At 39.5% G+C, this 60458-nt stretch overlaps 1 long non-coding RNA gene and 1 other non-coding gene across 2 annotated transcripts; one reads left to right on the forward strand and one right to left on the reverse strand.

Moving 5' to 3' along the window:
* The first annotated feature begins 15168 nt into the window (after positions 1–15168).
* On the forward strand, positions 15169–15275 carry LOC118486070. The gene has a single exon (XR_004877926.1). It is a non-coding gene; the product is annotated as a small nucleolar RNA R71 (small nucleolar RNA).
* Positions 15276–32248: 16973 nt separating this feature from the next.
* LOC118485590 lies at positions 32249–33542 on the reverse strand. Its single transcript, XR_004876882.1, has 2 exons — positions 32982–33542; positions 32249–32889 (listed from the first exon to the last, which is right to left on the reverse strand). It is a non-coding gene; the product is annotated as an uncharacterized LOC118485590 (long non-coding RNA).
* Positions 33543–60458: the final 26916 nt, after the last annotated feature.

Below are 60458 nucleotides of genomic sequence, written 5' to 3' on the forward strand. Positions count from 1 at the left end.
AATTTACAGTCTCCACCGTAAATTACGGTGGACTTCAGGTTGCTTACGGTGAGACTCTACTGAGTTACGGTGGAAAACATGGATTTCAGGGCTACCGTAACTTATGGTAGCCACCGTAAGTTACGGTGGACCCCTGAAATTTGTGTTTTGTTTCTTCTTTCCTTCCATGCTTGACCCGTTCCTCTCCAATCCCTCCAAAGCAGCATTTTCTCCATTTTAAGCTACAAAGTGTACCTGAAACATAAACAACTGTAGTCATCTAATTCAAGATAATTACACGATCAAGTGAGGGATAAACTCGTCTTTTAACATCATTAAGGGTTGTCCTATAGACCACCCGTCACATCCCCACACTTAACTGTTGCTTGTCCCAAGCAACTCATCAAACCATTTTTAAAACAAGCGATCAACATAAACCAAGCATAAACATGTAATCCTTTTACTAACCCTTTTCTTAACACCCAAAATAATGCACTCCTCGCTATGCCTCTCCTCTCAGCAACAAGTAAGCACTAGCAACTATAAGCTAGACACAAAAAGGCAAACGAGTGGGACTTTAAGGTTGTAACAAGACTAGGCGAATGGATAGGAAATGGAATATATATGAAGTAGCGAAAACTTAACCCGGTCTTTTATTACACAATGAAACAAACTAACAAAAAGCAAACTTAAACTACTATGTACAAGACAACGCAACATCAATCTTTTTTTTCTTTTTCCATTGCTTTTTCCATTTTTTTTCTTTTTCCATTGCTTTTTCCATTTTTTTTCTTTTCATTTCTTTTCTTTTATTTTTTTTCTTTTTTTCCTTTTCTTTTTTTTAGCATAAACAAACACATCATAACATCAAATGCCTCTACAAAATACTACAACTACTACTAACACTATAAGACCGGATTAAGTTGGGTAACTTTTAGGAACTAGTTAAGGGGCAACAAACGATTGGCTTTAAGGCATAAAATGGGCAACTAAATGTCCAAACCCCAGCCCCTCTCGCAACCATGCTCATATATATAATTCATGAGGTCCAACCCCCCAAATCCCACACTCGCACACACCAATGACGAGGCTACCTAAATGCCCTTATCCTTTTCGCATTCATATCTAACTAAAGACTCAAACCGTATCAAGGCACAACTTTACATCAACCCTACATCTACAAACCATACAATGTTCAAGTAACTATGTTCATGACAAAATCTAAGAACAAGCAAGTGGGTAAAACAAGTAACAAAAATAACCTTCCTACTCACAATGCATCAACAAAACATAGTAAATAACTTCATACCTTTGTTTGAAGATGCTAGAAACACAAATGAAGCAAGAACATCAAAAACCCCCAAAATTTTCGGACCTAGGTTTGTGATTCGGACCAGAAAACTTCGTTTTCTCACAAATCTCTTGGCAAAATCAGCAAGTACGTGAAAAATTAGTCAAGATAGACCTAGATTTCAGTCGATTTGGTCAGGAATTGAGAGAGATATGGAGGATTGAAGCTTGAAGAAGGTTATGGGATTTCTTAGATTTGGTGGGTCTTGTGAAAGAGATAGGTAGAATGTTTGTGGTTAGGGAAAGAAGAAGAAAGGAGTGGTCAGGAGTAAGTCATGTGATTTATTATCTTTTTTTATGTAACTGCAGCACCCGAACAGACCCCTCAACTCGCCAGGTCCACCGTCACCGTAAATTACGGTGGATGCTGGCACAAAAATCCCACCGTAACTCAGTAGCATTTTACCGTAAAGCCAAAAGTTTTTTGACTTCCACCGTAAATTACGGTACCACCGTAAATTATGGTGGTACCTGGGCATTCCTGGTTCGCTGAAAAATGCAATTTTGAGTGCCTTTTTTATATTTTTTTTTTTGAGTTTTTTCAATTTTTTTGTGTTTTTTAAAATTTTTCAAAGACATATAAAAATTACCCTACCCCCTCGAAAGTCCCGTGTTGTCCTTAACACAATGTTAGAGCAATTCGTGACCCGAATATCCCCACACTTGTTTCAAACACGGACTTCAAGCAAATACGACAATTGTGCAAACTATACAAAACGAATAAAATAAAATGCTAACTATTTACACTACCAAACCTGGGCCTTTTATGGTTGTTCTTCATCGACCGGGCGTAGAATGTAGCCCACTTTGTCAAGCTCCAAGTTGTTAATGTCGTTCCCCTCTAAGTACGGCTTCAACCAATGACTATTCACCGTTTGTTGTTTGTTCGTTTTCTCATCTTGGATATCTACATCACCAAACCTCCCAACTCGCCGAACGACATACGGGCCCATCCATTTACTTTTGATCTTGCCCGCAAACATCTTGAGTCTTGAGTTATACAACCAAACCTTTTGACCCACTTCAAAGGTTTTCTTCCTCAATTTTGCATCGTGTACTTTCTTGAGTTTGTCTTTGTAAGCCGATGCACACTCATATGCCTCATCTCTAAGTTCTTCGATTTCACACAATTGCAACTTTCTCATCTTTCCCGCTTCATTATAATCCGCGTTTACCATTGTGATTGCCCAATATGCCCGATGCGCTAACTCCATTGGCAAGTGACAACCCTTTCCATAAACCATCTGGTAAGGTGTTGTGCCAATCGGAGTCTTGTAGGCCGTTCGGTATGCCCACAATGCATCGTCTAACTTGCTAGACCAATCCTTCCTATCCGTTCTCACCGTCTTCATGAGGATTTCTTTTATTCGACGGTTGGACACTTCGACTTGTCCACTCGTTTGCGGATGGTAAGGCGTGGCAATCCGATGATTCACACTATATCGCTTCAATAATTTTCCGAAGTTAAAGTTCTTGAAATGTGACCCTCCGTCACTGATAATGACCCTCGGAATACCAAAATGGGAGAAGATGTTGGATTGAACAAATTTACAAACAACCGAATGGTCATTTGTTCTTGTTGCAATAGCCTCAATCCACTTAGATACGTAATCCACTGCCACCAAAATGTATAAAAATCCGTTGGAATTTGGAAAGGGTCCCATGAAGTAAATGCCCCATACATCAAACACTTCTACAACCAAAATTGGTTGCAATGGCATCTCATCCCTCTTGGAAATGCTTCCCATCCTTTGGCAATTTACACAATTTCTTGCGAACTCACACGCATCCTTGAAAATAGTGGGCCAATAAAACCCACATGAGAGAACCCGATAACCCGTTTTATGCCCACTAAAGTGACCTCCACATGCGGATGAATGGGCATGAGTCAAAATTTCCAACACTTCTGTTTCAGGCACACACCTCCGAATAACTTGATCCGGCCCGATCTTGAAAAGACCCGGTTCATCCCAAATGTATTGCTTCACTTGGACCATAAATTGTTGTCTTCGCTTCTTGGTCCAATGATTTGGGATGTCACCCGTGGCTAAGTAATTTACGTAGTGAGCGTACCACGGTGCAACAAAAGTGGAAACAGCTAGGAGTTGCTCATCGGGAAAACATTCATTCATCTCACTCACATCATCAATTCCTTCCACCGGGATCCGAGACAAATGATCCGCCACTACGTTCTCACTTCCCTTTTTGTCTCGGATCTCTAAATCGAACTCTTGTAGCAACAATACCCATCGAATCAAACGGGGCGTCGTATCTTTTTCTCCATCAAGTATCGAACTGCACTATGATCCGAATATACCACAACTTTGCTCCCCCAAATTTACGGGCAAAACTTATCTAAAGCATACACCACAGCTAGTAACTCCTTCTCGGTTGTGGTGTAATTCAGTTGCGCCTCGGATAAAGTTTTGCTTGCATAGTAAATTACCATCGGTTTCTTATCAACTCGTTGACCCAAAACTGCACCAATTGTAGTGTCGCTTGCGTCACACATGATCTCGAATGGCTTTGACCAATCCGAGGGTTGCAAGATAGGAGCTTTGACCAAATGTTCCTTCAAAACATTAAAGGCTTGCAAACACTCATTAGTAAAATCAAATGGAACATCTTTTAATAATAAGTTACATAAAGGTTTGGTGATAACACTAAACCCTTTTATGAAACGTCTATAAAATCCCGCGTGTCCCAAAAATGATCTTACCCCTTTAACATTTTTCGGTGGTGGCAAAGATGATATTACCCGTATTTTTGCCTTGTCCACCTCCATGCCCCTCTCCGATATCACATGACGTAACACAATGCCCTCTTGCACCATGAAATGACTTTTCTCCGAACTAAGCACTAAATTTTTCTCAACACACCTTTTTAAAACCTTTTGTAATTCGTTGAAAAGTCATCCATAAACACTTCAAGCGACTCTCCAACCTTGTCCGAGAAAATACTCATCATACGTCGTTGGAAGGTTGCCGGTGCATTGCACAAGCCAAATGGCATTCGCCGAAAGGCAAAGGTACCATATGGACAAGTGAAGGTGGTCTTGTGTTGGTCATCCGGGTGTATTGCTATTTGATTGTAACCCGAATACCCGTCCAAAAAGCAGTAATATTTCTGACCTGATAATTTTTCAATAATTTGGTCAATGAAAGGTAGCGGGAAATGGTCCTTAGAAGTGGCGGTATTCATTTTGCGGTAGTCAATGCATACACGCCACCCGGTGACCGGTCGGGTGGCAATTTGTTCACCACTTTCATCCTTGACTACTTGAATACCGGCCTTCTTAGGCACAACTTGGGTAGGACTTACCCAAGCGCTATCCAAAATCGGATAGATAATTCCCGCATCCAACCATTTTATTACGTCTTTCTTTACTACCTCCCGTAGGTTCGGATTCAATCGCCTTTGAGCTTCTCGTGTCGGTTTTGCATCTTCAGTGGTAATAATATTGTGCATGACGATGGATGGACTAAATCCTTTGAGATCGGCAATTGTCCATCCAATAGCTCCCTTGTTCTCCTTCAAAATCTCCAACAAAGCTCGTTCTTGCGCCATCTCTAAATTAGAGGCAATAATGACCGGTAGTGTGTCATTATCCCCTAAAAAGGCATACTTCAAATGGCTTGGCAAGTCTTTGAGCTCCAACCTTGGTGGTTCTTCTAATGATGGTCTAGTACCCGAGTTTATTTCCACCGGCAAGCTTTCAAATTGATGAGTCCATGGTGGTCGACCTTCCTTCAAAGCCATAGCATCCTGCTTTTCTTCTTTAACCCCTAGTGCACACGCATGTACCTGTTCAGAAAAATCACACAAACAAATATCTATGCCATCCTCCTCGTATTCGTGCGGGTTGCATCCATCGACTAAATCTGCCATGAAACACTCATCAACACCAACAGCATCAGAATTGCTAGTAAAAACATTCAAGCGCGTTTTTCGATTCCCAAAAGTCATATCGACTGTACCAAATCTACAATCGATCACAGCATGCGCGGTGCTCAAAAATGGCCGACCCAAAATAACATTTTGTTGTTGTTTTGGATCCGCGGATGAGTAGTCGAAGACTAAAAAGTCAACCGGGTAATAGAACTCATCAATTTTCACATTCACGTTTTGAACCATCCCTCGGGGTAGCTTATGAGACAAGTCAGCTAAAATAACCGTTGTCTCTACTCTTGCCAACGGACCAAAGTCGTATTGGTCATATAAGCCCCCCGGTAAAATGCTCACCCGGCTCCAAGTTCAAGTAACACCTTTGCCATTTGAAAATTACCAACTTGTATATTTATCAATGGCGTACCCGGATCTTTGAGCTTAGGGGGAAGCTCCCCGTTCAAAACCGCACTTACTTGCCCGGTCAAGTCTACCCGCTTAGGCATTTTTTTCTTTTGTTGCCTTTTTTGTGTACATAATTCCTTTTATTGCATCAAGTAGTGGAAGATTGATTTTTACTTGTTTAAACATGTCCCACAATTCTTCTTTTTGGGGACCTCTTGATGCAATAAAATTTTTCTTACCCGGGTCAAGTAAAGCCGATGGAAATGGGACTTGACTCGATTCACCCTCGACTTTTTCATTTTTTTCATTTTCACCCAACCCCGGTTTGTTAACATTTGATTCTTTAGGTGTAACCGGTAAGACATCATCATCACTTTCATTACACGTAACATCCTCAACTACTCCCTCGACCAAACCCGGTGACAAATTGGCCTTAAATTCTTTGCCACTTCTCAAAACACTAACATGACTAATATTAACATTGTTACCTCGTGACGAACCATGTGAAGGATTTACCTTAGTGTCGCTAGGAAGTTGACCTTTGTTTTTCTTCAATTCTGCCACATCGGTTGCCAATTGACCCATTTGGGTTGTTAGTGGTTGGATGCTCTTGTCACGAACCTCATCCTTTTGCATTCGGACTTTATCGAGTTGATTCCGCTTTTGCATATCTTGTTGCATAGCCCGAAGCATATCCATAACTTCACTCCCGCTTGATGAACCTTGACCCGTTTGTTGAAATTGCCCTTGATAACCATAATTGTTTCCACCCCGATAGTTACCTTGATTGTATTGTTGACGAGGTGCAAAGTTACCTTGAGCTCCTTGAAAGTTTGGGTTAGCTTGGTTCGCTGCGTTCCCATAACGGAAATTAGGATGCTTTCCTAACCCGGGGTGGTATGTATTAGAGTTTATGTTGAAATTTTGACCACCCCCTCCTTGAATTGTATTAACTTCCTCTACTTGCTCATCAAGGACCCCCACTACACAAACTTCCGCCGTGTGGCCTATTTCATTGCAATTAGTGCACACGTTGTACACTTGGTTTGTGGTTTGAACATTGCCACTCTCTACTCCATGCACTTGTGGCCTTTGTATTACATGCCTTGCCCGCCTTGAAGATTGAGCTTTCCTCTTCGAATTCACCGCCATTTGTTCTAAAAATGCCCAATCAACATGTTCATAATTCGTACCGAATGTACCATTAGGGATCGACATTAGATCCCGTGCATCCTCCGAACTCAACCCTTCATGAAACGCATTCAACAATTCTCAAAGTTGGATCCCGTGATGAGGGCAATTCCGTAACATCATATTAAACCTTTCAAAGGCTTGATGAAACATCTCCCCCGATTGTTGTTGGAAACTTCTCAAACCTCTTCTAGCATCATTGGTCTTTTGAGAAGTGTAATATTCATCCAAAAGTATTTGCTGCATGTCGGCCCATGTAAAAATGGACGCGGAGGGCAAAGTGTGAAACCATCTCTTTGCTTTATCTTCTAGGGAAAATTGGAAAAGGACCAACTTGACATCATCCGCAGAAAACCCTTGACCTCCAATAGTGTTGCAAATGGAGTCGTATGTTTCCAAATGAAAGTAGGGTTCTTCCGTTGCTAACCCCTTGAACTTTGGTAAACTTTGGAGGGCGGTTGTTCTAACTTCAAAAGTTCTTCCATCCGCACGATGAGGAATCACTACCGGCGAAGGATTGTTAGTGATAATGGGCCGACAGTGAGCTTCAATTCCCCGTACTACTTCTCGTTGATGTCTTTGAGGGGCACCTAATGGTGCTCTTGGTTGACCCATTTTCCCTTGCATAGGCCCTTGAGGAGCAAACGGTGGTTGATATTGATGTTGATGCATTGGTTGTTGTTGAATCGGCCTTTGAAATTGAGGTTGCATGTTTTGAGGCCGCACTTGATGTAGCGGTGTAGGGCGTTGAAATTGTGGCCCTTGCGGTCTAATGTGTTGCACTCCAACCGGTAGTCTACCCATATTTTGAAATTGTTTAATTGGTTGACTTTGTTGACCTGCTTCCCCTTGTAGTCCCAAATATCCTCCATCACCCCCATTGTAAAAATTTTCCTCTTCATACCCCCTAAAATCCTCTTCATACCCATCGTCGTATCCATCCCCTTGAATTCCCGAAGATTGCCCAAAGGGAAGACTTGAATATTGAAAACCCGATTGGTTTTGGGGTCTAAAGGATGAAGTAGCATGCACAATAGTTGAATTTGGTGCGATTGTGAAGTTAGAGGATGATTGTCCCGTGGTTGGAGGAAAGAAGTGTGACAATGGTGGAATTGTAACGGAAGGGCTAAAGGTAAGATTGGGTTCAACTTGAGTAGTGATCGGTTGCGTGGTGTTGGTTGGTGTAACTTCAAATGGTGGTATTAGGTATGGTGGTGTTTGGTGAAGGTTGTGTGGAAGTCGGTATGAATGATGAGGTCGTTTGACCCGTTGTGGGTGGTACTTGAGATTCTTGCATGATGTTTCTTGGTGTAATAGGTGAAGTAGGTGAACCAACAATTCTGTTTTCTCGTAATAAAACTCTGTTTTGCCTCAATGTTCTTTCAATTTCCGGATCAAACGATAGTGGTGACAACTTGTGAGAGCCTCTAGTATGCATACACCTGAAAGTACCTGCACACTAAACACAACCAGCGTAAACCCGAAAATAACAAAAACAAAACTACTAAATTAACACACGTTGCGCACTACTCCCCGGCAGCGGCGCCAAAATTTGATGTGTATGTCGTGTTACACGCAAATTTAATCCAAATTACAACTAGTAGATAGTGGTAAATGGGTATCGAACTCAGGGAGTATGTGGAAAATGTGTTTATGTTATAGCTTTGTGATTTAACTACAATTAACCTAAAATGCAGAAATTAAAATCAAGAGTTTGGTTTGTTTGGTTTTAAGAACTAAATTACTAGCTAATTGCAAATCAAAACTGGTTGTTTAACAGATTAGGGGAAAATGACCATCTCAGGTTCCGGTTTTCATGAACAATTGTGCATAAATCCAACTAGAAAGAGTTACATAGACATAACTCATGCATAAACGTTTGTTGTGATAAAAGGGAACGAAGTACTCGGATTATATAAACGCGAGGTTGTTACCCAATGATCAATTAACTAATATCCAACTCTAACCCATCCCGTGATATCTCGATTGTCAACGACACCAAGAACATACGATTTAGACTAGAATTGCAATACTAATTAACAATTTACAATCAAACATTCATGCACCATAATAAACATAGCAAACATACCAAGTCTATTATTCTAGAAATAAAGATTCGTCACACAAAAGTCATAAACAACCTTCACCTAAGATGATCACCACAAATTCAGCCAGACATTGTTCGGTTGATCATCATAACTTCAATATCCAAGTTCATACGAATCGAAAATACAAACCGAATGTTTAGAACCAAGCAAAATCGCCCCCAAAGTGCAAAGAAACTGTCCAATCATGAATAATCCCAAAAGACACCATCAAAAACGGTTTTAATGAGCACTTACACTTTTTCCCATCACCTCCACCGTAATTTACGGTCTCCACCGTAAATTACGGTGGACTTCAGGTTGCTTACGGTGAGACTCTACTGAGTTACGGTGGAAAACATGGATTTCAGGGCTACCGTAACTTACAGTAGCCACCGTAAGTTACGGTGGATCCCTGATATTTGTGTTTTGTTTCTTCTGTCCTTCCATGCTTGACCCGTTCCTCTCCAATCCCTCCAAAGCAGCATTTTCTCCATTTTAAGCTACAAAGTGTACCTGAAACATAAACAACTGTAGTCATCTAATTCAAGATAATTACATGATCAAGTGAGGGATAACCTCGTCTTTTAACATCATTAAGGGTTGTCCTATAGACCACCCGTCACATCCCCACACTTAACCGTTGCTTGTCCCAAGCAACTCATCAAACCATTTTTAAAACAAGCGATCAACATAAACCAAGCATAAACATGTAATCCTTTTACTAACCCTTTTCTTAACACCCAAAATAATGCACCCCTCGCTATGGCTTTCCTCTCAGCAACAAGTAAGCACTAGCAACTATAAGCTAGACACACAAAAGGCAAACGAGTGGGTCACAACTATAAGCTTGTACCTAAATCGGTCCTCCTCCTATAATTGTCAAATATGAATGCAAATCAAAGGGACTTTAAGGTTGTAACAAGGCTAGGCGAATGGATAGGAAATGGAATATATATGAAGTAGCGAAAACTTAACCCGGTCTTTTATTACACAATGAAACAAACTAACAAAAAGCAAACTTAAACTACGATGTACAAGACAATGCAACATCAATCTTTTTTTTTTCTTTTTCCTTTGCTTTTTCCATTTTTTTTCTTTTCTTTTCTTTTCTTTTATTTTTTTTCTTTTTTTTTTCCTTTTTTTTAGCATAAACAAACACATCATAACTGATGTGTGTCGGTGTGTATATAATTTAGATATATAATTAAGCCCTTTTTACACCTTTAGCCAAGTTTTAAACTTATAAAACACGATATTTACTAACACTAAACACACATATGGGCAAGTGCACCCATCGTGGACGTAGTATAGTGTTGGTAAGATACCGAGGTCGTCCAAGGACACAAGAGCTTTTAATACCGGTTTATCCTCAACGTCTAATCAAATCAAAAAGTTAGAAAAATGTTTTTAAACTAAGAAAATAAAAACTAACTAAATGCTGAAAAATAAAAATAAAATAAAACAGATGGACAAGATGAATCACTTGGATCCGACTCGTGTATTAGTATAACCTTTGATTATTTTCGCACTTTTGCACTTGTTTAAGAGATTATCTTAGTTATTGTAGTAGGCCCCTCTTTTGAAGGCGACGTTACCCTCAACCCAGTAGTTTGAGTCAGCAAGGATACAATCCTAAAGGGTTGGATTATTGGAAGATAATGAATTAAGTTATTAATGCAAAATGTGGTAGGCCCCGCTTTTGGCGGTGACGTTACCCTCGGCTAAGTAGTCTGAGTCAGCAGGGATACAGTCCTAAATAGCCGGGTTATAGTATTAATAGTAGTTAACTTACGAGGGGGTCAAAGAGTTTGGATCCCCGCCATCCAATACCTATGGGCATTGAAGGAGATCCTACTAAATTTGACCCAGGTCCCTTGCAGGACCTCTAAATGCTGAACAAGGGCAAGACCCTTACCAAACCGTTCCCTTAACCCCCGATCAGGTAGCCAACATACCTCCATATAGACCGTGGAGATATGAATGGTGAAAATCTTTTATTTTATATAGACAGTAAAATAATGCCAAGGCACCACGGACAAACGATAAGGAAAGATCACCTTCAACATAAGCAACTAGTTATTAAAGTCATTAATACAAAACCAAATAAAAAGTGCAAAAGATTAAAAATAAAAAGTATTATACTAAACACTTGTCTTCACCAAGTGATGTAAGAGACTTAGGCAAACATGGCCTTGATTGTCAAGAACTCTTACTATCAATCTTGGATCCCGAGACGACTCACACATTCTACAATGGACAATGGATGATGGTGGTGGATGATGGTGTTATGGTGGTGGTGGGTGGTGGATGAAGTGTGAGAGAGGTGGTGTGCCAAGGGATGAGTTGGAATGAAACCAAGCACTCCTATTTATAGGCTGAACAGAAGGCTGGGCACGGCCCCGTGTCCGCTGGACATGCCCCCGTGCCCGTCTGACACTCTCTCTCTTCATTAATTGTAATTCGCAATTACAATTAATGCGCCTGCTGTACTTTCGCCACACCCCCGTGCTCACTGGACACGGCTCCGTGGTGGGCAATAGAAGCTTCTACAGGTTTGTCTTTTCTGCTGCTTCTTGGGCACGGCCCCGTGCTGGCTGAGCACGGGGCGTGTTCAGGATTCTGTTTTCTCTTCTTCGCTTGGGAGGATGCCGTTGAGGGTTCGGGCAGTCTACTTTTATTCCTTTTCTTGTATTTATGTTAGAATTAGCTGTCTTTTTGCTTCTTTTGTGAATTTGAGCTCATTTCATCCTGAAAATACAAAAGGAAGACAAAAACACTTTTTTTCCAACATTAGTACTTAAAAAGGGTTAGTTTTATGCCTTATTTGATGTAATTTATATGTTGCATTTTACACACATCAAATACCCCCACACTTGAACTTTTGCTTGTCCTCAAGCAAAACTCTTTAAATGTGGCTTACACTCCCAAATGGAATGGGTAGAAGAGAAGGTTTTTGGCTTGTCATAGAGTGTCGGGAATCCAAGATCTTTTTGGGTTTTATTTTTATTTATTTACAATCCTATTCGTTATGATTTATTTAGAACGTTTCATAGGATAAATTACTTATTTGGGCATAACATGCTTTTTTTTTAAAATTTCATTTATATACAAGTTCACATACCTCACGGGAGAAATCACTCAACACTCGGCCGAAGGTGTATTTTTTTTTGTGAATCACTCGAGAGCGGCATGGAACTTACGCCTTCCATAGGCTTGCCAAGCAATCAATCCTCCTCCTTTTTAACTTTATACCTTTGTAAATATCAAGAGGACTTTTTGGGTGAAGGGTTAGGCTTGGGCTAAAGGTGGGTGGATGGGTTAGTGGTTAGTAAAAGGGCGAAAAGCGTAAAAAGCGTCGGTTTTCGTAACACATTTTGTTTTTAGTGACTTTTTATTTTGGAAGTATTTCTCCAAACAAGCTTTTGTTTGTATAGCTTTGTTTGTTTTTAACTCCATCATCATTTTTTTAGTCACATAAAAGAACGAGCTTGCGAAAAACCGAGCTTGTTACTAAAATAAAGGTGAAAAATAAAAAGGGTTTTTGGTGGGTAAAAAGGGTTTAGGGTAAAGAAACGAAAGGTTTAGGCTCAAAGGGGTTAACTAGGGGGATTTTGGGTAGGTGGTAAAAAAAATTGAAAAATAAAGGTGTAGAAAGAAAAATGGTTAGTCCTAATGCCTCTATCATTTACTTACTTGGGTTTAAGTTGGTAAGGACCGGGAATGAATCGTCGTGGCAAGTTCTAGAGTTGTAAGAACCAAGCGGCTTATTCACACAAGAAACGAAAAATGAGCATTTAGTCTAAAGATGTAAGTTTGTATGCTCTATAAAGGCTCAAAACTCACTTTTGTGGGAATGAGTTTTTAATGTGATCAAGTATATATAATCAAATTTTAACTAGACTTGATATGCCGTTTCATAATTTTCTTATGTTGGTTCTTGTTATCACGACGCTCTCGGTTGTAAATTTTATAAAAATATAACCTTATTAATCTTTGGATTCCTAACTTAAACTTCAGACAAGTAAAAAGAAAAAATGAAAATTTTTTTGAAAAAATTTGGGGTGTTTAGCGGTTCCAATAGAGTTTTGTGTAAGGCTTGTTGTTAGGACTTGCAAAATTTCAAAGTGTTAGCTTCTCCCCACACTTAAATTACACATTGTCCTCAATGTGTCCCAAAAACAAATTTTTAGGTTGATTGGATGTGTAATGTGGTGTCAAAAAGCAAAGATTTATGTTACTGGCAGTGTTGGCACGGCCCCGTGGGGACCGGACACGGCCCCGTGTTCAGGTGCCAGTAACAGAAATTAAAGAAATGAGACAGAAGCCTGGACACGGGGGCGTGTCTGGTGAACACGGCCTGTGTCCAGTTACCTGAACTGGGCGTTTTTCTGCAGGTGGTTCAGCACGGGGCCGTGTTGGTTGAACACGGCCCGTGTTGAGCCTTCTGTAATGGAGATTTGTGTCGGGTTGCTTCGTTCTTTGTGCATGGGGCCATTTTTCTCGTTCCCTTTTCATCCATTATCACCACGAGTGTGTTTTATTCCTGCAAATTAAAACTAAAAGATTAAACTAAACTAAGGATAGTTCCGCGGAATGCCTCCGTGGTGCGCCACGTTTATAAGGGTCCTTGGCTAGACCCAATGTGAGGTTATATATTTTCTGAGTGGGATGCTTGGCGTCCCATGTTACACCGTCGGAGAGCAGCATCCAAGCTCGAATCAATAACCTTCATGTAGTTGACCGGGTCGTCGTCCTCTATTCTCTTCCCAACTCCGAATTTTACTTCATCATCCCCATACCTCAAGGTGAGTGTTCCGTCATTCATATCTACCACCACTTGTGCGGTGGCAAGAAATGGTCTCCCTAGTATGAGGGGGACCTCGGTGTCTTCCTCCATATCGAGTTTGACAAAGTCGGCTGGATAGACGAATCTGCTTACCTTTACCAAGACATTTTCAATGACACCTTGTGGGAATTTGACGGATCGATCAGCGAGTTGTATGCTCATTTTTGTAGGACTCGTGGTTCCCAGGCCGAGTCTTTTAAACATTGATGAGGGCATGAGGTTAATGCTAGCCCCAAGGTCGGCTAGGGCATTACAAACGGGGGACTCCCCTATTGAGCAGGGAATCGTGAAGCTTCCGGGATCGATTTTCTTTTGGGGAAGTTTATTGAGTACGAGGGCAGAGCATTCTTCGCCTAAATTGACTAATTGCAAATTTTCAATTTTCTTTTTATGAGTGAGGAAGTCCCTCATGAACTTAGAGTATTTGGGCATTTGGGTTAGGACCTCAATAAAAGGAATATTGACATGCAATTGCTTTAATAGACTTTCGATCTTCGCGAATTGCTCATTGGTCTTCTGACGAATTAACCTACCGGGGTACGGAACTCGAGGAGCTTTGGTAGGCTCTGGTGACGGAGGGGAGTTCTTTCCTGCAGAGGTGTGGGTGTCGTTTCTTCTGTTGGCGGCGACGCTTCTGCAGGCCCTACGGTGCAGTTTCGTAGCGTGATGAGGTGAACTTGCGCTTTTGGGTTTGTTTCGGTATTGCTAGGTAATGCGCCTTGCGGTCTCTTGGCAAAATTTTGAGCTATTTGATTTAATTGTTTTTCTATGTTTTGAATACTAGCTTGTTGATTTCTAAAATTTGATTCTAATTGTAGAAATCTTTCCGAGTTTTTCTTTTCAGTGTCGGAGATGAGGCGAGATACAGTATCTTCAAGCCTTTCTCGTCCACTTTGTTGTTGAGTGAAATTTTGTGACTCATTTCTTGGTTGTTGAAAGTTTGTTCGTTGGTTACTACTATTGCCGGGTTCTCTCCAACCAAGGTTTGGGTGGTTTCGCCATCCTTGGCTGTAAGTTCCCGTTGGAGGACCCGACGGCCTAGGTCTATTATCAATGTAGTTTACCAATTCTTGTTGATCGTCTGTTTCTTTCATACAACTCCAATTTTCATGTGACCCACCACACCCTTCACAAGCCATAACCGAGACTGTTTTTGTCATTTCCAACTTTTTTATTTTTGAAGAAAGGGCCTCGATTTGGGCTTGTAAAGAAGTGCTTTCATCGACCTTATGGGCGCCCGGGGCAATAGATTTATTGCCTCGGGGGGTGTGCCATTGAAAATTGGTTTGAGCAATTTCCTCAATTTGGTTATATATTTCATGCGGGCGTCGATTACCTAAAAGTCCCCCGGAGCTAGAATCAAGTGTCTGCCTTGTATGTGGCAACAATCCATTATAGAAAGTGGATACTTGTTGCCATAGCGCAAGGCCGTGATGTGGACACTTGCGTAATAACTCCTCGAACCTTTCCCAAGTTTCATATAAGGATTCCCCGTCCTCTTGTGAATATGTATTAATTTCAGTCATTAATTTAGCCGTTTTAGCGGGAGGGAAATACTTATATAGAAATTTTTGGGCTAGTTCATCCCAGGTGTTTACCGATCCAGCTGGGAGGGCGTTGAGCCAAGCTTTTGCTCGGTCTTTTAGTGAGAAAGGAAACATTCGGAGGCAGATGGCGTCATTTGATGCTCCGTTGATCCGAAAGGTATCACATATTTCTAAGAAATTAGTAATATGTAGATGAGGATCCTCGTCCGCAAGCCCATGGAAGGTTGCGGAGTTTTGGAGCATTTGTATCAAATGCGGCCGAAGTTCGAAGTTATTAGCTTCAACATTCGGAGCATTGATAGTGGCGCCTAAGTTACCTACGGTGGGTCGTAGATAATCCATGAGGGTACGTTGGTCCGCCATTGGAGGTGAATCACCCGAAACCTTCTCTTGGTTTTTAGCTTTTAATCTTTTTCTGAGAAAGCGTTCGGGTTCTTCTAGAGGTTCTTTTATGTCCTTATTAGAACTGGAGCTCATACACTACGTAAGATTGGCGTCGGGTTCCAAGTCCTGCAATAAAAACAAAAAAGAATGCTGGTCAGAAGGTTCACCACGGCCCCGTGTTCAGCGAACACGGCCCGTGGTCGGAGTTACAGTGATTGTTTTCCAGATCCCAGTTACTGGAAGTTGGACACGGCCCCGTGTTGCACCGACACGGCCCCGTGGTCAGCCTTCTGTAACTTGGAAAGCTAAAAACTGCCAGTAACGATGCTGGGCACGGCCCGTGTCCGACCAGGCATGGCCCGTGCTGAGCTCTGCAGAAGCTGAAAAACTAAGAAAATCCTAAAAAATTAAAAAGAAAAATAAAAATATGATTAGGCCGTTGATTCCTAACTTTCTTAAAATCCTTGTGTCCCCGGCAACGGCGCCAAAAACTTTATGTGTGTCGGTGTGTGTATATAATTTAGATATATAATTAAGTCCTTTTTACACCTTTAGCCAAGTTTTAAATTTATAAAACACGATATTTACTAACACTAAACACACATATGGGCAAGTGCACCCATCGTGGACGTAGTATAGTGTTGGTAAGATACCGAGGTCGTCCAAGGACACAAGAGCTTTTAATACCGGTTTATCCTCAACGTCTAATCAAATCAAAAAGTTAGAAAAATGTTTTTAAACTAAGAAAATAAAAACTAACTAAATGCTGAAAAATAAAAATAAAATAAAACAGATAGACAAGATGAATCACTTGGATCCGACTCGTGTATTAGTATAACCTTTGATTATTTTCGCACTTTTGCACTTGTTTAAGAGATTATCTTAGTTATTGTTGTAGGCCCCTCTTTTGAAGGCGACGTTACCCTCAACCCAGTAGTTTGAGTCAGCAAGGATACAATCCTAAAGGGTTGGATTATTGGAAGATAATGAATTAAGTTATTAATGCAAATTGTGGTAGGCCCCGCTTTTGGAGGTGACGTTACCCTCGGCTAAGTAGTCTGAGTCAGCAGGGATACAGTCCTAAATAGACGGGTTATAGTATTAATAGTAGTTAACTTACGAGGGGGTCAAAGAGTTTGGATCCCCGCCATCCAATACCTATGGGCATTGAAGGAGATCCTACTAAATTTGACCCAGGTCCTTGCAGGACCTCTAAACGCTGAACAAGGGCAAGACCCTTACCAAACCGTTCCCTTAACCCCCGACCAGGTAGCCAACATACCTCCATATAGACCGTGGAGATATGAATGGTGAAAATCTTTTATTTTATATAGACAGTAAAATAATGCCAAGACACCACGGACAAACGATAAGGAAAGATCACCTTCAACATAAGCAACTAGTTATTAAAGTCATTAATACAAAACCAAATAAAAAGTGCAAAAGATTAAAAATAAAAAGTATTATACTAAACACTTGTCTTCACCAAGTGATGTAAGAGACTTAGGCAAACATGGCCTTGATTGTTAAGAACTCTTACTATCAATCTTGGATCCCGAGACGACTCACACACTCTACGATGGACAATGGATGATGGTGTTATGGTGGTGGTGGGTGGTGGTGGATGAAGTGTGAGAGAGGTGGTGTGCCAAGGGATGAGTTGGAATGAAACCAAGCACTCCTATTTATAGGCTGAACAGAAGGCTGGGCACGGCCCCGTGTCCGCTGGACACGCCCCCGTGCCCGTCTGACACTCTCTCTCTTCATTAATTGTAATTCGCAATTACAATTAATGCACCTGCTGTACTTTCGCCACGCCCCCGTGCTCACTGGACACGGCCCCGTGGTGGGCAATAGAAGCTTCTACAGGTTTGTCTTTTCTGCTGCTTCTTGAACGATTAGGGTAATTTATGCCTTATTTGATGTAATTTATATGTTGCATTTTACACACATCAATAACATCAAATGCCTCTACAAAATACTACAACTACTACTAACACTATAAGACCGGATTAAGTTGGGTAACTTTTAGGAACTAGTTAAGGGGCAACAAATGATTGGCTTTAAGGCACAAAATGGGCAACTAAATGTCCAAACCCCCGCCCCTCTCGCAACCATGCTCATATATATAATTCATGAGGTCCAACCCCCCAAATCCCACACTCGCACACACCAATGACGAGGCTACCTAAATGCCCTTATCCTTTTCGCATTCATATCCAACTAAAGACTCAAACCGTATCAAGGCACAAGTTCTAATGCACCCTCACCCATTGCCACTCTCAACAAAGACAAGTATTATTTATTTACATGTGTGGCTTCAACTCTCACCAAGAATAAAGGGTATTAAGGGTTGCCGGTGCATCAATTGGGGTTAATCCAAGTTGTTTCAAATTTTCACATTATTTCGCTTGATTTAAATTTTTTTTCAAAAATCCCAAAAATTCCCCTCATCCCCACACTTGGGATACATTGACCCCAATGTATGGTTTTGAGAGGCTTTGATCGCTTAAACTTTTCAACACCAAATGAAAGCTCAACACTCTAACCACAAATTTCTTTTTGGTATTTTTCATTTTATATTTTTTTTTATGTTTTCTTCTTTTAAAGACATAACACCACCAACTCTACCAACCCAAATCATAACAAAACAAACTAACTCCACCCATCCATCCGACCAAAGACATAACAAAATAACACATATTCACAAAATATACAAGAAGGAGCACGACCTGGCTAGCAGTAGCGCGGTTGAGGCGGTCCGAAAATGGACGACATCATCTCGTTCCATTCTCCAAAAGCGAATGCACCACTACCACTTCCACCTTGTTGTGGGGCTCCTTGTTGTTGTTGATGCGGATCAAGCCATTGTGAATGATGGAGCGGCGGGGTTGGATATGATACACTACCATCGTAGGGTGGTAAAGATGCATAATCCACCGGAGGTGGATCAACAACCATGGGCCGCCCGGCATGCCAATCCGCATGCATCCTTCTCGCTTGGTCATCTTCATACCGGTTGTTCATCTCGAGCTCATGGGAGTAAGCGTGTGCACGATTCCATGCTTCTTGACGATCGAAATTATGCTTCAAAGACTGCTCCATACTAGCACTCATCATCGTTTGTTGATCAAATAATGTGCGCTCCGAACCCGACCATGATTCAAAAATGGGTGCCGGAGGACGTTGGTTCTTGATAACTTCTTGCATCGTGCCGTCATAAGCCCAATTCGGCTCATAGGAACGCTCCGTGTAATCATAAAAAGCACCACCGTGTCCTCTACCTAGACCCCCTTGGCCTACATTCACATTCTCACCACCATGAGGTTCGTCCACATAATCTTCATCACCACTTGGAGGTTCCGCATCACTTTCCGGTTCGTCCTCCTCTCCCGGTAGAAGAGCTCTTGCATCAACTTTCAGTGCTCGTCATCGCTGACCCTCCGACTTGAGTTTATGATACCTTTCCGATTGGGTGTAAGTCCACCCGATACCCATCTTCTGTAAAGTAAAAGGCTGATGCCTTTTCGGGTGTCGTCTATCCTCCGACGTAATTGCCTTAAATTGCTTCATCAATCCCGTGATAATCCGGCAATACGGGACAATATCTCTCCCTAACTTGTTTCGACAAATCCAGATATGGTTCATAATCAAATATCGGATTAGAAAACGCGGAGACCCATTGAGTAACGAATAGAGAACAGGTACTTCAGGGTATCTCACTTGTTCCTTATCTCCTCTTCTCGGGATGACATTCAAAATGCAAATGGCTAACAACAACTTCGCTTCAATTTTCAAGTTCTTCCGGTACAAGACTCCACTATGAGTACCGGGCAAGAACAATGGCGCTAACATATCATTCCAACGAGGATGCTTCTCTGGTTTTACCAAAAGGTCATCAAGACTAGGAATCATGTAGTCACGAGCCGGAAAACTGTCGTACCTTGCCAACTTTCGGAGTGTATCAAAAGACATCTCTACCGGAATACCATTCACCTCACCCGTTAACTTCATTTGTGATGGCTTCTCGTATGTATTGCACTTGAGGGTTGCCATCCATTCTTGGATTTCATCCATGAATAAATTCTTGCTATCCTTATCATAGCAATTGAGAGCCGCCTCCCATCCTAGGGCGCGGAGTTGGGCAAACACATTGAATGGCCCAAATTCAACCTCTCTCACCTCCCTTTCACAAATGAATGCAGCTGCCTTGTTTTTCAATCGTTCATACTATCATGGTATAGAGTTGGCTGCCATTCATCCGGTTGCTCATCCAACGGACCCGACTCCCATTTTGGCTTGTTAGCCGGATCCAATTCTACCATCTCTTCATCCTCGCTTTCACTCTCACTAACTCTACCCAAGTACTGCCTCTTCTTTAGTTGTACTTCCGGCTGTTTGCCCTTGCCTTTCGACGAAGAAGATGAACTAGCTCCCGCCCTTTCTTTCGTTCGTACCATTTTCCTACACACATAACAAAGCAAACAACATAACCAAACACAAAAAGTTAGACCCTTTTTTTCCAAAACATCCCCACACTTGCTTGTTACTATGGTTGTAGATGTTAGTGAACCAAGAATTTATAAATCTTTTTTCAAAAATTGGGCATGGTGTCTCTACAATGTAGAGATCTCAAAAAGTTCACAACTTTACATCAACCCTACATCTACAAACCATACAATGTTCAAGTAACTATGTTCATGACAAAATCTAAGAACAAGCAAGTGGGTATAAACAAGTAACAAAAATAACCTTCCTACTCACAACGCATCAACAAAACATAGTAAATAACTTCATACCTTTGTTTGAAGATGCTAGAAACACAAATGAAGCAAGAACTTCAAAAACCCCCCAAAATTTTCAGACCTAGGGTTTGTGATTCGGACCAGAAAACTTCGTTTTCTCGCAAATCTCTTGGCAAAATCAGCAAGTACGTGAAAAATTAGTCAAGATAGATCTAGATTTCACTCGATTTGGTCAAGAATTGAGAGAGATATGGAGGATTGAAGCTTGAAGAAGGTTATGGGATTTCTTAGATTTGGTGGGTCTTGTGAAAGAGATAGGTAGAATGTTTGTGGTCTTGTGAAAGAGATAGGTAGAATGTTTGTGGTTATGGGATTTCTTAGATTTGGTGGGTCACGTGATTTATTATCTTTTTTTTATGTAACTGCAGCACCCGAACAGACCCCTCAACTCGCCAGGTCCACCATAAATTACGGTGGACACCGTAAATTACGGTGGATGCTGGCACAAAAATCCCACCGTAACTCAGTAGCATTTTACCGTAAAGCCAAAAGTTTTTTTGACTTCCACCGTAAATTACGGTACCACCGTAAATTACGGTGGTACCTGGGCATTCCTGGTTCGCTGAAAATGCAATTTTGAGTGCCTTTTTATTTTTTTTTCAGTTTTTTCAATTTTTTTGTGTTTTTTAAAATTTTTCAAAAACATATAAAAATTGCCCTATCCCTTCGAAAGTCCCGTGTTGTCCTCAACACAATGTTAGAGCAATTCGTGACCCGAATGTCCCCACACTTGTTTCAAACACGGACTTCAAGCATATACGGAAATTGTGCAAACTATACAAAACAAATAAAATAAAATGCTAACTATTTACACTACCAAACCTAGGCCTTTTATGGTTGTTCTTCATCGAACGGGCGTAGAATGTAGCCCACTTTGTCAAGTTCCAAGTTGTTAATGTCGTTCCCCTCCAAGTACGGCTTCAACCGATGACCATTCACCGTTTGTTGTTTGTTCATTTGCTCATCTTGGATATCTACATCACCAAACCTCCCAACTCGCCGAACGACATACGGGCCCATCCATTTACTTTTGATCTTGCCTGCAAACATCTTGAGTCTTGAGTTATACAACCAAACCTTTTGACCCACTTCAAAGGTTTTCTTCCTCAATTTTGCATCGTGTACTTTCTTGAGTTTGTCTTTCTAAGCCGATGCACACTCATATGCCTCATCTCTAAGTTCTTCGATTTCACACAATTGCAACTTTCTCATCTTTCCCGCTTCATTATAATCTGCGTTTACCATTGTGATTGCCCAATATGCCCGATGTGCTAATTCCATTGGCAAGTGACAACCCTTTCCATAAACCATCCGGTAAGGTGTTGTGCCAATCGGAGTCTTGTAGGCCGTTCGGTATGCCCACAATGCATCGTCTAACTTGCTAGACCAATCCTTCCTATCCGTTCTCACTGTCTTCATGAGGATTTCTTTTGTTTGACGGTTGGTCACTTCGACTTGTCCACTCATTTGCGGATGGTAAGGCGTGGCAATCCGATGCTTCACACTATATCGCTTCAATAATTTTCCGAAGTTAAAGTTCTTGAAATGTGACCCTCCGTCACTGATAATGACCCTCGGAATACCAAAACGGGAGAAGATGTTGGATTGAACAAATTTACAAACAACCGAATGGTCATTTGTTCTTGTTGCAATAGCCTCAATCCACTTAGATACGTATTCCACTGCCACCAAAATGTATAAAAACCCGTTGGAATTTGGAAAGGGTCCCATGAAGTCAATGCCCCATACATCAAACACTTCTACAACCAAAATTGGTTGCAATGGCATCTCATCCCTCTCGGAAATGCTTCCCATCCTTTGGCAATTTACACAATTTCTTGCGAACTCACACGCATCCTTGAAAATAGTGGGCCAATAAAACCTACATGAGAGAACCCGATAACCCGTTTTATGCCCACTAAAGTGACCTCCACATGCGGATGAATGGGCATGAGTCAAAATTTCCAACACTTCTGTTTCGGGCACACACCTTCGAATAACTTGATCCGGCCCGATCTTGAAAAGATCCGGTTCATCCCAACACTAGGCATGAGTCAAAATTTCCAACACTTCTGTTTCCAACACTGGTACTTCATCAAATTCTACTTTTACCTTACACTCTCCATCTTCGATTTTTATTGTCGACTTTTCTTCAACTTCTGTTTTCTCAGCATCTATCTTTGCTTTTTCTTCAGCAATTTTTCTTGCTTCCAATTCTTCCAATTCTTTCTTCAAACGAGCAACTCTTTTTTCTTTCAACATCTCGATCTTATCTGCAAAAAACAAATTAAAACTATAAGAATCCAACTGTCGTCTAGCTTTATCAATATATTCTTCTTCATCATCGGTGTCTGCATCAATTCCTAGTTCACTAAAAATTGGTATTCTTTTCAGCTTCGATTTGACTGACTCTTCTTTTAGGATTTGAGCAACACGTCCTGAACCAGGCAGAATGTATTTATCCCAGTTGAATCCCTCTGCCATTTTTTCATCATCTTGATTAACAAGATAAGCTTTCTTCTTTCCATCCTCAATAGCACGAGATGATGATGGTTGTTGCTCAATCTGATGAAAAATTGATTTATGATAATAATCATTCTTTCCAGACGAATCTTGTCTTCTGGTTGCTTCTTTATTTTTACATTCTCTTTTGAAATGCCCCTTTTCTTTGCAACGAAAGCAAGTAACCTTGGATTTGTCAAACCCTATTGTAGATGAAGCAATATCACGAAGATCATCTCTTCCAGTGATTTGTGTAAATTTTTCTGCTCTTCTTACAGCACTTGCTAAACACCACTTGATGTCCATTAACTCAAGTTCTTCAGCATCAATCTGGTTATAATCCTCTTTGGTGAGCATCGGATTGCCAATCCGTCCAGCAACTAAGCTTTCATACGACTCCAACATAGAAACAAGTGATGCCATGTGTTGCTTAGCCATTTCTGGAGAGAGATTTTGACCATTTTGAATGTTCAATGTAACATTACATTGTAAATTTGTTGAATTCTGTCGTTGAGGACTTGGTGTTGTGAAATTTGGATCAAAACTTGAATACGATGATGAATATCCTCCACTTTGAGTTACTGTGCTTCCATTTGTTCCAGAAGAACTATCCGCACTGAACGCAGTCTTAATTTTTGGACTTGGAGTAGTCTCAAATTTACTTCCTCTGTAGTATAGACTAACATCTTGTTGAGCATTTGGATTATTCATAATCGCAGTTTTCTGAACATCCAATTCATGTTCTTCAATCTTCTGAATGAATTTAGCCAAATTCATATTTTCAGATTTTCTCATCTGTTTTAAGATCAACAAGCATGTTCCCCACTTGTTCTGCGGTAGTGCATCAGCAAGCTTATCAACCCACTCATCATCTTCTTTCTTGATCTCCAATCTTCTCATTTCCTGAACAAGATGACAATATCTATCAATAGTAGTTTTTGTTGATTCACCCTAAAATGCTACAAACATATCAAATGATTTCTTTAACAGTGCACGTTTATTTTTTATCATATCAGCACTCCCTTTAAACTTCTGAATCAATGCCAACCAAATTGATCTAGCAGTATCTTCATGTTGAAGCAAAACAAAGATATCTTCCTTTACTGCTTGTTGAAGAATGCTAATCATCATTTTTCTCACTAGTGTACTTTAATTTTTCACCATCTGAATAGTCACTAAATGCCTTTTCATTCCCACGTTCATCTTTTGGTTTAACATAGTCTACATCTAACGAACACCATGCATCGAACTTATATGCTTGCACCCAGTTCTCGAAACGATTCTGCCATCCTTTAAAATCTTCAATGTACATAAGCTTTGGTGGTTTCTGATAAGTTCCTGTCTCATTTTCACTATAAACAGCTTCTGCAACTATAGCTGGAGTAACAGGGGTAGCAAATGCATTGTAAAACTCCTCTTCCATGTTTCGGTAATCAAATTTCACAAATTCTCAAAATCACAGATTTCAAGCGAAATGCAGATTCTCACGAAATCAAATCTCAAACGAAATGATCTTTGGTACGGAATAACCCTTTTGTGCGAAATGATCCACTAACAATCTATTTCGTGCGAAATAGAGGTATTTTTCAAGCAAAATGATGACCTTCAAGCGAAATGATCGGTTCAAGCGAAATAACTTTTGATTTCGTACAAAATGAGTAATTTTTCAAACGAAATAGTGTGATTTTGTGTGAAATGAATATCTGTTCAAACGAAATGACTTATTTCGTGCGAAATGAAGGTTTCAAGGTGTATTTCGTACGAAATGAATGACCTGATTCAAACAAAATAGGCTATTTCGCGCGAAATGCTGCTGATGTCATCTTTTCGATCAGTTTTTGATAAAATTGATCAAGTTTTTGTTTGATTTTAGGTCCAATTCTTTCAAGGCTTTGTTAAAACTGTGTTTCGCACAATATATGTTAAATTCAATCCATTTCAACCATAAATTTTTGTTAATTTCGAAAAAGAAGGTGTAGAAGTCAGAAATTTTAGTAAAATCGAGCTGATTTGGCAAGAACTCTTCCTCCTGAGCTCTGATACCACTTGTAGGATCGAGAAACGATCTAAACGAGTTTATCAAAAGAGTTCTAATCCATATCAAAGGCGGAAACAATGATATAGACTTGGAAACAGCTTGATCCACTCTTTAATTGTCTTGTATATTGATTTAACACTGTTACATATCGAATGACACATCGGCAGCAGTTCGGTACCGGAATCAGAAAACTTTACAAATGAATCAGCACATCAGGTATATATAGGGAACGGTCTTTCGTACGAAATGACCAAGAGTTCATTTCGTGCAAAATGACATTTCCTATACGTTTCTCGTTTTTCGTGCTCTGATCTATCTAAACGAATACAAGACTCGATACAAGACGAAGTCGACAGACATATGCACCTACAATTCGCACTTGGAGAACTTGGCATAGAGTCCATTCCCCTGGAGTAACTCGAGAACCAAACGTAGATGTTGCGCGTGTTCGGTTTTCGACTTCGAATAGATAAGGATATCATCGATGAACACGATGACGAAGTGGTTAAGAAATGGTTTGCACACACGGTTCATCAAATCCATGAAAACCACAGGTGCGTTGGTTAAACCAAAGGGCATTACGACGAATTCATAATGACCATAGCAGGTTCGAAAGGCGGTTTTCGAAATATCTTCCTCCTAAATGCGTAACTGGTGATAACCTGAGCGTAAATCGATCTTCGAAAAACATGTATCACCTTGCAACTGGTCAAACAAATCATCGGACGGAGAGGTGCTGAAACGACCTGTCCTTCTTTCGGGGCAGGGGATAACGATTCTTGATGGTCAGCTTATTCAACTCCCTATAGTCGATGCACATCCGAAATGACCTGTCCTTCTTTTTGACGAAAAGGACTGGTGCGCCCCACGGAGAGGTGCTAGGGCGAATGAAGCCTTTGTCAAGTAATTTCTGGAGTTGACTCGAGAGTTCGCGCATTTCGGACGGAGTGAGGCAATAAGGAGATTTAGCAACAGGGTTGGTTCCAGGAATGAGGTCGATACGAAAATCAATATCAAGACTCGGGGGTAAACCAGGTAGATCATCAGGAAATACATTAGGAAATTCATGAACTACAGGCACCTTATCGATTGCCTTAACTTCCTTTTTCTCCGCTACTACTACGTGAGCCAAGAAAGCTTGGTATTCCTTGCGGAGATACTTGCTGGCTTGGACACACGACATGAGTTGAAGTTTCTTCGACGCGACTTCACCGTAGACACACAATAGATCACGATTAGCGAGCGAGAAGCGAATCATCTTATCGAAACAAACAACTTCAGCATGATTTTCACGATAAAAATCCATTCCTACTATGACGTCAAAACTACCGAGTTGCATAGGAATAAGGTTGATAGGAAAGATGTGATTGTTGAGTTCGAGGGTACAATCACGAAGAATAGAATTGACAGCGACGGTTCTTCCGGTGGCAAGTTCAACATCGAATGACGATGGGAGATGGGCGCGCTTACGATTAAGGAGCTTTTCGAATTCTAACGACACAAAACAGCTATCGGCTCCAGTATCAAATAAACACGAAGCATATATACCATTCACAAGGAACGTACCATTGACCACATTGTTATCGGCTTGAGCTTGACGGACGTTGATGTTGAAAGTACGTCTGCGGGCTGCTTGTTGCTACTGTTGCTGGGGTTGCTGCTGTTGTGGCTCTTGCTTCACCACTCGATTCGGGCACATGTTTGCGAAGTGGTTGGGATCACCACACGCAAAGCAAGCTCTAGCGTGGATCGCAGGTGCAGGAGCCGCTTGTTGGCCTTGAGGAGAAAGAAGTAGAGCTTGTTGAGCAGAGCTTGACTTTGAGCTGGAGTTGGAGCTTGACGCGGACCTGTACGGTAGTTGGCGGTGAAATGGCTGTACATGTTGCAATATACACAGTATCTGCAAGCGATTCACCCTGGGTGGTGATAGGTACAAGTAGGGCAAGCCGGGTGAGGACCAGTGTATGCACGCTTGGCCAGCGGTGCATGGGTAACCGGCGCCGCTACTTGGCGGTGTTGAGGCTGCTGTTGTTGGGTAGGAACGGCTTGAAACGGAGCGGCAGCGGTGACAGCGCAATTCTTGCTACTGTTGTTGTTCTTCCTCTTGCGACGAGAGGACTTTGAAGACTGCGGTGCGGCGGCGGTTTCAGCGTTTGTTTGTTCTTCCTCGCTGTCTGTAATAATTTACTTGCTTAATAGGTTATGGTATGGGATATAATATTAACTATTCGGTAAAGTAGTTGTTATGGAATTTCTCTTGGACAATCTGTTTCGCTCAGTGCCATGCCCCGATGTTTCCGTCATCGGTTGGGGTGTGACATACATAGCATCTCTCATTTTTTCTTTGGTCCATGCATGACAAGGATTTCTCAAATAATGTCACTGTTGTTGAAGAACTCCAAAGCATCTCTCAATGTCCTTCTGCGAAGACTCTTGAAACTTCTTTAAGTGAGCTCTTTTTTCATCGTACGGGTCCCTAAACGTCTTCATGACAATCGAATACCTAGGATAAATTCCATCGCACAAATAGTATCCGTGCGAGTAGTAGTTTCTGTTTGCATAAAAAGATGCTTTTGCAGCTCTACCAGAAATGAAATCATCTACCAATGGAGATTGTTCGAAAACATTTATATCATTGCATGACCCTGTGACACCAAAGTAAGCCGACCAAACCCAAAGGTCGTGTAAGGCAACCGCCTGAAGAATAACAGATGGTCCATCTTGCTCACCTCATGTGTGTTGACCTCGCCATGCGGTCGGACAATTATACCACCGCCAATGGCGACAATCTAAGCTCTCGATCATGCCCGGTAAACCATGTTGATTAGAATGGACCTCGTAAATTTGTTGAAGATCGTACCATGTAAGCTTTCTCATATAACAGGCACCGTACAAATTTATTATACCTTTAAAAAATAAACGTATATAATTTTAAGCTAACTAAAAAAATATGAATGTATGTAATGTTTATAGTATTGTAGTGTACCGTGACAAAAATGCTCCAAGGTATCGCTCGTTGTTTTCTCGACCATCTTTAAATACTCGCCGTTGATGTCAGCTGTGTTTCCATAAGCAAAGACTTGTAGCACTGAAGTACACTTTTGAAAAACAGTAAATCCAAACATCCCTCTCGCATCCGCTTTTTGTTTAAAATAATCAAACTTGTTTTCCAAGTCTCCAGCAATGCGTAGAAATAAACGTTTACTCATCCGGAAAAGACGGCTAAAAACGTTTGGGTTTGGGTAAGTAGGTGCTTCATCGTAGTAATCTTTCATCAATCGATCGTTTGCCGAATGTCGGTCTCGTTCAACATATTCTCTTGGCAAAATTTCACGTTGAGGCCGACTACAATGTTTCATATACCGTGCCGCGAGTTCGCACGCACTCGTAACCGCCTCTTGCTCGACCTCCTCATTGGTCGACTCACCCTTATCGGCTAAAAAATCTTTGTAATAAAAATTGGCAACGGACGATGAGGAGGTTGGGGAATCCATTTTTTTATAGAAAATGGTGTGTAGTTTGAGTTTGTTATTGTAGGTTTTGGTTAATGGTTTCTAGAAAATGGATGTAAGAGTTTGTATATATAAATGTGAAATAAAAAAAACAAATATAGCCGTTACTTTTGACCGTTGCCAACGGTTTGTTTGGCAAAAAAAAATCGATTTAGCGTTTTATTTAACACGCCCAACTTTTTTTTTGTAAAAAACGCCTTTGGGGCGGTGTATTGGGCATGTTTGGGCTTTTTTTCCCTCCACGCCATTTCTCCTTACCACTACAACCACTACAACCACTACAGGTGGTGTAAAAGGATTAGAGGGGGCGTCTCTTAGCTATTATACATATTAAAACATATTATACATATTTGTGATGAACAGTAACCAAATATTATTATATTATAATATTATAGATTATTACGTTATTTTATTAGTTAATTGATTCACCTAATTTAGGCCAAATCAAATGACGATTTTGTCCCCGTTTTAAAATAATGCTTTTGTCATCAGTTTAAAATTATGTTTTTACCTCCAGTTCAAAATAAAATTATGCTTTTGCCCCAGTTAAAAATTATAATTTTGTCCTCGGTTTAAAATTACGATTTTGCCCCGTTTAAAATTACAGTTTCGCAATTAGTTTTGTTTTGTTCCTTCCATCTAAATTACCATTTTTCCCTCAATTTAAATTTACATTTTTGTCATCGTTTTTGTTTGCTTTCCCAGTAAAATTACGATTTTGCCCCCAGTGTATAACTATAGACACAAGATTGGGGAATAGTGTTAGGAAGCTGCATGGCACTCCCCCATTGGCCCAACCAATTTACGATTTTATCCTCGCTTTAAAATTACAATTTTGCCAACAGTTCAAAAATACTTTTTTACACCCAGTTCAAACTAAAATTATGCTTTTGCCCCCAACTAAAAATTACCATTTTTCCCTCGATTCAAAATTACGATTTGACCCGTAGAAATTTACAGTTTTGCCATTAGTTTTGTTTTTCCCCACCCAGCCAAATTACAATTTTGCCCTCAATCTAAATTTACATTTTTGCCATCGTTTTCCTTTGCTTTCCCAGTAAAATTACGATTTGGACCCAGTGTAAAATTAGAGTCATGCGATCGCTTTAAATTTTTTTATATTTTTTTTTGACAAAACTATAGTAGTGCTTTGTTTTAATTGTTTTACTCGATGTAATTTTTATTTTTCCACCAGTTTAAAATTATTGTTTTTCTATCGTTTTTGTTTTTACTAAGCAAAAGTATGATAGTGTTTTAATTTAATTGGTTAAGTCAATGTAATTTTTTTTAAGATCGTGTTATGAGTAGTATGTACAAGTAATCGAAACACAGATAGATATGTTATGAGAGAGAAATATTCGGCTTAGTGCCCCGCAACGCGGGCGGGCCAAAATCTAGTTATACATATTAATATGAAGTCTCCATGAACAGTAATAGTACGTTTAATTTGAATTTATTTATTTATTTAATAATAAACAACTATAGATAGCTAATTCCAAATGGTCAACTTTATATATATATATATATATATATATATATATATATATATATATATATATATATATATATATATATATATATATATATATATATATAGGGGATCGCTAAAATGAAAACCACCTTTAGTTGTAAAAACCATGAGAACCACTTTATGGCCCTTAGATCAACTAGATGGATGGATGTGATTAAAAGTAGTTAATATTAATATTAAAAGCTTTTTGTCTTATTATGTCTTTAATATTATAATACAAAAGGGTATTTAAGTAAAATAACTCTATTTTGTCTTTTTATATATATTAATTTTAAATTACATTTTTTGTCCTATTCATTAATTACTTTTTATTACTTTTCTTTTTTAAACATAATTTTTTTATTAAAAACATTTCTAAATTCAGATTTTTTTTTTAAGATTTTTATACTTTTTACAATTTAAGTTTTACGTTAAACTTTTTACGTTTTTTTGACGCGCCGTTTTTAACGCCGTTTTTTTACGCGCCGTTTTTTTTACGCGCCGTTTTTCAAGCGTAACGCGCTGTTTTAACGCCGTTTTTTAATGCGCCGTTTTTAACGCCGTTTTTTACGCGCCGTTTTTCACGCGCCGTTTTTCACGCGCCGTTTTTTTTAAGGCGTCGTTTTTCTCAATCGGCGTTTTTTAACACGCCGTTTCTAACGCGCCGTTTTTAACGCGCCGTTTTTTAACGCGCCGTTTTTAACGCGCCGTTTTTTAACGCGCCGTTTTTTAACGCACCGTTTTTTAACGCGCCGTTTTTTAACGTCGTTTTTTAACGCGCCGTTTTTAACGCGCCGTTCTCAATTGGCGTTTTTAACGCGCCGTTTTTAACGCACCGATTTTTTAACGCGCCGTTTTTTAACGCCGTTTTTTACGCGCCGTTTTTCACGCGCCGTTTTTTACGCGCCGTTTTTCACGCGCCGCTTTTACGCGCCGTCTTTTAAAGGCGCCGTTTTTCAAAATCGGCGTTTTTTTAAGCGCCGTTTTTTACGCGCCGTTTTTTTACGTCGTCGTTTTTCTCAGTCGGCGTTTTTTTAACGCGCCGTTTTTTACACGTTTTTTACGAGCTGTTTTTTTCCACGTTTTTTAACGCGCCAAATTTTTTACACGCTCTTTACACGCCGTTTTAACGCGCCGTTTTTCCGAAGTTTTTTAATGCGCCGTTTTATTGAAGTTTTTTAACGCGCCGTTTTTCCGAAGTTTTTTAACGCGCCGTTTTTTGACGCGTTTTTACGCGCCGTTTTTTCAAGCGTCGTTTTTTTAAAACGTGCCGTTTCTCCACGTTTTTTAATGCGTCGTTTTTTTTACACGCCGTTTTAAACGCGCCGTTTTTTCACTTTTTTTAACGCGCCCCTTTTTGTACACTTTTTACGTTTTGCGTTAAAAATTTAAACTTTTTACGTTTTACGTAAAAGTTTTTACGTCTTACGTTAAACTTTTTACGTTTTACGTAAAACATTTTATGTTTTACGAAAAACTTTTTACGTTTTACGTTTTACGTAAAACTTTTTACGTTTTACGTATAACTTTTTACATTTTACGTTAAAAATTTAAACTTTTTACGTTTTACGTAAAAGTTTTTACGTTTTACGTTAAAATTTTCACGTTTTACGTTAAACTTTTTACGTTTTACGTTGTACGTAAAACTTTTTACGTTTTACGAAAAAGTTTACGTAAAACTTACGAAAAAAATTTACGAAAAAGTTTACGTAAAACTTTTTACGTTTTACGTAAAACTTACGAAAAAATTTACGTAACACTTTTTACGCTTCACGTTTTTACGTTTTACGATAAAAAGTTTACGGTTTACATTAACAAGTTTACGGTTTAATTTTTTTTTTACAAAAACGTTTTTACGCAAAACCGAACGCAACAGAAAGTCGTCGTTTTTTTACGTTAAATTTTTTACGTTTTAACGCGCCGTTTTTTTACGTTTTACGTCAAAAAGTTTACGTTTTACGATAAAAAGTTTACGTTTTAACGCTTTTTTACACGTCGTTTTAACGCGCCGTTTTTTTTACGTTTTACGTTAAATGTTTTTTGTTTTACGTTAAAAAGTTTACGGTTTACGTTAAAAAGTTTACGGTTTAACTTTTTTTTTTACAAAAACTTTTTTATGTAAAAACGAACGCACCTAGAAATCGCAAACTCGGGAGGTGTCTCAGATATATTGTTATCATCATCGACTAGGGGGAAAAATAAAAAACTAACAACATCAAAAGAAAGTGTATATCGAAAAAAAAACGGGGTTTGGCTCAGATTATCCGATAATCAAAAGGCTGCAAAAGTCGGGGTTGCAGGTTTAAAAAACCTACCCTCCGCTGTCCTTGCCGCGCCATCGATATCAAAATCTACGTTTTTTTTTGCATCATCGCCACCCAATCGATCGTACCAAAACCCACAGATTCAAAGAAACAAACCAAACAACAGAAATCAAACCCACACAAGATCCAGGGCTCAAACAAAGATTAAAAAAAAAATCAAAACATGTCACCAGAGATGGGGTTGCAGATCACCCACAGCCTCTCTCCCCGAGCCATCAGATCACCCACCCCCTTCGCCCCATCATTCCCCGCCACCACCACCGACCAACCACCTCCCACCAACGTGTTCCGGCGCTGACCAACCACCTACTAACGACCGATTAAAATCCAGAAAAAAGCACCCCCACTTCATATATCACAAAATCTACAAAATACAGAAAAAAGAACCCCCACTTCCGTCGCCGTGATTTTCAACTGGATCAAGAAAACAGTGTATGATACACACCTACCCTCTCCATGTATACCATTAAAGCTACCTAACAATCACTAAAGTCTCCCGCTACCAAACAATCAAATTCTGTACACTATATCACAAATCCATAGAAAGAGAGAGATGACAAATGATTTAAAAAATATATCACAAATTCATAGAAAGAGAGAGAGGCAGATCCTTCACCAGAAACAAAAAGGTTGTAGCTTTCTTATCTATATATTTTCTTGATCCACTAAGATGTTAACCAGGGGTATCAGTGGCCGGCCGGAAAACTCAACCACCGGCATCACGCGCCGCCACCATAGACGGAGGGGGGGGGGTGTTTGGCTGGTGGCTGTCGTCGGAAAGAGGGGAACCGAGGGGTGTGGGTGGGACGCTTGTAACTATCGCCGGAAAAAGGGGAACCGGTGACCGTCTTGACTAAGGTTAGGCAGCAAGAGAGAGAGGGACAAGGGGAACCGGTGACCGTCTTGACTGAGGTTAGGAAAAAATAGTGAGAAGGCATGCAATGGGCCTCTAGTGCAAGGTCAAAGATAAAGCAAGAGAGATAGTGACAAACAGGTGAAAAATGTAGAAGATGATGAATGTGATGAGGTTAATAAGAGAGAAGAGAGAGGAGAGAGGAGAGAGGTTATAAAGTCTTAAATGAAGAGAGAGGTAGATTTGATATTTGGTGTAAATGACTAAAATACCCTCTCTTCTGATTGGTTGAGAGTGGTTCTCGCGGTTCTTACAACTGGAGGTGGTTTCTATTTTAGCGGCTCCCATATATATATATATAGAGGGTAGGGATATGGTAAAAAGTGTCTAAAATGTGAGAAGGGTAAGAAGTGTTTTAAACCATTGGATATTTGTTCTAATGGTTGAGATCAATAGGGTATAAAAATGTAAATTGTGTTTTAATTAGAAGGACCTTATGTAAAATTGAAGGGCAATAGTGACTTTTCCAACGTTTCAAATATGGTAACCGTTTCAAAACCCCCATCAATCTCCTAAAAATCAGAGAATTTATTGTAACTGTTTCAAAACCCCCATCAATCTCCTAAAAATCAGCGAATTTCTCGTACAGAATAAATTCTTCGATTTCCTGATCACAACAACTTTTATAACACTATAAGAACAGTATATTACATGATAAAACACTATAGGAAGATATAACACTATCTGTTTACTGTAAGACACTATATATAAATAAAACACTGTTGATGGGGATAAAACACTATGAAAAGGAACAGTATATTACATGATAAAATACTATAGGAAGATATAACACTATCTGTTTACTGTAAGACACTATACAGAATAAAACACTATTTATGGGGATAAAACACTATGAAAGGAACAGTATATTACATGATAAAACACTATAGAAAGATATAACACTATCTGTTTACTGTAAGACACTATATAGAATAAAACACTATTGATGGGGATAAAACACTATGAAAAGAAGATTAAAGATGGCCTGTACATAATATAACACTATTGACTGGGGAATATAACACTAAAACAAGAACTTATCGTAAACAATTAAATGTATAGAACAATCCGAATTCGCCTGATATATCTTATCGCCAGTTTTTGGCAGTTATCTTTGGAAATCAATTAATTGATAATAATGGAAAATTACTAATACACCCTTTTGAATTAATTAAGATAAAGGACACTTGTCATTCCCAAATTATTTCTTACACTTCTCACAAAAGTCTCACTTTGTACAGGACCCTATATATATATATATATATATAACCCCACCCTATATAGGATTAGGTTCAAAAGTGAACACTAGTGTAGCTTGCGAACTGAGTGAACTAATCCTGGCCATACATATGTGTAGATTAATCGCCAGGATTTGATGTTGAAATACACTAGTGTATTTTACGATTTGATTATGAGATCCTGGCCATACACGTGTGTAGATCAATGGCCAGGATTTGTTCACTCAGTTCGCAAATACACTAGTGTTCACTCTAGAACCCCACCCTATATATATATATATATATATATATATATATATATATATATATATATATATATATATATATATATATATATATATATATATATATATATATATATAGGGAGCCGCTAGAATGAGAACCACCTCGAGTTGTAAGAACCGCGAGAACTACACCCCACGGAGCGCCGTTCGCCATGATTTTTTTTACAAGTAGATGTGTATATTATAAACACATCCGTAAAAAATCATGGCGAACGGCGCTCCGTGGGGTGTAGTTTTTTACACCACAAGTTTGGTGAAAAAAAAAGAAAAAAGAAAAAAAATTAAAAAACACCAAACTTGTGGTGTAAAAAACTACACCCCACGGAGCGCCGTTCGCCATGATTTTTTACGGCTGTGTTTATAATACACACATCTACTTGTAAAAAAAAATCATGGCGAACGGCGCTCCGTGGGGTGTAGTTCTCGCGGTTCTTACAACTCGGGGTGGTTCTCATTCTAGCAGATATATATATATATATATATATATATATATATATATATATATATAGGGGGAGGATGTATAGAAAACCCACTTTAATTTAGAAAACTCAGGAAACTCAAAGCTCCCGATGTTTTTTTTTTGAAAAAATTTACAAATGTTATATACATGTTTTTAAGGGTTTTGGGCAAAAAAAATCAAAAAAGCGCCGAGTAGATATTTAAAAAAAAAAAATAAACAAGTTTTGGTGTAACACATGTTACATTCATCTGACATATTTGTAACATGTGTTACACCAAAACTTGTTTATTTTTTTTAAAAATATCTATTCGGCGCTTTTTTGATTTTTTTTTCCCAAAACCCTTAAAAACATGTATATAACATGTGTAATTTTTTTCAAAAAAAAAAAATCGGGAGCTTTGAGTTTCCCGGGTTTTCTAAATTAAAATGGGTTTTCTATAGATACTTACATTATATATATATATATATATATATATATATATATATATATATATATATATATATATATAACCTTTCAAACGTAATTTGAATTAATTTATTTATTTGATAGTAAACAAATATAGCATAATATAGATAGTAATTTGAAGTCTCATTAATGATATTACTAATTCTAATTCTAATTTAACAATAAATCATTATAACACAATAGATTGCTAACTCCAAATGGTCAACTTTATATATATATATATATATATATATATATATATATATATAGCCGCTAAAATAGAAACCATCCTCAGTTGTAAGAACTGCGAAAACCACTCTTAACCAATCAGAAAAGGGGATAATTTGGTCATTTACCCCAAATGTCAAATCCCACCTTCTCTCTTCATTTAAATCTACTAGACTCTCTCTCCTATTTTGTCTTCTTTTCATTTCTCATTTTCAGTCTCTCTCCTCATTTTAGAAAACCAGAGATTTTCTTCAACCCAAGCTTTAACTCACCACCATCATCTTCATCCACTCGAGCCCTCACCCTCCCCCTCTCTGTTGAAGACGAACAGCCGGACTCCCATCATCTCTCACCTCTCTCTTAAAAATCCAAGAATTGAAACCACACCCACTGCCCTATCACCTCCGGCTGGTCACCCACACCCACACCCCTATCACCTGTGACGGCGACGCCCCCAGATCTGAGCTTGAACCATGACCCGCGACTGAATCTGAATACCCGAACCCCAAATCTGAACCTGAACGAGGCTCCGGCGGCCACCGCCGCCGTCGGGTGGTCTCCTCGGTTTCCATCATCTTTCATCATCTATAGTGAAGTACAGAACAGCCGTCTCGATCATCCGCTTGCTCTACCCTCGGTTTTCCAAAAGCCGTTCAAAGTTGTTGACGGTCCTTCTAGCTCTGCTGCCGGAAATCCAGGTAGTTTGTAATGTAGGTTTGGTATCAGTGCACTGATGTAGGTTTACATGTGTACGACTGAACGTACTAGATCAGTGATGAAGATTTGTGGACGTTTGTTACTTGTTAGGCTATATTTCCAGTTATGTTGTGTGTTGTTTGATTTGTAGTTGCGATTGATGTTCGTTTAGTTGAGATTTAGATTGTTTGTTTGCGTATAAATGATTAGATCTATGTGGATTTGATGTTCTCGTGTTGTGATTGACGGAGATTGAAATCATCGATGAATGAATTAGTTTGATATTTTTTTCTTTCCGAGATACACTATGTTTTGATGTTGTTCGTTTTTTATTTTTTTCTCCCTAGTCGATGATGATAACAATATATCTGAGACACCTCCCGAGTTTGTGATTTCAGGGTGCGTTCATTTTTGCGTTTAAGTTTTTGTAAAAAAAAGTTAAACCGTAAACTTTTTAACGTAAACCGTAAACTTTTTAACGTAAAATGTTTTACGTAAAATGTTAAACGTAAAAAGTTTTACGTAAAACGTAAAAATTTTAACGTAAAACTTAAAATGTAAAAAGTTTAACGTAAAACTTAAAACGTAAAAAGTTTAAAAAGTTAAACGTAAAAAGTGTAAAAAATGGCGCGTTAAAAACGTGAAAAAAACGGCGCGTAAAAAAAGTGTAAAAAACGGCGTGTAAAAAAACGTGTAAAAAACGGCACGTTAAAAAAACGTGTATAAAACGACGCTTGAAAAAATGGCGCGTTAAAAAAATGACCCTTGAAAAAGCCCGGCGTAAAAACGACGCTTGAAAAAGCCCGGCGTGCAAAAAGCGGCGCGCAAAAAAATTTGTCTTGTTAAAAAAATTTGAATTTAAAAATTCTTTTTATAAAAAAATTCTTTTTTAAAAATAAAAAGTAATATAATAAAACAAAAAAGTAATAAAAAAATAATCAAGACAAAAAAACAAAATATAGTAATTTTACTAAATTACCCTTTTGGATTAAAATATTAAAGACATAATAAAACGAAATGTATTTAATATTCATTTTAGTTACTTTTAATCTCATCCATCCATCTTTTTGATCTAATGGTTAGGAACTGGTTCTCGCGTTTTCTTACAACTGGAGGTGGTTTTCATTTTAGCGGTATATATATATATATATATGTATGTATATATATATATAGGTAGAGGATCCTGTAAAAAGTGCTCAAAGTGTGAGAAGTGTATTATAACACTATATATAATACTATATAACACCATATAAACACCGTATAACAATATGTAATGTCACACCCCCAAAATCCACCATGCGGAGTATCACCGCTTAGAGGCGTGACATGACCAGGATCGAGCCACCAATCATATTGAACAACGAAATTAAGTAAACAAAACCAACCACAATATGATTGGTGACCAAAAGAGAGTAACCGACTTTAAGTTAACATTGGAAGCATAAAACGTAAGTCCAAAACATAAGTTCGTAGTTCATAAGTTTAAGGACTAAAACATAAGTTCCATAAATTCATAAAGTTTATTTATTAAGCACGAGACATAATAGTCCACATCTCACAACGACTTCCTCCTCGTGCAAGCTCCATAAGCATCTAGCGACCTGTAAGGCATGTAACAACGAGTCAACAACAAAGTTGAGTGAGTTCACGGTTGGTTGATTAGTTTTCTGAAAAACGTGGTTTGACTTTCGTTGGCTTATTTGCCGTGGGGGTTACCCCATAGTTGAAAGTATGTTTAACCAGTTCCTTTTATTACCTAAACCATATCTTTAATCAGTGGGGGCTTCTGATATTCGCTAATTTACACATATTTTAGTCCCCCATTTTTACCCCATTTTATGCATTTTCGGCCGTAAAACCGTCGTTCGGATACTTAATTATTTATACTTTTGTTTACAGGCCTAAAACAGCATACCAGACAAGATTATAGTGAAAACGAGGACTTTCCGGACAAAACGACAAAGCTGCGGACATTCTGTTAGAAAACTGACCTGGGCGAGTGGAACGGTCGTGCCATCTGAGGAACGACCGTGCATCTCCGACAAATCAAGATCAGCCGGTGATGAACGACCAGTGCAACAAGGCGTTCAAGATAATCTCGGTGACGCACGGTCGTGCCATTCCTTGCACCCCGTGCGGATCCGATGATCAGCTATATCCCGGTGATGAACGACCAGTTCTGCAGTCCGTGCAACAAGATCCCGGAATGGCACGGTCGTGCCATATGAAGAACGGTCGTGCGAGACCGAAGACCAGTCAACTCTGCTGATGTCATGAACAGTAACTCCAATGATGCATAAAGTGAACGGTCGTGCGATCGGTGCACGACCGTGCGACATCAAAAAAATATAAAAAACGAATAGAAGCAGTCTGTTCGTAACTCTGGAATTTTGGAGAGCTTCACAGGCGATTTTCAGGCTCCGGAAGCATCAGCTTTAGCCCGTATTCAAGCCACATTGCCCGGTTTAGCTCGGTTACTATCCGGATTCTCATTCTTATGCTTGTTTATGGTTTGGTGATATGTGTAAAATGCAACATATAAATTACATCAAATGAGGCATAAAACAAACCCTTTTTAAGTACTAATGTTGGAAAAAGAGTGTTTTTGTCTTCCTTTTGTATTTTCAGGATGAAATGAGCTCAAATACACAAAAGAAGCAAAAAGACAGCTAATTCTAGCATAAATACAAGAAATGGAACAAAAGTAGATTGCCCGAACCCTCAACGGCATCCTCCCAAGTAAAGAAGAGAAAACAGAAGACTGAACACCATCATCCACCACCATCATCCATTGTCCATCGTAGAGTGTGTGAGTCGTCTCGGGATCCAAGATTGATAGTAAGAGTTCTTGACAATCAAGGCCATGTTTGCCTAAGTCTCTTACATCACTTGGTGAAGACAAGTGTTTAGTATAATACTTTTTTTTTTAATCTTTTGCACTTTTTATTTGGTTTTGTATTAATGACTTTAATAACTAGTTACTTATGTTGAAGGTGATCTTTCTTTATCGTTTGTCCGTGGTGTCTTGGCATTATTTTACTGTCTATATAAAATAAAAGATTTTCACCATTCATATCTCCACGGTCTATATGGAGGTATGTTGGCTACCTGGTCGGGGGTTAAGGGAACGGTTTGGTAAGGGTCTTGCCCTTGTTCAGCGTTTAGAGGTCCTGCAAGGGACCTGAGTCAAATTTAGTAGGATCTCCTTCAATGCCCATAGGTATTGGATGGCGGGGATCCAAACTCTTTGACCCCCTCATAAGTTAACTACTATTAATACTATAACCCGGCTATTTGTTGGTGCATATTTGTGACAACAGCTTAGATTTGGTATTTGGATATCTTGTAATTAGTTAAACGATAAACGGTTAGCGGGTTTAGCTTTGTAATAGTTAGTTGTAATGTTTGGGCTAACTAAACCCAAAGGATTGGGTGATGGGGGGCGAATTGGGCCTGTCCAATTCGCAGCCCAAGAGTGTAAACCTAGCCCACTTGTAAACCTTGTATTATATAAACAAGGTTAGACATTAGGGTTTAGGTTAATCAGCCAGAACAGAATTTTGAGAGACAGAATTTCGTGAGAGTGAGAGCTTGGACGAAATTGAGTGTGTGGTTAGGGTTTGATTGATTGTAATCAGTCTTGATAGATAATCAATAAAACCCGGTTTGATTGAATTGCTGTTTCTGTTCTTCTACTTGTTTTCTGCTTATTCTAATCAAGAGGATTCCGCACTCTTGATTGGAAAGACGATTCTGTGAAGATCCATACACATCAAGGGGACCTACAATTGGTATCAGAGCATTAGGCTCTTGATTGCTCGGTTCAGAATTGTTGCTGCAGAAACATGGAGTAAAATTTTTGATTTTTTGAAACTTGAAAATTAGGGTTTTTAAAATTTTCGAAATTTGTGTGTTTGGTTTGATAAAATTTTTGAATTTTGTTGGCTGTTTTGATATTCTGGTTTGTTTGATTGTTGTTTTGCAGGTTTTAGGGTTTGCAGGACTGTTTTTGGTTGATAGTTTTGAAGAATTTTGGCTGAATTTCTTGAAGATTCGAAGACTGTTCTTCGTGTTCTTCATCAAGTTCATCAAGATTTTAGTAAAAACTTTGCTGATTTGCTTGTTTGATTTTGCAGGTTTGTGTTGGAGAATCTTCAGAATTTTGAACAGATCAAGTTTCCAAAGATAACCAGCGAAATTGATTAATTTTGCTGACTGACCAACGAAATTAACACACGGCGAATTTGGGACGAAATAACTCGGTCATCGGCGAACTTAAATCCAAAGACGACTTTGGTAACCGAATAATTTTCCACAGCGAAATTATCTCGGTTTCGGCGAATTTACTGGTCGTCGTAATAGCGAATTTGACCAGCGAATTTGGCGAATTTGGAGCGAAGTTGACCAGCGAATTTGACCTGCGAACTTGTGAACTAGATCTGCGAAATTAAGGCAAAACTTAAACCAGCGAAATTAACACAGAACCAGCGAAATTAACCTTAAAACTAGCGAAATTAGTAGAGAAGTTAAGGGGTGGAATTTCCATTGGCAAGCGTCGGAAAATTTTCAGTGTTTTGCAAATAGAATTTGATCCGTAGCTCGTTTGACAGAACCGTTTGCACCGTTGAACTCGTGTGATTTTTAGGACAAAAAAAATTGTATATCATTGGATTCGTCTTTTCGAGACGATTCTAAAGGTGTAATTTGGTAACCACTGTTTTCCGAAAAATTTTGTACGGTTTTCTCAGTCTGCAACGTTTAAAATGTCGAACATGACCACCGTGAATGCACCTAAGATGATGAAGGTGGAGAACTATCTTACTTGGAAAAACAGCTTCACATCCTTCATTAAATCTCAGGATGCAAGGATGTGGACTTGTATAATAGATGGATATGTTGCTCCAACACGTCATGTTGAAGGAAGAGTGAAAGTGATCTCTTATGACAAGATGGATGAATCTGAGAAACTTATGGTTAATGCTGAGAAGAAAGCGTTAGCAGTGATCAAGATGTCCTTGCCTGAGGGAATTAAACATACCATCAAGAACTGTGGGACTTCTTATGAGCTGTGGAAAGCTTTAGAAAAACGTTATCAGAGTTCATCAAGACAGCGTGTAGGAGGTCATGCTTTAGATGAAGAAGCAGATGCTGTGAAAGAAGAAGGCTCAAATGATAGTAGTGTTCATCTGGAAGATAATAAGAAGGCTACTCAGGCATTCATGGCAGAAATAGTTGATGAGGCTGAAACTACCGTGAGTGATGCTGAATCTCAAGTGGAGAATGCTGAAGTAAAGGTGGATGCTGAAGTAGAGAAAAAGTGTGAAGCTGAAAAGGTTGTTGCTGATGAAACTGCAGAAGTTCATGAGGAAGAGGTAAATTCTAATTCTGTGTGTTTAAGATGTCATGAATTACAGGGTGAAGTTGACAGGTTGTCAGCACAAAACCAAAGTCTGGTGAGCGAGATGTCTAGCATAAAAGAGTCAAACTTTTTTGCTAAAAGGAATGAATCTCTATACTTGAAGAAGATAAAAGGTTATGAAAGTGAAATCGAAGCTTTAACATGCAAATTAAACGAAAAACTTCAAGTAATAGATTTAGCTCACGCAATGATGGCTGAGAAAACAAAAGAGAATTCTGAAAAATGCAAAGAGTTGTCAGATGCACAACTCAAAATTATTGAACTTGAACAAAAATTAAGTCAATTCAGAGATTCGTCTTTTGTTATGAAACACATGATGGGTGGGTTAAAGAAAAGTAATGACAAGACCACTGTGGGCTTCCAGGGCTTTAATGAAGTCCCACCTCCTCTTAGTCATGACTATTCTTTCCTCCCTGATGAAGATGAGCTAGCAGCCCATATGTCAACTGCACCAAGTAGTTTCGAATCTACATCAAGTCAAGGTGAGGGGTCTGAGAGTGGTGATGCTAAGAAGAACAATAACAGGGAATCTTTGAAAAAGAAAAATTCACCTCCAAAGGGCAAAAATCAAACTTTTGTTAAAAAGATTAATTTTGTTCAAGGTAGTGATATGAAAAATGAAATTGCTGTTATTAAAAAAGAATCAAATGTAGAGTTTGCTAAAAATAAGAACAAAGAAAAATCTGAAATTAAGCAAACTGAACAAAATTCTTCAAAGGCATCATCACCATCTGATAAGGGATCTACCTCAGAGACTCCTGCTAAGAAGTCTTTGAAAAGGAGATCGTGCTTCCGGTGTCACGTAAAGGGACATGTAGCTAGCTGCTGTCCTAACAAAAATAGTGAAGCACAAATGAGTGCCAAACAGAGAGGGAAATTGCCAGTGAGGAATGGTGATAGTGAGGAGAAAGGTTCAAATTCTCTAAAGAAATCCGCTCCTAAGCAACCACAAAATGTTGCTGTTGGTATAGATAAGGCTGGAACAGGAACTCCACAAGTTCCACGTTTTCAAAGAAATCAATCTAGATTTCAGCCTAGATCTCCACCAGGCAGATATCAGAGACCTAGAAGCAGTTCACCAAGAATGAACAATTTTAATTCAAATAATTTTAGAAGTCAATGTCAATATCAAAATCGATACCAGAATAATGGTGGTCGAACTTTTTATAACAATAGCTTTAGAAATTATAACAATCAAGCTTCTTGGAATCAAAACTCAAGGTATCAAAACCAAAATTTCCAAAGGTCAAATTTTCCAAATGTATATAGGAACCCTCAGGACCAAAGACCTAGTGGAAATCAAAATCAAATTCCATCAACAGGTCTGAGATCCAAGACTCCAATTAGGAGTAATGGATATTGGATGAATGTTCAAGTGGTTGGTGAATTTGGACGACCCAAGACCATTAAGGCTTGGGTCCCCCAATCTAACTAATTTCTTAGTTGGTGTGTGCAGGAGCTGCTAAGGAGGATTATCAACTTATGTTGATAGTGGCTGCTCTAGGCACATGAAGGGGGTGTGAGATTGTTGATATGTATATATATTTTAAATGATTTAATTTGAAGTTCAAAGTGCTGAGTCGACACAGAAGATAACCTGGCAGATCTTTATACTAAAGCATTTGACAGGGCTCGCTTTGAACACTTAGTCGAACTCAACGGGATGAGGAATCCTGAATAACCAGTTTTTCATAAGGAAGAGTGAAAGTGATCTCTTATGACAAGATGGATGAATCTGAGAAACTTATGGTTAATGCTGAGAAGAAAGCGTTAGCAGTGATCAAGATGTCCTTGCCTGAGGGAATTAAACATACCATCAAGCACTGTGGGACTTCTTATGAGCTGTGGAAAGCTTTAGAAAAACGTTATCAGAGTTCATCAAGACAGCGTGTAGGAGGTCATGCTTTAGATGAAGAAGCAGATGCTGTGAAAGAAGAAGGCTCAAATGATAGTAGTGTTCATCTGGAAGATAATAAGAAGGCTACTCAGGCATTCATGGCAGAAATAGTTGATGAGGCTGAAACTACCGTGAGTGATGCTGAATCTCAAGTGGAGAATGCTGAAGTAAAGGTGGATGCTGAAGTAGAGAAAAAGTGTGAAGCTGAAAAGGTTGTTGCTGATGAAACTGCAGAAGTTCATGAGGAAGAGGTAAATTCTAATTCTGTGTGTTTAAGATGTCATGAATTACAGGGTGAAGTTGACAGGTTGTTAGCACAAAACCAAAGTCTGGTGAGCGAGATGTCTAGCATAAAAACTTTTTTGCTAAAAGGAATGAACCTCTATACTTGAAGAAGATAAAAGGTTATGAAAGTGAAATCGAACCTTTAACATGCAAATTAAACGAAAAACTTCAAGTAATAGATTTAGCTCACGAAATGATGGCTGAGAAAACAAAAGAGAATTCTGAAAAATGCAAAGAGTTGTCAGATGCACAACTCAAAATTATTGAACTTGAACAAAAATTAAGTCAATTCAGAGATTCGTCTTTTGTTATGAAACACATGATGGGTGGGTTAAAGAAAAGTAATGACAAGACCACTGTGGACTTCCAGGGCTTTAATGAAGTCCCACCTCCTCTTAGTCATGACTATTCTTTCCTCCCTGATGAAGATGAGCTAGCAGCCCATATGTCAACTGCACCAAGTAGTTTCGGATCTACATCAAGTCAAGGTGAGGGGTCTGAGAGTGGTGATGCTAAGAAGAACAATAACAGGGAATCTTTGAAAAAGAAAAATTCACCTCCAAAGGGCAAAAATCAAACTTTTGTTAAAAAGATTAATTTTGTTCAAGGTAGTGATATGAAAAATGAAACTGATGTTATTGAAAAAGAATCAAATGTAGAGTTTGCTAAAAATAAGAACAAAGAAAAATTTGAAATTAAGCAAACTGAACAAAATTCTTCAAAGGCATCATCACCATCTGATAAGGGATCTACCTCAGAGACTCCTGCTAAGAAGTCTTTGAAAAGGAGATCGTGCTTCCGGTGTCACGTAAAGGGACATGTAGCTAGCTGCTGTCCTAACAAAAATAGTGAAGCACAAATGAGTGCCAAACAGAGAGGGAAATTGCCAGTGAGGAATGGTGATAGTGAGGAGAAAGGTTCAAATTCTCCAAAGAAATCTGCTCCTAAGCAACCACAAAATGTTGCTGTTGGTATAGATAAGGCTGGAACATGAACTCCACAAGTTCCACGTTTTCAAAGAAATCAATCTAGATTTCAGCCTAGATCTCCACCAGGCAGATATCAGAGACCTAGAAGCAGTTCACCAAGAATGAACAATATTAATTCAAATAATTTTAGAAGTCAATGTCAATATCAAAATCGATACCAGAATAATGGTGGTCGAACTTTTTATAACAATGGCTTTAGAAATTATAACAATCAAGCTTCTTGGAATCAAAACTCAAGGTATCAAAACCAAAATTTCCAAAGGTCAAATTGTCCAAATGTATATAGGAACCCTCAGGACCAAAGACCTAGTGGAAATCAAAATCAAATTCCATCAACAGGTCTGAGATCCAAGACTCCAATTAGGAGTAATGGATATTGGATGAATGTTCAAGTGGTTGGTGAATTTGGACGACCCAAGACCATTAAGGCTTGGGTCCCCCAATCTAACTAATTTCTTAGTTGGTGTGTGCAGGAGCTGCTAAGGAGGATTATCAACTTATGTTGATAGTGGCTGCTCTAGGCACATGAAGGGGGTGTGAGATTGTTGATATGTATATATATTTTAAATGATTTAATTTCAAGTTCAAAGTGCTGAGTCGACACAGAAGATAACCTGGCAGATCTTTATACTAAAGCATTTGACAGGGCTCGCTTTGAACACTTAGTCGAACTCAACGGGATGAGGAATCCTGAATAACCAGTTTTTCATAAGAATTTTTTGTATATAGTTTATTGCTTTTTCTTAAAAATCAAAAATAAAAAAAAATTGAAAAATCAAAAACATAAAAAAAATAGAAAAATAAAAAATTGAGTTATCACTGTGTGAAAAAGAAGAAATGATAGTACATCAACAAGTTAGACTGTCACACTGAAATTGAACCATATATTGCTTAAGTGTGATAGCAGCTTCATCATATGATGTACCAATAGGCAAAAACATGAAATAATCAACTTACCAATGTGATATAAACTTAAATGAACTGAATATGAGTGGGGAACATATCAGTGATGTATGGTTTAATGACCTTAATTCTTGCGTTGATAGATTGCCAAAATCTGAAGTTTTGGGTCTTTATACTGTTATTTCATCTAGGGATATCTTGGCTGTCTGTCTGTTCAGAACTAAAATTGTACATGACCCCAGGAAAGAAAGTCACTTGGAATTAGCTCATTTCTATTTGAATGTCTGTATATTTTCCCGATACACACAATTTTGATCTGATTCTGAAATCTTCTCTGAAAAAAGTCGTGTACCTCCTCTGCTGCATCCAGATATATGCTGACCTGGAGGTGCTAGGCAACGACAGCTTCTGCTGCATCCAGATACATGCTGACCTAGATGTACGTTGTCGCGCTATAGATCTAATACACCCGAAAGAGGCCCTCAAGTGCCCAAAAGAAACCCAAGAAACCTATATCAAACTGAGAAAATCTCATTAGATCTGTATATTATACCATCTCTACTAAAGATCTATTCTGTTCTCTTCTCAACCTATTCCCAGTTAAGATTTCAGAAATTTGGATTGGACTTGTGAAATATGTGGTAGGGAAGATACTTGCATGATAGAGTGTGTTGTTTATATTTCCAGGATTTGATTTGTATTTATTTGGGTGTTCATTGTTAAGAAATCAAAACATGATAAAACAGTTTATATGCAGACCTAGACACGTTCAGGATATCTTAAAGGATGAATTCAGTATACTCACCTACTACGATGAATCTTTGTGCATACCTTGTTCGCGGGGGTATATCCTGAAGTGGGACACACTAATATATCAGTAATTAAAATTACCTTAACGTATCATACGATAATGGTACTTGAAATGTTCATGCATTTTGTTTAAATGGACAAACATACTGGTAATCGTCTTGAACTGTTCTTCACGAAAAATTAAATAAAGAATTATCTAATTTGTGTGAAACGGTTTGATTGTGCTGATATGATCTTCTTACCAGTCCTTCTCACAAAAATAGAGTGTTTATTGCTTTTGTATTTACTTGCTTTCAGAAAATATAAAAATACAAAAATAGTGTCTTTTTCTTTCTGTTTAAAATTCTTAACGTACGGAAAATTGTTATTCATGGAAGAATTGTTACCGATAGGGGGAGACGGTGTTAGAAAGTGAGTTCAAAATTTTAAATCTTGCAAGTTCTTGTGTGTTGAACAAAAAGTTTTGCGTGTTGGTGATAAGTTGAAAAAGCTTAATCTGTGATACAGTTTAACTGTCTCTTGAAAAATAATAATTTATTTAACTTTGTTGAAAAATTCTTATGTTTTCTCGAGATGTTTGTTTTATAGTATACAGATTGAAGCAGTTTGTTGCTGAGAAGTTGCTGTGAAGTGTGAAGATGAGAGTTTGATTGGATGCATGGTAGAACCTCCTTTCTATATTGCAGACAAGATTGAAGAGTTTGAAGATTGCTGTGCAAATGCTAAACTGGAAGTTTACTCAAATGCTAACGTGTTGAAGATTTGGTGATTGGATGCATCAGCTTAGGGGGAGTCTGTTGCTGACAGAAGCTATTGAAGCTGAAGCTATCCAAAGACCAAAGACAGTGCAAGACTACTTGAAGATTGCAAGAAGACCGAATACAAAGTTTTGACTCAAGACAAAGTTTTTATGAAGCCATTGTCAAGGGGGAGTTTGTTGGTGCATATTTGTGACATTAGCTTAGATTTGGTCTTTGGATATCTTGTAATTAGTTAAACGATAAACGGTTAGCGGGTTTAGCTTTGTAATAGTTAGTTGTAATGTTTGGGCTAACTAAACCCAAAGGATTGGGTGATGGGGGGCGAATTGGGCCTGTCCAATTCGTAGCCCAAGAGTGTAAACCTAGCCCACTTGTAAACCTTGTGTTATATAAACAAGGTTAGACATTAGGGTTTAGGTTAATCAGCCAGAACATAATTTTGAGAGACAGAATTTCGTGAGAGTGAGAGCTTGGACGAAATTGAGTGTGTGGTTAGGGTTTGATTGATTGTAATCAGTCTTGATAGATAATCAATAAAACCCGGTTTGATTGAATTGCTGTTTCTGTTCTTCTACTTGTTTTCTGCTTATTCTGATCAAGAGGATTCCGCACTCTTGATTGGAAAGACGATTCTGTGAAGATCCATACACATCAAGGGGACCTACACTATTTAGGACTGTATCCCTGCTGACTCAGACTACTTAGCCGAGGGTAACGTCACCGCCAAAAGCGGGGCCTACCATATTTTGCATTAATAACTTAATTCATTATCTTCCAATAATCCAACCCTTTAGGATTGTATCCTTGCTGACTCAAACTACTGGGTTGAGGGTAACGTCGCCTTCAAAAGAGGGGCCTACTACAATAACTAAGATAATCTCTTAAACAAGTGCAAAAGTGCGAAAATAATCAAAGGTTATACTAATACACGAGTCGGATCCAAGTGATTCATCTTGTCTATCTGTTTTTATTTTATTTTTATTTTTCAGCATTTAGTTAGTTTTTATTTTTCTAGTTTAAAACCTTTTTCTAACTTTTTGATTTGATTAGACGTTGAGGATAAACCGGTACTAAAAGCTCTTATGTCATTGGACGACCTCGGTATCTTACCAACACTATACTACGTCCACGATGGGTGCACTTGCCCATATGTGTGTCTAGTGTTAGTAAATATCGTGTTTTATAAATTTAAAACTTGGCTAAAAAGTGTAAAAGGGCTTAAAATATACATCAAAAATATATAACACCTCGCACACATCAAGTTTTTGGCGCCATTGCCGGGGACACAAGGATTTTAAGAAAGTTAGGAATCAACGGCCTAATCATATTTTTATTTTTCTTTTTAATTTTTTAGGATTTTCTTAGTTTTTCAGCTTATGCAGAGCTCAGCACGGGCCGTGCCCGCTGAACACGCCCCCGTGCTCAATCATTGGAACTGGCAATCCTGTTTTAAGTCAGACAGTAAGCTGAACACGGGGCCGTGCTCACTCAACACGCCCCCGTGCCCAAGATTCTCTTACTGAAAACAGAACCGTTAGATCCCGGCGGTTGGTAATTTCTGACATAAACATGAGTGATAGTAATTCTTTTTACTTTCGACACTCTTATGGTATGTGGTGTCAATTATGTGGAGGCGAACATGAAGAATTAAAATGTTACTTTCTAAATTATAGGCCCCACTATATAGACCCACCAATTCCTTATAACCTTAAGAGGGGCGAAAGTAAAAATAGGCACTATCTCTCCCTCGAATGCGCCCAGCCAGATATTCTAGGGGAAATGCTCCTTGACGAGTTATTTCAACTAGAAGAGCTAATTCTAAATTGGTTAAAAGAACTTAGGAAGGATTTTATTGATCCGCCCCAAGACGATGACTATGAAGAAATGTTGGAACCGCATTCCGACAACCTCGTTGCTCCCGAAAATACCTTCATACCTAGAAAAGACTTGGACGATAGTCGTCCCTGTGCCGATTGTGCCGTGAAGGACTCTCCATCGACTTCGTTTGGTGCATACATAGACCTGAGCAATTCGGCATACACCTTCTTTAACGAGAGCCCGGGAAAGGGTTGGACTTGTCCACCTAGAATGAAAATAGGAATTACCCTCACCGACAACCTCTTGCGTTCCCGCCTTAGTCTAGGACAATTAAGGTATCTTAGGCACTTTGGGGTTGTTCCAACCAATCAAGAGCCACCCGATACAGGTAAGCTCCTTAAAAACTAGACAACTTCATAAAATGGTCCCTCGGCACGGGGCCGTGTCCAGCCAACACGCCCCCGTGTTCACCAAGAGATTCCTTTCTGATCAGTACGTCAGAATACGGACAAACTGTGTCAGAACTCCACCTGCACACGGGGCCGTGTCCAACGAACACGGGGTCGTGTCCAGGATGCTGTCGTTTTCTATAAATGCAGCCAAGAATTCTGCACATTTGGACCAACTTGGGACAGAGATTTGAAGGAATCTTCTCTCAAACTATCCTAGGTAAGTCTAAAAGAAGGTTCCAACAACCCATCTTGTCCTTTCCTCTTCTATCCATTTCCTTCTTTTTCATCTTTCTCCAAGAACTACCATTAAAAGTTTGAATTCTTCAAACTTTGTGGTAGGAAGCAATGAGTTTTGTTCAAGGAATCTTGGTAAAAACATGTTATGTAACATTGTTTTAAGTTATTAATGTTTAAAAAGCCCCCACAAGTTCAGAAAATAACTTAAAACTTCAAGTTTCCTTGCTTCAAAATTCTGCAGAAAGATGAACACGGGGCCGTGCTCAATGAGCACGGGGCCGTGTTCAGTTACTGTTTCATCAAATAAACTATTTTTCGATTTATTTTTCGTAGAATGTCGAGTGAAAACAGCAAAACATCATCCGTACATTCATCAAACAGCCGAAGAGGAAGGAGGCCCTCCGTTGAAGCTACGCTTGTGCACTATGTGATAGCATTAAGGGAGGCTCTCGACGAAATGACATCAGTAGAGGAGGTCCTAATTGACCGTATTAACGATCTTACGGTGGGACTCGAAAGCAGCTTCCAAAAAATTAACCTCTTGCACCAGAGGTTAAATATTCTTGTAGCACCCCCGATGGAACCAGTCCTTCCACAACAGGATTGGAACTTGGCACTCGGGATTAACAACCCTACCGGGTGGGAAGACTTTCCGGCGGAACCTCCCATGGAACACCAACAAGAGATCCCAGCGGAAATCGAAACTCCTCAAACTAATGCCAATGAGCCCTCCTTTCTCCTTCCAAGGGAGGTGGAGGAGTGGCTCGCCGACATGTGAGGAGAGCCACACCCGGAAGAAGGAGTTTTAAAAGCCTTATCTAACCAAGATTAGTAGCTTCTTGGAAATTTTGCTAATTAAAATAAAACATAGGGCTCGAACTCCATGGTTTAATATTTATGTATTTTCATATTTAGTTTTATGTAATGTCTCTCTATGGTTGCAATGAAATGATGGTTTCTAAAAGTTCGATGGTTTATAATAAACAAAACACACTCGTGGTGGTAATGGATGAAAAAGGGAACGAGAAAAATGGCCCCATGCACAAGAACGAGGCAACCCGACACAAATCTCCATTACAGAAGGCTCAACACGGGTCGTGCCCAACCAACACGGCCCCGTGCTGAACCACCTGCAGAAAAACGCCCAGTTCAGGTAACTGGACACGGGGCGTGTTCACCAGACACGCCCCCGTGTCCAGGCTTCTGTCTCATTTCTTTAATTTCTGTTACTGGTACCTGAACACGGGGCCATGTCCGGTCCCCACGGGGCCGTGTCCAGACTGCCAGTAACATAAATCTTTGCTTTTTAACACCACATTACACATCCAATCAACCTAAAAAATTATTTTTGGGACACATTGAGGACAATGTGTAATTTAAGTGTGGGGGGGAAGCTAACACCTCGAAATTTTGCAGGTCCTAACAACAAGCCTTACACAAAACTCTATTGGAACCGCTAAACACCCCAAATTTTTTCAAATTTTTTCATTTTTTTTTTACTTGTCTAAAGTTTAAGTTAGGAATCCTAAGATTAATAAGGTTATATTTTTACAAATTTTACAACCGAGAGCGTCGTGATGACAAGAACCAACATAAGAAAATTATGAAATGGCATAACAAGTCTAGTTAAAAATTTGATTATATATACTTGATCACATTAAAAACCCATTCCCACAAAAGTGAGTTTTGAGCCTTTATTGAGCATACAAATTTACATCCTTAGACTAAATGCTCATTTTTCGTTTCTTGTGTGAATAGCCGCTTGGTTCTTACAACTCTAGAACTTGCCACGACGATTCATTCCCGGTCCTTACCAACCTAAACCCAAGTAAGTAAATGATGGAGGCATTAGGACTAACCATTTTTCTTTCCACACCATTATTTTTCATTTTTTTACCACCTACCCAAAATCTCCCTAGTTAACCCCTTTGAGCCTAAACCTTTCATTTCTTTACCCTTTTCACCCACCAAAAACCCTTTTTATTTTCACCCTTTATTTTAGTAACAAGCTCGGTTTTTCGTAAGCTCGTTTTTTTTTCGTGTGACAAAAAAAAGCTATGCAAACAAAAGCTTGTTTGGAGAAATACTTCAAAGAAAAAGTCACTAACAGCAAAGTGTTTTACGAAAACCGACGCTTTTTACGCTTTTCGCCCTTTTACTAACCACTAACCCTACCACCCACCTTTAGCCCAAGCCTAACCCTTCACCCAAAAAGTCCTCTTGATATTTACAAAGGTATAAAGTTAAAAAGGAGGAGGATTGATTGTTTGGCAAGTTTATGGTAGGAATAAGTTCCATGCCGCTCTCGAGTGATTCACTAAAAAAAATACACCTTTGGCCGAGTGTTGAGTGATTTCTCCCGTGAGGTATGTGAACTTGTATATAAATGAAATTTTAAAAAGGCATGTTATGCCCAAATAAGTAATTTATCTTATGAAACGTTCTAAATAAATCATAACGAATGGGATTGTAAATAAATAAAAATAAAACCCAAAAGATCTTGGATTCCCGACACTCTATAACAAGCCTAAAACCTTCTCTTCTACCCATTCCATTTGGGAGTGTAAGCCACATTTAAAGAGTTTTGCTTGAGGACAAGCAAAAGTTCAAGTGTGGGGGTATTTGATATGTGTAAAATGCAACATATAAATTACATCAAATGAGGCATAAAACAAACCCTTTTTAAGTACTAATGTTGGAAAAAGAGTGTTTTTGTCTTCCTTTTGTACTTTCAGGATGAAATGAGCTCAAATACACAAAAGAAGCAAAAAGACAGCTAATTCTAGCATAAATACAAGAAAAGGAACAAAATTAGATTGCCCGAACCCTCAACGGCATCCTCCCAAGTAAAGAAGAGAAAACAGAAGACTGAACACGCCCCGTGCTCAGCCAGCACGGGGTCGTGCCCAAGAAGCAGTAGAAAAGACAAACCTGTAGAAGCTTCTATTGCCCACCACGGGGCCGTGTCCAGTGAGCATGGGGGCGTGGCGAAAGTACAGCAGGCACATTAATTGTAATTGCGAATTACAATTAATGAAGAGAGAGAGTGTCAGACGGGCACGGGGGCGTGTCCAGCGGACACGGGGCCGTGCCCAGCCTTCTGTTCAGCCTATAAATAGGAGTGCATGGTTTCATTCCAACTCATCCCTTGGCACACCACCTCTCTCACACTTCATCCACCACCCACCACCACCATAACACCATCATCCACCACCATCATCCATTGTCCATCGTAGAGTGTGTGAGTCGTCTCGGGATCCAAGATTGATAGTAAGAGTTCTTGACAATCAAGGCCATGTTTGCCTAAGTCTCTTACATCACTTGGTGAAGACAAGTGTTTAGTATAATACTTTTTATTTTTAATCTTTTGCACTTTTTATTTGGTTTTGTATTAATGACTTTAATAACTAGTTACTTATGTTGAAGGTGATCTTTCTTTATCGTTTGTCCGTGGTGTCTTGGCATTATTTTACTGTCTATATAAAATAAAAGATTTTCACCATTCATATCTCCACGGTCTATATGGAGGTATGTTGGCTACCTGGTCGGGGGTTAAGGGAACGGTTTGGTAAGGGTCTTGCCCTTGTTCAGCGTTTAGAGGTCCTGCAAGGGACCTGGGTCAAATTTAGTAGGATCTCCTTCAATGCCCATAGGTATTGGATGGCGGGGATCCAAACTCTTTGACCCCCTCATAAGTTAACTACTATTAATACTATAACCCGGCTATTTAGGACTGTATCCCTGCTGACTCAGACTACTTAGCCGAGGGTAACGTCACCGCCAAAAGCGGGGCCTACCATAATTTGCATTAATAACTTAATTCATTATTTTCCAATAATCCAACCCTTTTGGATTGTATCCTTGCTGACTCAAACTACTGGGTTGAGGGTAACGTCGCCTTCAAAAGAGGGGCCTACTACAATAACTAAGATAATCTCTTAAACAAGTGCAAAAGTGCGAAAATAATCAAAGGTTATACTAATACACGAGTCGGGTCCAAGTGATTCATCTTGTCTATCTGTTTTTATTTTATTTTTATTTTTCAGCATTTAGTTAGTTTTTATTTTTTCTAGTTTAAAACTTTTTTCTAACGTTTTGATTTGATTAGACGTTGAGGATAAACCGGTACTAAAAGCTCTTGTGTCCTTGGACGACCTCGGTATCTTACCAACACTATACTACGTCCACGATGGGTGCACTTGCCCATATGTGTGTCTAGTGTTAGTAAATATCGTGTTTTATAAATTTAAAACTTGGCTAAAAAGTGTAAAAGGGCTTAAAATATACATCAAAAATATATAACACCTCGCACACATCATTTGGTTTCTCAAATCTTTCCATAATTTTGTTATGTTTCAAGCATTTAGACTGATCATTATGTATTAATGTAAGCCTTTGGGCAAAAACACAACAATCCCTTGCTTGATTATAACCATTAGTATGTTAATCTTTGTTTGTAATGACATTTGGAAGTATTTTCTATGATTATCTTTGATGATTAGTTTGCGACCTTGTTATTGATATTGATTTCTTGATTATAAGTAATTGTGTTGGATGATTGGTGCTCGGTTAGTTAAGATAGTTGAAAAATGAAGCTTAATTAATCATGTATTAGTAAACTTTTAATTTGGTTAACTAGTTTAACTTGGTTAAAATGTGGGCACCATGATACTAGAAATGGTTAGTGGTTTAATAAAATGTAATTATTGTTAATCAAGAAAGCTTGCCCTCACGGAAGGACTCTAACGGGTTAGATGGTGTTGTTATGAATTCTTGCCATGATTTGTTAGCTTAGTTAGTAGTTTTGGCCAAAATTGCTATCTTGGTGAATTTATGTGCAAGATTTGTAAAATGAACTCGGTTGTGATTTAATCTAGTTTATGCTTGTCTCGGTGGTTGCATTGTGTTTATCGGTGTTGCTTTCCTTGATTAAGTGAGGTTAGAAAACTCCTAACGGATGACTATCTTATTTTTAGGAGATTTTCATAGACATTTATCAATTGCACGTTAAAGAACAATTTTAGGTGGTTAAAGTGTGTTTATCGTTTTAACTTTCCGAATGATTGTCATGTTAGGATTCCCGAAAGGGATACTAATTGTCTCAAAATGGAAAATTGACCGAATGCTTCTAGTGCCAAAACTGACTTAGTTGACATGCTTTGGTTGTGTATTAAGCAAGGCTATTTATATATAATCTACTATGTTTTATAAATATTTGTTTATGCTTACTTTAGTTTAATTAAAATCAAAACAACTTATGTTCTTACCGATAGTTTAGTGACAAAGGTATAGTATTATTTCTCCGCCCATTTCCGTGGATCGATACTTGGTTCTTACCGATACTTTACTACATATATGACGGGGTACACTTGCCTCTTTCATGTGTGTTTTGATGTAAAAGTAATAATCACTTTTATAAATTTAAAACCAAATCGTGTGTAATTTCATTGTAAAAATATGTAAAGTCGCGCACACGTCAAGTTTTTGGCGCCGTTGCCGGGGAATGGCGAGTTTTAGGAACGACCGGAGTCATTGTGTTATCGGTGTATATACTTGTTAATAATTGTGTATATTTTCGTGATTATTTATTTGTTGATTTATTTGTTAATATTTCTTGCTTTTAATTCAATTTATTCGTTTTCGTGATTCTTTTGTACACTTGTGAATTTTTGTTCTATTTATTTGTTCTAAACCGGATTTATTTATTCATTTATTCGTTGAATTTTCGGCTCTTAAAAATCGTTTTTACACTAGCCGATTCGATTATTTTCATTGCTTTAATTTTTATAAAACTTTCGGCCCATTTTCAGATTTTTATAAATTTTTCAGCCCATTTAAAATAATATTCTGTTTCTTTTCAGCCAAAAAAAAGCATTATTATATTAATAAAATATTCATTGTGTCAGTTTTTCGTTTGCAGGTTGATGTCCTCAACTCCCGCGCCCGCTATTGCTGAGCCGACTGACGAACCAGCGCATAACCAAAGAAGAAGTAAGAGGTTGCGCGAAAGGTCACTTGTCATTGCACAACGCATTGCAAATGCGATTGACGAGCCGGTGATAATCTCTGAAGACGAAAGCTCAGGGGACGAGGAGAGAGTCGTCATGGCGGACGACGATCGACCTTTGAATGAAACAAATCAGCCCAGAAGGGCAGGCCTGGAGCCGAGTATCCTTCAGCCCACTATAGATGCACCTACTTTTGAAATTAGATCTAGTATTATTAATATGGTGCAAAATTCAGTACAGTTTGACGGACGTGAGCATGAGGATCCCGGCAGGCATATCGTTGCTTTTCTTGCTATTTGTTCGACATTTAGGATTACATGTGTTTCGGAGGATGTTATTCGGTTGAGGTTGTTTCCTTTCTCATTGCGTGACAAAGCTAGAGCTTGGCTTATGTCACTCCCAGCCGGGTCCACCAGGACGTGGAATCAGTTGGCGGAGCAGTTTATGCAGAAATATTTTCCGCCTGAGAAAACAAACAAGCTTCGGAACCGGACTGTTTCCTTTCGCCAGGACGAGGGAGAGTCGTTGCACGCGGCCTAGGAGAGATTTAAAGATTTGTTGATTGATGTTCCACATCATGGCTTCTCCAAGCGACAGCTGGTTTTGACGTTCTATCAGGGGCTCAATTACCACACACAGGAGCGATTAGACGTGAACGCATGAGGCGATCTTGGAACTAAGACGCCGACGGAAGCGTATGATATTATAGAAAAAGCTGCGTTGAAATCCAGCTCACGTTGGGAAGGAGATAGAGGCCGGGCAGCATCATCATCATCATCTCGCGTAGGAGCACACGCGGTCGATGACTACACGGCCATTATTGCATAAATCTCGGCTCTTTCAGCGAAATTCGATAAGTCCCAGATGATTGCACAAGCCGGTTCGGGATGTGACCAGTGTGGAGTGTCACATGAGCCTGGTGCATGCTTTCAGGGAGTCGTGTATGAGAGCCACGAAGAGGTATATTTTGTGGGTAATCAGGTGAGGCCGCAGAACAATCCCTACAGCAACACCTATAATCCCGGTTGGAGAAATCACCCAAATTTTGGGTGGCGAGCGAACACAGGTAATCATAACCCATTGGGGTTCACTCAGCGTGCTCCAGCGCCTCAGCAGGGTCAGTAGTACCAGCAGTACAACCAACCTTACCAGCAGCGTCCATATTCGTACCAGAATCAGGGCATTGGGAGTAGCTCCCAGCAGCAGGCCCCTCAGTCTAGTTCCAAGCTGGAGGATATGATGGCTCAGCTTCTCTCTAGCTCCGAAAAACGATACCAACAAAGCGAAGATCGTTTTCTAGCTAACGAGGGAGAAAGGAGGAGTCAGAAAGCCTCGATTCAGAATATCGAGAATCAGGTTGGTCAGCTGGCGCAGATGATGTCCAAAAGACCCCCAGGTGGTCTTCTGGATAATACAGAACCAAACCCGGGTGGGCATGTTAATGCGATCATGACCAGGAGTGGAAAAACTACCGGACCCGTCATATCGGACTCATCACCGATCACTGGAGCGGTCCCGACTGACACACTGGACGAGGTGCAAGCCAGGCTACGCCCAGCAAGTACAGCACAAGTCCAGGAGCCGGTCAAAGATTACACTCCACCAGTACCTTATCCAGGCAGGCTGAAGAAACAGAAGAACGAAGAGCAATACGGTAAGTTCCTTGAGTTGTTTAAGCAACTACACATTAATATACCGTTTGTTGAAGCCTTGGCCCAGATGCCAAAGTATGCAGAATTCCTAAAGGATATCCTCTCGAATAAACAGAAGCTCGAGGATATATCATGCGTGGTGATGAATGAAACTTATTCCACCATTCTGCAAAACCGTCTGCCCACGAAAATGGGAGATCCGTGTAGTTTTACGCTCCCGTGTTTGATTGGAAACATGTCTGTTAGCCATGCATTGGCTGACTTGGGAGCGAGTATCAACCTTATGCCGTATAAGGTTTTTACTAAGCTGGATCTGGGTGAGCCGTCACCCACTAGGATGAGCATTCGGTTGGCAGACCGCTCAATAAAGTATCCGCGTGGATTTGTGGAAAACATGCTTGTAAAAATCGATAAATTTGTTTTCCCCGTGGACTTTGTTATCCTTGACATGGACGAAGATTCGAGAGTGCCTTTAATACTTGGACGCCCGTTCCTCAATACAGCGAGGACGATTGTTGATGTGGCAGCTGGCCAAATCACGCTCTGAGTAAATGATGAGCACGTGACATTTGATATTAAAAGATCAATGCAGCATCCGCAAAGTCACGATGACATGCTTTACTATGTCGACATTGTCGACGCATGTGTGTGCTCTCATTTTCAAGGCACTGTTGACGAGATTGATTCGGACACACGTCTGTCGTGTGGGGACCTGATTGGCATTACGCAGGAGGGCCACAATTTCGAGCAGCCAGTCTATCAGATTGGTGACGATGGTTCCCAGAGTCCGGAGAGGTTTCTAGAAATTGGCCATGTAAAAGAAGAGGAAGCAAAGCCTTCGGTTGAAGATCCGACGCCTTTGGAGTTGAAAGAACTCTCGCCACATCTTGAGTATGCATTTCTGGACGAGGAGTGTCGCTTACCGGTCATAATTTCGGCATCATTGGAAAAGGATGAGAAAAATCAGCTTCTCGAGGTTCTGAGACTTCATAAGAGAGCCACTGCATGGAAAATCATGGATATCAAGGGCATCAATCCTTCTTTTTGTACTCACAAGATTCTGATGGAAGACGAGTACAAACCATGTGCACAGCATCAGAGGCGTTTAAATCCGAATATGCAAGACGTGGTGAAGAAGGAAGTGATTAAGTTGTTGAATGCCGGCATGATTTATCCTATTTCTGACTCTGTGTGGGTGAGTCCGGTGCAGGTTGTACCTAAGAACGGTGGTATGACTGTAGTTTCAAATGATAGGAATGAGCTAATTCCTACCCGTACCGTCACTGGGTGGCGAGTTTGCATTGACTACCGCAAGCTCAATGATGCTACTCGCAAGGATCACTTCCCGCTTCCATTCATTGACCAGATGTTGGAACGTCTGTCGGGGAAGTTGTACTACTGTTTCCTGGACGGGTTCTCTGGATACTTCCAAATTCCTATTGCTCCTGAGGATCAGGAGAAGACTACCTTTACCTGTCCCTTCGGCACGTTCGCCTACAGGCGAATGCCTTTTGGGCTGTGTAATGCACCAGCGACCTTCCAGAGGTGCATGGTTGCGATTTTTCATGACATGATCGAGGATTCTATGGAGGTTTTCATGGATGACTTTTCGGTATTTGGGGATTCCTTTGATCATTGTTTGGAAAATTTGAAAAGGATGTTGAAGAGGTGTGAGGAGACGAATCTTGTCCTAAACTGGGAAAAGTGCCACTTCATGGTGAAGAAGGGCATATTTTTGGGACACAAGATTTCACATGCTGGTATGGAGGTCGATCCAGCCAAAGTGGATATCATTTCACGACTTCCACCTCCCACCTCTGTGCGAGCGATACGGAGCTTTCTTGGTCATGCGGGGTTCTATAGGCGATTCATCAAGGATTTTTCGAAGATCGCTAGGCCCATGACCCGTTTGTTGGAGAAAGACGCTCCGTTCATATTTGGAGATAATTGCTTGAGAGCCTTTGACCTTCTCAAGCAAAAGTTGATTGAGGCCCCTATTTTAGTTGCACCAGACTGGAGTCTGCCGTTTGAGATTATGTGCGACGCGAGTGATTACGCTATAGGGGCCGTTCTTGGCCAAAAGAGAGAAAAGCACTTTCACCCGATCTATTATGCGAGCAAAACTCTTCACGACGCTCAGGAGCATTATACCACGGAAGAAAAAGAGCTCTTGGCGGTCGTTTTCACATTTGACAAATTTAGATCGTACTTGGTGCTTTCGAAAACCGTTGTGTATACTGATCACGCAGCCATCAGATATCTCTTCAGCAAACAGGACGCTAAGCCGCGTCTGATCAGGTGGATCTTGTTGCTGCAAGAGTTCGATATTGAAATTCAAGATAAAAAGGGTGCGTTGAATGTAGCGGCTGACATCGTGGATGCGCGTTGGGATTCCATAAATGACAATTTCCCACATGAGTCTTTGATGAGTGTTGAGATATGCGATGAGTCGCCATGGTTCGCCGACCTTGCGAACTACCATGCTTGCGGGATTCTGATTAAAGGGTTGACTCACCAGCAAAAGAGGAAATTCTTTGCGGATGTCAAGCACTACATTTGGGATGACCCTTACTTGTTTCGGGTTGGTGCTGATCAGGT

Source organism: Helianthus annuus, chromosome 13 (genome assembly GCF_002127325.2).
Source record: "Helianthus annuus cultivar XRQ/B chromosome 13, HanXRQr2.0-SUNRISE, whole genome shotgun sequence".
In the NCBI taxonomy this organism is placed as follows: domain Eukaryota; kingdom Viridiplantae; phylum Streptophyta; class Magnoliopsida; order Asterales; family Asteraceae; genus Helianthus; species Helianthus annuus.